General features: G+C 43.4%; 1 protein-coding gene and 1 long non-coding RNA gene across 2 annotated transcripts; both read left to right on the top strand.

The window, feature by feature from the left end:
• The first annotated feature begins 34,683 nt into the window (after positions 1-34,683).
• Positions 34,684-36,487, top strand: LOC143701856 (uncharacterized). Its single transcript, XR_013190170.1, has 2 exons — positions 34,684-34,908; positions 36,346-36,487. It is a non-coding gene; the product is annotated as an uncharacterized LOC143701856 (long non-coding RNA).
• A 12,314-nt stretch (positions 36,488-48,801) lies between these two features.
• LOC143701494 (uncharacterized) lies at positions 48,802-50,637 on the top strand. The gene is made up of 3 exons (XM_077194823.1): positions 48,802-48,879; positions 49,636-50,235; positions 50,294-50,637. The coding sequence occupies exons 1-3, from the start codon at positions 48,825-48,827 to the stop codon at positions 50,635-50,637; spliced, it is 999 nt and encodes a 332-aa protein (XP_077050938.1). The 5' UTR covers positions 48,802-48,824.
• The last annotated feature ends 21,452 nt before the right edge of the window (positions 50,638-72,089 follow it).

Genomic DNA, 72,089 nt, shown 5'->3' with positions numbered 1-72,089 from the left:
CAAGATGAAATAAATGTCTTGATGATGATTAACGTTATATCGTTTATTTAAGTAAGTGTAACGTTAAGATAAATTTCATTGTTATATCTGTCGTTGAAATTTAATCTACCTGCTTTGTCGAAGGTTTTGGTAAAATGTTCGCGGATTTTGGTTGACATTTTATAAGGAGTTGGAGTATCAAAATAGCCAGTGGTGCATAAAAGTGCCTGATTTTAATTCACATTCCCCATATTCGAGCTCTATCCCGGATGTCCTATGTTTAGTTGTTTTAATTTGGGAAAGTTATGCGTAAATTCATTACAGTAACTTGCTAGCTTAAGTGCTAACGATGTGGATAATTTGCAGACTGTGTTGACTCGCTATTGGGCATTCAAATGTGATCCGAGTTTACAAGATGAAATAAATGTCTTGATGGTGATCAACGTTATATTGTTTATTTGACTAATGTGCAGAAGACATCCGTTTTTTTTTTCTGGAATCAAAGAAAGAATCCACTGACCGGCCCACACAGAAAGTTTATTCAAGTTTGCTACTTCTATACTAAAATATGTTCAGTCTACTTTTAGCCTATACTACTCCGAAATATAGCCTGAAATATAGCCTAAAGAAGCCTAAAAACAGTTTACTTCACGTATACGACAGTCTACGTAGCCTATATTTGGCCAACAGGCCTACTTTTAAGTTCGTCGATCAAAAGAATGTGTACTACGTACTTAAAAGTCAATGACATCGTGTGTAGACTAATTAAACGTGTTGCGTTTATATTTATATTATGGGCTCATCTGATTTTTTTTTGTAGTATAACCAAATTTATTATGATTTTAGTATAATGATTAATAAATGCACGCACAATTATCCATGAACTTGATAAATGTTGCAGATGATTATGCACAAAATTCTGTAAATGTGCAAAATTCAGAATTAAATGAATGTGCAGCAATTTGTACAAAGAGTCTGTAGCCTAATAAGCACTAATATTATAATGTTTTTTTATCGGGAGACATGAAGTGGGTCAGACATGATTTTGACCCATTAGCCTACATTGTGTTTTGTAGAAAGCCTTTCTTTAAAGTGATTTCGTTTTATACTAATTGTATCATTTTTTTTAAATTCATCAACCACTCGCCTGGATTTAATAAATAAAAAGCAAATATAGCAGACAATATAATCATATGGAGGCGTCGGTGCAGTCACTTGCATTGCAGTGAACTTGAGCGCATCTCATCATAAATTAACCGAAATATGCCTCACAGGCATGAGAAATATACTCTTTAAAAAAGCTTGCAATTAAATATTTAAACTAAACAAAACAATTCCAAATGAAAATAGGCTACTCTCTGATTATGTTGCGCACACACACACGTCGAAATGACGAGATATTATGTTGAAATAACAAACCATTAAATATATTTGATTGAATGTTGTGCTTATTCAATTTAGTAAAATTAAAACTTTATATGTGATAATTAAAATGATTGAATATTAATTATTGAAGTTTTGCTAATTTAATAATAGTATTTATATACAATAGGCTATATAATTGCTCAGCTCCCCCTGTCAATGATCTAGCATCCCCTCAGCACCTGCTTTAAAAATGATCTGGCAACGCCCCTGCCAAACTGCTAGACATAAGTTAAAACTCACAATCCACTGTTAGAATCACATTTACTGTAATTTTTTGCTACCTCAACGTGCAATATTTAATAGTTCACGTCTGTCAATCAGAATCACTAAGCTAAGAACTAAAAAACTGAAATTACCTAACCCACCTGTGTAAGGTAAGATCAACATTTAGGATATATCACCAATTGCACTGTTTCATTGTTGGAGCATGAATAGTGACGTCCCTGTTAATTGCTAAGGTGTTGATGTAGACCCTTTCAACAAGATAAACAAAAACAATGCTTGAACGTTCTATTTTGTTCACAATCTACTTCCTCTGCATTAATATAACATATGGAATGTAAAATCGGAAGCCTGGTGGGAACTGGTAGTAATGGTAGTAATTCTATAGTAATGGTCAAACGTGGTTTACCCCAAGTGTTTAATACATGTTATGTCAGTGGGAAACACATAACATGCATTAAAAACTTGGGGTAAACCACGTTTGGAAATCACAGCCAACATTCAGGGATACTTTTTCTTCTTCAGAATTTATTATTGAGGAACACAACTAATAATTACTAGTGGCAGTCCCTCCTACAGGCACAATGGGGCAATAGCAGTATTACATAAATACAGAATCCTCATTACTTGTCTAGTTAATGACACACCAGTTTGATGATGCTCTCAGCAAGAAAGTTAAGTTTTCTTATGCCCCCACCTGTTAGCGTTAGCTATCATTTCGCAAAATTTGGTTTACCGTGTACCAAATGCTGTCGTTCTTCTATCTACCGGCAGCACTCGGTAGCTTTAAAGAAAAGGGATATGGCCTGATTGACTCCAAATTACTTAAAGCGGCATTCAAAATCTGGTTGTTTAACCCCTCACTGGTTGCTTTCTGAAATGTTTCTTCAGAGGAAATGAACAGAAAGAGTGTGCCAGTTTCCAGCTCCACCATAAGACGGAGATGGAGATGTGTAGATGTGAGAAAAAGACTTGAACAAATTAGGGATGAGAATGACTATCTCAGTCTGACTGACATGGACACAGAGAAAGGGCTAAATGACAGGCATGAGAATGAGAATGACAGTGCAGGATTTTTAGAAGATTGTCTCAGTTGTGAAAATGATACCTCAGGTTTTGCAGAAGGAGCAGTATTTCATGAAGAGGAAGGTGGCATGGAGTTTGAGTCAGACTTTACTGAGGGTCTCTTAGCTAGTGGCAGTGATAGTTCCGAACCTGAAGATGAGTCCTATGAGATGTCCTTATCTGAGAAGATTGCGGACTGGGCCATAACCTTTGGAATTTCATTGGTTGCTCTGACTGCCCTACTAGGCATCCTTCGCCTCTCCCATCCTGATCTTCCAAAGGATAGCAGGACCCTCCTTGGGACAACAACTAAATATTCCATTCAAGAGAAAGCAGGGGGAAAATACTACTATTTTGGCATCATCCATTCACTTAGTGCTACACTCAGCCGGTATGCACACACGCTAACTGATGGCTTAACTTTCAGGCTACAAATAAATATAGATGGGCTACCATTATTTAAAAGCTCAAGTGTTCAGCTGTGGCCCGTCCTGGGTCTCCTGCTCAGTGTCCCTATAAAAGAGCCTGTAGTGATCGCGTTATACTCTGGAGAAAAAAAAACCTTCATCAGCAAAAGAATTCCTCGAAGACTTCACCAAAGAATTAGTTCATCTGGAAAAAGGTTTCTGTTTCGAGGGAAAGACTTTGACGCTTAAACTTGATACAGTAATTTGTGACACACCGGCAAGAGCATTTGTGAAAAACACCAAAAGTCATAATGCCTACCACGCCTGTGATAAATGCACAAACCCTGGGAGACATGAACAGAGCCGAATGAGTTTTCCGTGTAAAGATTATGCACTAAGGACGGATGAGTCTTTCAATGAGAGGTTAGATGAGATACAACACCATGAGGGGCCACATGCATTTCAGGGTACTGGGGTTGGCATGGTGTCACAGTTTCCCCTAGATTACATGCACCTAGTGTGCTTGGGTATCGTTAGGCGCTTGCTCAATATGTGGCTTCGTGGTCCTCTGACTGTCCGTGTCCCTGCAACTATAGTTGAACATATGTCCGCTAAATTGGTATCTGTAACAGTGTTCAAGGTTCAATATGTTGAGGATGGAAGAAGACAAGGGTCGGTGTGACTGGGTCTCGTACACTTTTATTAAACTCGGAACAGAAATCACAGTTGCGCATGAGCGCCTTCACCATAGATAAACTATAGCACGTTCCACAAAGAAAATAATACAGCATCCAAAAACTCAGTCCATGTGTGCACGAGATCCCAGTCTCTCTCTCTCTCTCGATCTCTCTCTGACATCCGGCTTTTATCCGGTCTCCCCACGCCAATCACTGCAATCAGAAACAGGTGTTCGTCATTTTGCACTTGACCCACTTACTCACCGCTCGGCTCCGCCCTCGCTCTCCGCTACAGACTCCGCTAAACCACGCCCCCCTTGCCACATACCCCCACCGCCCGACTCAGGCCGGGGAGCCATCCTGTCTGCAGCCTCCCCCCCCCTCCTCCTTGAGAGGAAGTCAGCCACAGCCATCTGTGCACCCGGCCTGTGGATCACCTGAAACTTAAAAGGTTGTAAGGCTAGATACCACCGGGTGATCCGCGCGTTGGTATCTTTCATGCGGTGGAGCCACTGCAGGGGAGCATGGTCCGAACAGAGGGTGAACTCCCGTCCCAAGAGATAATAGCGGAGGGTGAGAACGGCCCATCTGATGGCAAGACACTCCTTCTCAATGGTGCTGTACTTAGTCTCTCTCTTGGAGAGCTTCCGACTAATGTACAGCACCGGCCGCTCCTCACCCTCCATCTCCTGGGACAGGACTGCGCCCAGCCCCCTGTCCGACGCGTCTGTCTGTAGAATAAAAGGGAGAGAGAAGTAAGGAGCCTGTAAGAGCGGTCCGCCACATAGAGCAGCCTTTATCTGGGTAAAGGCCTGCTGACACTGCTCCGTCCACTGGACGGTATCTGGTGCCTCCTTTTTAGTTAGATCAGTCAGCGGGCTAGCGAGGAATAATTAGGTACAAACCTTCTATAATATCCCGCCAGCCCCAGGAACTGTCTAACCTCCTTTTTGGTCTTAGGTCTTGGACAGGTCGCAACTGCTGCTGTCTTATCAATTTGTGGACGCACCTGCCCATGACCCAAGTGGAAACCCAAATACCTAACTTCCACTCGCCCAATCGCACACTTCTTTGGGTTGGCCGTGAGTCCGGCCCCTCGCAGCGCTCCGAGGACGGCCCGCAAATGCTCCATATGGCGCTGCCAGTCGCTACTATAGATGATGATGTCATCCAAGTAGGCAGCGGCATATGCAGCATTTGCGGGCCGTCCTCCTGTCCATCAAACGCTGAAAGGTGGCCGGAGCCCCGAACAAACCGAAAGGAAGTGTGACAAATTGGTGTAAGTAGTGAAAGCGTGAAAGCTGTTTTTTCTTTAGATATTGGAGTTAAGGGGATCTGCCAATATCCTTTCGTTAAATCCAGCGTCGAATAAAAACGAGCAGTACCCAGCCGATCAAGAAGCTCATCAACCTGAGGCATTGGATACGCGTCGAATTTCGACACGGCATTCACCTTGCGATAATCCACACAGAACCGAATCGAGCCGTCCGTTTTAGGCACTAAAACTATCGGGCTAGCCCAGTCACTGTTGGACTCCTCTATTACCCCCATGTCCAGCATAGCCTCTAATTCTTCCTGAACCACTTTCTTTTTATGTTCAGGCAAACAATATGGCCGGCTGCGCACTACTATGCCCGGATCCGTCTCAATGTGGTGCTGAATGAGACTTGTTCGACCAGGCAGGGGCGAAAACACGTCAGCAAATTCTGCTTGTAGATTACGTATGTCAGTGATCTGGATCGGCGAGAGGTGGTCTCCTCCAAGTGCCAGAGCGAGAGATTGTGATTTTGAGCTCGTCTCTGGACCAAGATCCTCCTCCCCACTCAGTACCGATGCCAACATCACTGACTCCACCTCATTCCATTTTTTTAATAGATTAAGGTGATAAATTTGACGTGCTCCGTTCCTGTCTGTTCGAATAACCTCATAATTGAGATCCCCAACTCGCCGTGTAACCTCAAACGGTCCTTGCCACTTTGCGAGTAATTTAGAACTGGACGTGGGGAGTAATACAAGTACTTTATCTCCCTGTGCAAATTCTCGCAGTCTAGCCCCCCTGTTGTACAGCCGACTTTGCTTGTCCTGAGCCTGTAACAAATCTTCCAGAGAGAGCCGCCCCAAAGTGTGGAGTTTTGTTCTCAGGTCCATGACATATTGAATTTCATTTCTGCTATCCGAAGGTCCGTCCTCCCAAGTTTCTCTAAGCACGTCCAGCACCCCGCGGGGCTGGCGCCCATAGAGAAGCTCGAAGGGGGAAAACCCCGTGGAGGCTTGGGGGACCTCGCGTACAGCGAACAAGAGGGGTTCTAGCCATCTATCCCAATTTTTGGCGTCTTCCTGCACGAACTTCCGAATCATGGATTTTAACGTGCGATTAAAACGTTCCACCAGTCCGTCTGTTTGTGGGTGATAGACGCTGGTGCGAATCGATTTAATGCCCAACAATTCGTAAAGTTCGCGGATCGTACGTGACATAAACGCCGTGCCTTGATCGGTGAGAATCTCTTTTGGGATTCCCACCCGGGAGATTAATTGAAACAGTGCACTCGCCACGCTCTTCGCGGAAATAGTACGAAGTGGCACTGCTTCTGGGTACCGCGTTGCATAATCCACTAAGACTAAAGCAAAGCGATGCCCCCGTGCAGATCGTTCTAATGGCCCGATGAGGTCCATACCAATTCTCTCGAAGGGGACCTCTATCAAAGGAAGAGGACACAAAGGTGCTCTTGGGTTGGTCGGCGGATTCACCAGCTGACATTCACGACAAGAGGTGCACCACTTGCGCACATTCTCGTGAATGCCCGGCCAAAAAAATCGGGTCATTAGACGATTGAGTGTAGCCGTCTGCCCTAAATGCCCAGCCATTGGATTACAATGAGCCACCTGAAAAAGCATTTCCCGGCGGCTTTTCGGAACTAACAATTGCGTTGTATCTTGCTTTGACTGGGTGTCCTGGGTCACCCGATACAACTTATCTTTTATAATCGCGAAATAAGGATATGAAAGAGGCCGCTCTGGGTGAAGAGGCTGCCCGTCGATTGTGCGGACCTGATCAAATGCGTTTTTAAGCGTTTCATCCCGGGACTGCTCCAGAGGAAAATCATCACGCTCTGAAAGTTCTCTTCTTTCAATCGTGCTCCGTTCCTCCGGAACAGACTCCGATGGTCCCGGAACAGCCTCCCCCACCTGAGCAACCGCTTTCTTCCCCCGCTTCCTTTTTGTCCCAGAAGCATCCGCACACAAGTGTCCCAATAAAGTTTTGAACCCTGGCCAATTGGTCCCCAAAATCAGCGGATGCCGGAGGTGCTGACTAACTGCCACCTCCACACTATGCTTTTGTCCCCTGAATTGGATAACGACTGGCGTTAAAGGGTATTCTATCACCTCCCCGTGCACACACCTCACCTTAACCGCGCGGCTCTTATCCAATGCCTCGGATTGCATCAGGCTTTGATGAATCGAGGTTTGGTTACAGCCTGATTCCACCAAAGCCTGATACGTACCCCCCTTTATACTCACAGGTATTTGGTATAATCCGCCCTGACCGGGAGCAGCCTGCGGCGTGTCGGGAACAGTGTCCCTACCTCCATCACTGGACACTGATCGACAAAATGCCCAGGGTCCCCGCAACGCCAACAGGCCGGTCCAGACATTCCCGCCGCTCAAATGGCGGGAAGTGGGTCAAGGGGTTGGCGTGGGGAGAGCGTGTGTGTCGGAGCCGAAACGCCGCCAGCCGCGGCGTTGAACCTCCGAGGTGCTGGCCTCGGACCCGAACCTGTCTCCATTGCGACCCCAGGCCTCCATCGTGGTGCTGGTCTGGGTGGAGCCGACCCTCTGAACCTGGGAGCAGGGACAGTGGGAGAAGAAAAAGAAGAAGAGAGAGAGGATGATGGCAGGCTTTCACCGACCCCTGGGCACGCCACCAGCTGGTCCTCCGCCAATTGGATGGCCTGGTTCAGCGACGTCGGGCGGTGGCACTGGACCCACTGCGCAGTCCTCTTTGGCAGCCTCGCCACGAACTGCTCCAGCACCACCTGATCGACTATTCCCTCGACGTCGCGATCCTCGGCCATCAGCCGCTTGCGGCACGCGTCCCGGAGCTGTTGCGCAAACACGAAGGGTCGGCCAGACTCCCCGAGTTCCAGAGACCGGAACCGTTGTCTACTCTCCTCAGGGGTCCGACCGACCCGCTGGAGAATAGCGCGCCTCAGGTCCCGATAGACCAGGAGGTTCTGGACTGGCAGTTGTTGTCCGGCGATCTGTGCTTCTCCGGACAGCAAGGGGATCAGCCGCATTGGCCAGTCCGAGATGGGCCAGCCCCCAGCCTCGGCCGCCTTCTCGAACAAGTCGAGGAATGCCTCCGGATCGTCATTCGGACCCATTTTCTGAAGGGGAATGGATGCGGCCGAGGCGGATGCTGGTATTGAGGAGCTGGCGCCCTCCCGGTCTATCCAGCTCCGGAACAGCTCGCGGTCCTCTTGTTGGACCCTGAGGAGCATCTCGAAGCGACGCTCCTGCTCCTCCTTTACATCCATCAGGGCCCGATGTTGCTCTTGGTGGAGTCCCGCGACCGCGTGGATGATATCCTCAAGTGGCGACGGAGTTGGTCTGGCGGCGGCTCCTTCCATCCCGGGTTTCGGCACCAGTGTAACAGTGTTCAAGGTTCAATATGTTGAGGATGGAAGAAGACAAGGGTCGGTGTGACTGGGTCTCGTACACTTTTATTAAACTCGGAACAGAAATCACAGTTGCGCATGAGCGCCTTCACCATAGATAAACTATAGCACGTTCCACAAAGAAAATAATACAGCATCCAAAAACTCAGTCCATGTGTGCACGAGATCCCAGTCTCTCTCTCTCTCTCGATCTCTCTCTGACATCCGGCTTTTATCCAGTCTCCCCACGCTAATCACTGCAATCAGAAACAGGTGTTCGTCATTTTGCACTTGACCCACTTACTCACCGCTCGGCTCCGCCCTCGCTCTCCGCTACAGACTCCGCTAAACCACGCCCCCCTTGCCACAGTATCCATGAGGCCTTATATTGTTTTCTGGACAAAGACCTGTATCAAAATTTTATGCTTCTCTTCTCTGGCATCTCCATCTTAGCAGGCCCAACATTTTCCTACCTTACTGATTATGCTGACACTTTACTGAAATCGTTTGTGCAGCACTTTGCAACACTTTATGGGAGACACCACGTTGTATATAATGTACACTGCATAACACATCTGGCAGGTGAAGTTCAGCAGCATGGTTGCCTTGACTCGTTCTCTGCCTTCCCATTTGAAAATTATCTGCAGAAGATAAAAAAACTGGTTAGAAAACCGGAATATCCTTTGGCACAGATCATTCGTCGTCTGTCAGAAATAAAAATTCAGGAGGACACATTACCTGGCAGCACTTTAAGACGGCAGCATTTTGAGTGACTCAGACCTGCATAACAGCTCTGCAGCCCTGGTTAGTGGCCGACTGGTACCAGCAGGGAGTAATGATGGGAACCATCTCTTATCGTAAAGTCATCTCGTCAGACGCGTCCAACTCGGGTTGGGGCGCACTGTTCGAGGGCAGACCGGCCTTTGGCCAGTGGTCAGACCAGGAGAAGGGTTTTCACATAAACTGTCTGGAAATGATAGCGGTCGAGAACGCGCTGAAGTGCTTCCTCCCGTTCATACAGGACCAGCATGTTCTTGTCCGCTCGGACAACATGTCTGTGGTATCCTATGTAAACCGTCAGGGCGGTGTCAGATCCAGAAATCTCTGCAATCTGACGGAACGCCTCCTTATTTGGTCTCCGATGCACCTGCGCTCGCTGAGGGCGGCGCATGTGCCTGGCCATTTGAACGACGGCCCAGACAAACTGTCCAGGGACAACGTTCCCCCAGGGGAATGATCCCTGCACCCCAAACGGTCCAGAAACTGTGGCGCCTATTCGGCAGAGCGGAAGTCGACCTATTTGTGTCAAAAGACAACGCTCAATGCCCGACGGTCTGTTCGAAGGATGAGGATGCGCTGGCCCAGGTTTGGCCCAGCCTCCCGCTATATGCTTTCCCTCCGGTCTATCTGTTGCCACAGGTGATCAAGAGAATCAGGGAAACGCGCCACTCGGTGCTCCTCATAGCCCCGCGTTGGGAGAATCAGATTTGGTTCCCGGAACTAGCAGGGCTGTCACATACAGCTCCGTGGCCGAATCCGGTGAGGGCAGATCTCCTCTCTCAGGCTCGCGGCACGATCTGGCATCCCAATCCAGAGCGCTGGTCTCTGCATTTATGGTTGATCAACGGGTACTCGTTGCCCTGCCAGAAGGAGTGATGAACACGATCACGCAGTCTAGAGCCCCTTCCACGAGAAGGCTCTACGCGTCTAAATGGTCGGTGTTCTCTGGATGGTGCACCGACAGAGATCTGGAACCGCGGACATGCGGGGTGGCGCATCTGCTCACCTTCCTACAAGAGCTGTTGGATAAGGGAAGTTCCCCATCCACGCTCAATGTATACGTGGCGGCCGTGGCAGCGTTCGCAGAATCGACGCACGGCCAGTCATTGGTAAGACACGAGTTGGCCATCCGCTTCCTTAGAGGAGCTAGAAGGATGAATCCGCCGCGCCCCCCGTCGGTTCCCATGTGGGATCTTTCATTGGTCCTCGAGGCCCTGAAAGCTTTTCCATTTGAACCACTAGACACCGTGGGGTTGAAATATCTATCACTGAAAACCGTCTTTCTGACTGCACTGTCGTCAGTAAAACGTGTAGGGGACCTGCATGTGCTGTCTGTCAGCGAGTCGTGTCTTGAGTTCGGACCGAATGACTCTAAAGTCATCCTCAGACCTAGACATGGCTATGTCCCTAAAGTGATGGGCACTCCATTCAGAGCGCAAGTTATTTCGTTGTCAGCTCTCCCAGTATCTGACAGCGAAGGTGATGTGAATCTCCTCTGCCCTGTCAGAGCGCTGAGGTTTTACATTACGCGCTCCGCCTCCTTCAGGCGTCCGGAACAGCTTTTTGTTTCGTTGGTGGGCGCACCAAGGGTCTCGCCTCCTCGAAACAGAGCCTGTCCAGATGGATAGTAGACGCTATAGCGGCCGCTTACGCGTCAAAAGGTCTGCAATGCCCTCTGGGCATCAGGGCTCATTCCACGAGAGGCGTGGCCTCTTCGTGGGCATGGTCCAGTGGAATTTCTATCCATGACATATGTGTAGCGGCGGGCTGGAGCTCCCCGTCTACCTTTGTCAGGTTTTGTAACCTAGAAGTTCCTGCCTTGCAGGCTAAACTGTTGTCAGTCTGAAGGAGAGGTGTATTCTGCCCAGATCTCCTGCTCAGATCACTCTCACATGACTCAGCTCTCCTGGTTGAGCTGCACTAAGTAGGGTATGTGCCATGTGCCTATACAGACCGGCGCGCTGCTCTGTATTCCCTATGTGTGCTTATGTACAAGTGATGGCCCGCGTGGCTGGCCACCTTATTTTTTCCACTTATGGGGTTCCCCTGAAAGCTCTGGGTCTCATGTGGATGCTTGGCGCGCACGGCGTTGACAAAGTGTTCCCGTAGCGTAAGCTAAACTTACGCAATACGAGAGAACCTCTCGTAAGAGAACGATACTCGGTTACTAACGTAACCTCGGTTCTCTCTAGAGAGGGAACGAGTATTGCGTAACCGGCCGTGCTCGCGCCACGAGCGACTTCGCTTCAGTCGACGAAAACCAGGGAATTCAGCCTACAGCCCCTAGTGTTATACGCTAAGCCACGCCCATTCTGGCGGGCTGTGACGCTATGAAGGCGCGGGCGCCCTTCATTGGGCGTGACGTCACGCCGGGCTCACTGGTAGGCTGCAGCAGTTGCCCGCAGGGCAGCCAATGAGCACGCGAGATGGCCTGCTCTAGGTCTGCTAGCTGCTGCACTGCGTTGACAAGGAATACAAAATTAAGGATAATTTTTTGGCTTCAGTATCTCGAGAAGATGAATCTTTCCCGTAGCGTAAGCTAAACTTACGCAATACTCGTTCCCTCTCTAGAGAGAACCGAGGTTACGTTAGTAACCGAGTATCGTTTATATCGATACAGTTTGATACGAGCACATCTGAAAAATAGCGGAGGACGCAGTGTGAGCTCCTGAAGTGAAAGTACATGGTAGCCTACAATTTTTCCTAAACATGACACAATATTAAGCGCTTTAAAATAACTGGTAAGATATAGTTAACAAGTTTAAAGCGGCTTGCCCTGTCAGATGCTCTGTAAGAGACTGTTGCTGACTGACAGATAAATACTGAGTGGGCGTTCAATCTTCAGCTGGCTGGCAGGAGCCGCCACTGGCATGTCACGTGACCTGTCAGTGGCTGGCTGGCAGCTGCCAGTCTGAGCATGGCAGGTCACGTGACCTCTCAGTGGCTGGCTGGCAGCTGCCAGTCTGAGCATGGCAGGTCACGTGACTAGTCAGTGGCTGGCTGGCAGCTGCCAGTCTGAGCATGGCAGGTCACGTGACCTGTCAGTGGCTGGCTAGTTGTCTGACAGTCGGCCTTTGGCAAGTTTCAGAAACCATTGATTTTTGACAGTTTTTGTGTTTTCCTTTCTAGCTCATTTATTATTCATCTGTTGATATGATTATGTTCTTTAGTATGATTGATGTTTTGGGGACTGTTATCCCAATATAACCAGTCAAATGGCCGTGATCAGACAGGCAGATTACAGACGCTTGCTGGAAGCTCATCCAGTCAGTCGCGGCTGATACTGCGAGTATAACGCGTTGCCTGACACTCTCGCTGCAAGGAAATAAATTGTTTTCTTATTATGAATATAATGTCATGCCTTTATTCTTGTGTATGATTGCCGTTTTGGGGACTGTTATCCCAATATAACCAGTCAAATGGCCGTGATCAGACTGGCAGATTACAGACGCTTGCTGGACGCTCATCAAGTCAGTCGCAGCTGATACTGCGAGTATAACGCGTTGCCTGACACACTCACTGCAAGGAAGTAAATTGTTTTCTTATTATGAATATAATGTCATACCTTTATTCTTGTCTATGATTGGTGTTTTAGAGAATTTTATCCCAATTAAAGCAATCAAATGGCCCTGATCATGACTGGTTGCTTACTGTAGTTACTGTTGCCTGCCTCACATTCTAAGGAAATAAATCTAATTTTCGGATAGGCCTACTGCCTTAGTTGTGACGATTTTAATCCTTGTGAAAAAGTTGTGTAATAATGTAGATGCAGAGTAGCCTATAAAAACGTGAATTAATCCCAATAACATGAATCTTTGTCATTGCTTTGACCATTTTCTGAGACCAGGACAAAATACAGAGATGCTTTTAAATAATTCTATAAAAGAAAGCTTTTTAATAATTCAATAAAAGAATGGCAACTTTAACGGTAAAATCACTTAGCACAGACTGTATCACTATTTTCAAATTTACAAAGACTATTTACAAATAAAACCCAAGAAAAAAACTATTTACAAAGAAAAACAAAGAAAAAAAACTATTTACAAATAAAAAACAAGAATCTATATAGGCCATTGCTTGTCACACTTAAACTATTATTCAACACACACACAGTGTGCAGTTGCAAAAGCCATTTCCGCTTGGAATCTGTGCAACCACTCTGTTTTTTTGAGAATCAGAATGGTTATCTATAATCAAGGAAAAAACACAGTCATTAAAATCTTATCACACATTAGAATTTGTGCATTAAATGTAGAATTGGTAACTGCATAATTCACACACTATATTTCAAATATCTATCATTAGCTCTTGAATTATTATTGTGTTCTTCACAAAACGTGATTTACCTCAGGTGTCATGACTTCCATAGCATACGAAGGGCTAGATAAATCAGTTTTTTCCAATGCCAAAACACTGTACACCTTCTCAATGATTCCCTCAGTCTATGATAAACAACAATGCGGATATTTTACTTATTATTGTTTAAAAAATTCAGCATCTAAGAATAATTTCATTACATTCCAATTGTTTCAGATTATAATGAATGTCAAGATATTGATTATCTGTAACAGTATGAATCTATAAAAATCAGTAATTGTGGTAAGATGTCACCTCATGTTGTAAGAACCAAGTTAATTTTAAACATATTTTTATTCCAAATAAATATTATTTTACCTGTTCTTGATCAAAAACGGAGATCCGTAGGTTACATTGGTTTTTCAGTTTGGGGGCATAACTGGGATGTTTATGTAAAAACATTCTGTGTGATCTAACAGCACCAGATGTGAGGTCCTGATGAAGTTTCTACAAAAAAAAACAAAAAACATTGTGCACAACAGCACAATGTAAATGATCAATGTGCTACATATGTTGATCCTAAATTTAATTATTACATGTTTCATACAAACATGTTTATGTGCTATTTTATTTAAAATTTCCAGAACAATTACCACAATTTCTTCATCCTCCACAACTGTATCAACCAAAAGTCCCTGTTTCAAAGCTGTGAGGGTGCTGTAAAATAGACATACGCATTAAAAGCAGTTCAGTGAGCTTTGTTTTATAGTATGGTTCTGTTGCTTACCTTTGAAAAGAATATGGTTGTTGATCACATCCACAGCTGAAGGGCGTGTCTTTGCGAATTGTTGTAGGGTCTATGCCAGCACAATCAGTGTGTAACCATTTGTTGCACAGATCACACTGAACCCACTTCATCCGTTTGATGTGTGGATGCAGGGTTCTAAAAACATATACATTATTGTAAAGTCAAAGCAGCAATATTCATTTACACTAAAACTCGCAATTTGTGTTGTATACTACTTACTTATTTCCTGTGTTTTGATAAACACATGCTTTTATGTCCTGGGCCATACAGGTCTCTATTTAACCTTCCTCTCTTTCTCCAATTGCAGGTGGAAAGTCCTGTCCAGTATTACATATGAGTTTTAATTTTTGTTTTTTTGGTCCAATTCTATTGAAAATCTTAATTCCTGTTTGTCTTACTTCAGTCGTCACATCTTTCAACATGCTTGTGGTATGGTAAACACACAGGTGTACAAGCTGACAAGTTTGCAGCACTTCAGAAGACATTTTCATGTTTTTGGCTTCCATTTCAGCTGCCTTTAAAAGAAAAAATAATGAAGCGGTTAACAGGCCAAAATAGCACATTTTGAAAACATTTTAATAGTGAAGTGAGAGATAAACCTTACAGTGCAAACAATACCCCACAGTTCACACCATCTTGCTGCATCCACTGTTCTGGATTGCAAACAGTCCAGCCATCCAGTGACCCAAGTTTTTGGAAAGCCTCTCTTTACAGATTTTAGATTAATACAGAGCTCAACTGTCATGCATCTTTCACATCTTCTATATATTATTAATATAATGTTAACGTTTTTATGCTACACTACAGATGAGAAATTAATTACCTCAGAATGTCCATGTCATTTTTTACAATAGAATTGTAGATCTCCATTGAATCATAAATACGCACTTATTTTCCAGAGACATCGAAAACCTGTGAAAAAAAATCATATTAAAAAAAGTTACAGTCAGCATATCAATTCAATGTTACAGCACAACCGAGTTTCTTGTAAACCTTACCCAGAGTATAAAGTGGTTTCCCCGTTCTGGTGTATTACCACCAACGATTCTTGGGAGCAGGATTTATTGAGCATTCTACTGTGGAAACACACACACACACACGCACACACACACACACGATATACAATTACTCAAGTATATACCTCAAGATCTTGCACATGTGACCTTGAAATGGCTTTGTTTTTTGTCCACTCTCTGTACCACAAAATGTACACATCTTTGTATAAGGCAACAACCTGCGCATGAAGTGAACTGAAATTAATTATACTATGTTTTTAACATTCACAGAGCAATATGACAAATCTCATGAGACAATTGCATATCTGCAAAGGCCATTGAATAGTCAGTTACTTACATTCTGAGTTTCTGCTGCAATTTGAGCAAGACGACAGTTCACTGCCTTTAAATAAATTACAGACTTTACTATACAAACAAATTAGATGAGTACATTGTGAATGTGAGTGTAGTTATATTACATGGACTGTGTGCAGTGTCATGTACTGAGTTCCTAATAAAGAATTGTAAAGCAAACATAAGAACATTGTAAACACACCTACATTATCATTTAACCAAGGCATGTTCTTGTTTGGGTCTTCCTCTAAAAGAGAAGGGCAAACACCTCTTAAGTCTGCAATATACAGTGTTGCATATGCTGAAAATCTGTGAATTATTTGTCTCTCTCTCCTCCAGGAAATGTAAAGTTGTTTCAGCTTGTCCTGTAGTTCAAAAACAGAACCCATTAATTGCATGTAAATGAAGCAGAAAATACTACAGGTGTAGTTTTTTGTTACTGTAAACTATTACTTGGAAGTTTAACATACAAAAAGCCAGTCTGTACCTTATTTTGTTCACTTATAGGAAACAATGACACAGTGAAACTCTCCATATCTTCCTCAACTTTGTCTGGATCAACTTGTGGGTCAGTTAATGACTTTGCACATGTTCTTTGGTACATCTCTGCAATGATATGACATTGTATTGAGATACAATGAAAAGTGTATGTTAATACATTTTATAATACATGAACTTTTATTTCATGAACTATATTACCTTTGTCTGTTTCCTCATCCACAACTATTAATAGGTGTCCATGTAGCCCTAGGTGCACATTTTTTGGGACATTTTTTGAATGTCCTGCAAGAAGTTATTATTGATCCTCTGATTGTGCAGATGGAAACACAGCCGCAAGGCGAACATGTAATGAATGTCCTTCAGTTGGCAGAGGAAATACCTGCTGGTTGACAGCTCTTGGTTAATTTGCTCTGCTGAAGACGAATTAACAATAGAGGCAATATCTGGCATCAGTTTTATGCTCCTCAGTCTCTCTTCAGGCCTTTTTTGGTTTTTCTCATGAAAACGGTCATAGAGGGAGTACCGTTCACAAGTTCCATTCAGAGGGTGAGGGCAGGTGAATCTGTCACTTGTTTGGTCTTTGTGTATATTTGGCCACATAGAGCTTCGTAGGGTATTCACCCATTCTTTCTGCACAGTAAGTTTTTTTTTTTCCAATGCAGCAGAAATGTTTTCTGATGTTGGAGCACATAGCTTGCCATCATGTGGCTGAAAAAACTTTTGATGAGCCCTACTATTCACATGTCTGGCAACACGTCCAGCTATATCTGAGATGAAGACCGTGGGTGGACATTTAAAACTCAGGAGACCATCTCCATGGTCTCGAGCAGATTCCTGCCACCACAGGGGTGACTGATAGTAAACCACACCATGGGTGCACCCAAGATGCAGTACCCCTCCTGTGGGGAAAAAATGGGGCAAATGCAGAACAATTGCTAATTTCATGTAATATGTTTTCACAATGAGTTATGTAGTTTGGCAGTCAAATGTAAAATATAAATATAGTTTTTTCATTAACTGGAAGTCAATAATGTCTATGATTCATTATCAGGGGAAAATGGTTATGATAGATGGAGGTAACATTATAGTGCTATTGTCTTCTGTGGGTCTTTAAGTATGCTGTATGTTAGTATGATAGTTTTATTTTATTTTATTAAACTGCTGCGTTTATATACTTTTTTCTTCCTGCTTCCCTTAATGTTTGTGTTCTTAATGTCCAGATATATATAAAAAATGTATTGTCCATTCTGTACCATGCTTGTAATTGTCTACATTTGTATCTTACCTTGCCCGGAAGCGGCACCAAGCAAGACGCACGGCCAGCAACTCGAGGCAATTGACGTGCCAGAGGCGGCGGGGTCCTGTCCAGGTCGCGAAGCCAAAGCTGAAGCGGTCTCATATGAAGCAATCCGAGCAGCGTTGCCGCGGCTGCAGATGCCATATGCCCCAGGAGCCTCTGAAAGAGTTTCAGTGGAACCGTACTCTTGCCCTCGAACTGTCTCAGGCAAGTCAGCAGTGACTGCGCGCGCTCGCTCGTAAGCTGCGCGGACATGGCGACCGAGTCGATATCCATACCGAGAAAAGAGATCCTCTGCACGGGGCAAAGTTTGCTCTTTTCCCAGTTGACCCGAAGGCCCAGACGAGCTAGGTGCCGGAGCACTAGGTCCCTGTGTTCGCATACCTGGTCTCGAGAGTGAGCTAGGATCAGCCAGTCGCCGATGTAGTTCAGGATGCGAACCCCGTGTTCCCGAAGGGGAACAAGGGCTGCCTCGACGACCTTCGTGAAGACGCGAGGAGACAGGGCTAGCCCGAAAGGGAGAACCGCGTACTGGTATGCCTGCCCCTCGAAGGCAAACCGAAGGAACGGTCTGTGTCGAGGGAGAATGGAGACATGAAAGTAGGCGTCCTTCAGGTCGATTGCTGCAAACCAATCCTGGGGATGCACACATTCGAAAATGCGTTTGGCAGTGAGCATCTTGAACGGCAGCCTGTGAAGGGAACGGTTCTGCACGCGCAGGTCCAGGATTGGCCGTAACCCACCGGTTTTCTTGGGGACAATGAAGTACAGCTGTAGAAGCCGGTCCTCATCTCGGCCGGAGGGACGGTCTCGATCGCACCCTTCGCCAGCAGGGTGGCGATCTCTGCTCTCATGATAGGGCCGTTGCCACCGACCAAAGTGGAGTGGACTCCTCTGAAGCGGTGAGGAGACCGCGCGAACTGAATCGCGTAGCCGAGCCTGATCGTCCGTGCGACCCAGCGGGACAGGAGGGGAAGCTCTAGCCAGGCTCCCAAGAACTGAACCAGGGGGTCATACGGACCACAGACTTCCCACCGATGGTGCAGCAGGGCGGAATGACTGGCCCGGACGTGGACGGCATAGTGGCCCGGTGTGGGGGCACAGTCATTAACCGCGCCCTGACAGAGGAGACCAGGGAAGGATGAACGTTCCACGGGGGTCTGCTCTGCCAGGGGGCTGGTGACAGAGGCGGATGAGAGCGGCACGGTCCGGGGGCGGCGCGCACTGTCAGCCGGCTCTGGAACAGAGGGGGACATGGGGTGCACGGCTCGGGGGCGGCGCACCATGTCGTCCGAGACCTCTGTGTGCTCAGGGATGGAATGTTACTTCTTTCTTTAACCACATTAGGGTGCTGCCCACCTGTGGGTGAGCAGCGGGGAGTGGAGAACAAAAGATTCTCCCCGGCCCTCCACCGGGGGAGGTTGGGCCGGGGGGGAGGGGCGGGAGCCGCAGGAGGGCGCCCTCGGCGGCGAACAGACTGAGGGATCTGCCCGGTCGGCTGGGTGGAGGCAGCAGCGGGCCGTCGGGGCAGAATGTGCCTGATGGCCTCAGTCTGTTTCTGGGCGGTGGAGAACTGTTGTGCGAAGTCCTCCACCGCACCGCTGAATAGGCCGGCCTGGGACATGGGGGAGTCGAGCAGGTGAGAACGCTCAGCATCCCGCATGTCAGCCAGGTTCAGCGATAAGTGTCTCTCCTGGACCACAGCTGTGGACATCACCAGACCCAAGGAGCGTGCGGTCACCTTTGTCGCCCGGAGGGCGAGGTCGGTGGCGGCGCGCAGCTCATCGAAGAGCCCTGGGTCCGTCCTACCCTCGTGCATGTCCCTTAGCATCTGGGCCTGATAGACCTGCAGAGTGGCCATGGCATGCAAAGAGGCAGCCGCCTGTCCCGCCGCTCTGTAGGACTTCGCCAGTAGGGTAGACGAGAACCTACAGGCTTTGGATGGGTGCTTAGGCTCGCCGCGAGAAGAAGCACTCTGAGGACACAGCTGCATCGCAACAGAGCGCTCAACCGGGGGGAGCCCAGTGTACACACGGGCGGCTGCCCCATCGAGGGGAGGAAAGGCAGATGAAACCAACGAGCGGTCGCGGGAAGACATGGGAGTCTTCCAGGACTTCGAGATTTCATCATGCACGTCCGGGAAAGAAAGGTATTGGGGCAGGCTGAGGACGGGAAGCCGCAGCTGCACCCAAAAACCAATCGTCCAGCTGCGAGCGCTCAGGACAGGGTGGAGGGTTCCACTCCAAACCAATGCTCGCGGCCGCCCGGGAAAGCATGGCCGTCATCTCTGGATCGGACTGAGCCACAGCCGTATTCACACCCGAGGGTGGCAGCTGTGACGAGTTGTCACTTCCAGACGAATCAGACCTGCCTTGTGATGCTGCGATTGACATCGCATCTTCCTCTGGAGCGCCAAAGGACACCCGTGGGACCTCAAAGGACGGTCCCGCGGGGATCCCCTGAACGCTCGCGGGTTGCAACACTGGAGAAGGTGCTGCGGGTCACGGACGAATAGTCGGCGCTTTGTTCCACACAGTCACCCTCAGATCACCCTGGCCACCAGCCGAAGTAGAGCCTCTCGAGGAGGCGCTAGATCGGGGTGTGGATGAGGGGACTCTCACTCTTGCGAGATCATTGAGTCTCGATCTAAGTGTTGCGATGGTCATGTTCCCACAGAAAGAACATGACTCATCCACGAGCGCTGCTCTAGCGTGATTAAAGCCCAAACACACCAAGCAGCGCTCGTGCCCATCAGAGTCAGACACCAGCCGACCACAACCAGAAGTGCACGGGCGAGGCATCTTTAAAAAGACGTGCCGCGTCTTTTTGTGAGAGAAACTCAGTGCTGAAGCGCCCGCGGAGAACACACTCGCTGGCAAACCACGCTCAGATAAGCAGGAAGTGTGCACTCGCCGGGAGATCGCCGTCACACCAACACTGGAGAGTTGCTCGTCTCGTAAGAAGCTGACAATCAGAGATAGCTTAAGGAGTGAAGAATTACACTTGGCTCCGAAGCGAAAACATATCTGCCTGTTGCCGGCGTCCTCCTTTTATACCCACGAGGTGTGGCGGAGTTACGTCATGCAAATTCCGCAGACCCATGGCATTTCTTTGCCATTGGCTTGTTTTGTAATACTCGAAGTTGATAGGCTTTCTAAGCGAAACCCCATTTGTCGTCATCCGACGTAACTCGGAGTGACAACGAAAGGGAACTGATGTTACAGAGAAATGGTCAAACCTGAAGATTTTTCTGTCACTTCATAACCTATGAATCCAGAGAAAATTTTTTTTTATTAGTGCCAGTTCTATGAAATTATGATTGATTCATATATTTTTGTATAATGAATACAGCTACATATACAAAATTATACAGTAAACTGTGCTAGGTAAAAGTAAAAAATAACACAAACCATGGTTTTTTAGATGACCCTTGAAATCCCCTGCTCTTGCTACAGTACTTCTGCACTTTGGGCAATGCCAGTGACTCCGACCTAGCACTCCATCAGTGCAGTAGCAGGGTATAATCAACTTCAATATAATAATGTACATAAAAACACACAGTAAGAAACGTCTAACAAGAAGATCCACTGATAAATTAATAGAGTAAATTACCAGTTTTTGCTTCTTTGTAAAATATTGCATATCTAAAATGCCGCTGTAACAGATGTGCCTGTGTCAGTGCGACTGCAGTCCTGCAATAAGGACAGTTAGTGTCTACACTGAGACTGTATAGTTCATCCTCTGAGGCAAACACAAATTGCCTCTCTGAAAAAGAAAGGTAGATTTGAAACAGCTTTCGAATTTTGTATACAGCTACATGATATAAAAAAACTGTATTTGAGCAATTTTGAAGTGTAAATAAAGTGCTTACTACAGCACAGGCTATCTCTTTTAAAACATAATGTCCAGGGGTGTCATGAAATGATAATGTTGCAATACATCTGTGTGACAAACACAAAATGCACCCTTTACCTTATATGTTTACCTTTTTTTTAGATTGGTGTTAGCATTCATTCAGAAACGAAACGAGAATGTTAAGGTCACAAAAAATAATCAATTTTAACTGCCACCATCATTTAGTTACATTATAATGTTATGTTTTGTCTTAAGGTTAATATGTAAACATTACACTGTGCAGATGTTTTAAAGCACCTAACCCGACCCCTGAAACCCAGAGGTTAGGTCATAGGCCAAAAAAATGGGTTGCAGTCAGGAACCATAAAAACCATTTTAACCATTAGGGAACACTCTGTGAATAGCTGGATCAGCGTCCAGCAAGCGTCTGTAATCTGCCAGTCTGATCACGGCCATTTGACTGGTTATATTGGGATAACAGTCCCCAAAACGGCAATCATACACACGAATAAAGGCATGACATTATATTCATAATAAGAAAACAATTTATTTCCTTGTAGCGAGAGTGTCAGGCAACGCGTTATACTCGCAGTATCAGCCGCGACTGACTGGACGAGCTTCCAGCAAGCGTCTATAATCTGCCAGTCTGATCACGGCCATTTGACTGGTTATATTGGGATAAAAGTCCCCAAAACATCAATCATAGACAAGAATAAAGGCATGACATTATATTCATAATAAGAAAACAATTTATTTCCTTGTAGCGAGAGTGTCAGGCAACGCGTTATACTCGCAGTATCAGCCGCGACTGACTGGATGAGCGTCCAGCAAGCGTCTGTAATCTGCCAGTCTGATCACGGCCATTTGACTGGTTATATTGGGATAAGAGTCCCCAAAACGGCAATCATACACAAGAATAAAGGCATGACATTATATTCATAATAAGAAAACAATTTAGTTTCCTGCAGCGAGAGTGTCAGGCAACGTGTTATACTCGTAGTATCAGCCGCGACTGACTGGATGAGCGTCCAGCAAGCGTCTGTAATCTGCCAGTCTGATCACGGCCATTTGACAGTTTATATTGGGATAACAGTCCCCAAAACATCAATCATACTAAAGAACATAATCATATCAACAGATTAATAATAAATGAGCTAGAAAGGAAAACACAAAAACTGTCAAAAATCAATGGTTTCTGAAACTTGCCAAAGGCAGACTGTCAGACAACTAGCCAGCTGACAGGTCACGGGATCTGCCATGCTCAGACTGGCAGCTGCCAGCCAGCCACTGACAGGTCACGTGACATGTCAGGCTCAGACTGGCAGCTGCCAGCCAACCACTTACAGGTCACGTGACATGCCAGTGGCGGCTCCTGCCAGCCAGCTGAAGATTGAACCCCTGCCTTAAATACTTGCACTATTTAATGCGTTTGAGACGTGGTGCTTTCCTCAGTGCTTAACTTACATTTCACAGGTATATTCTCCATCTGTAAATGTTAGAAAGTCAAACAAATTAATTAATTAATTAATTTGGGAAAGTTATGCGTAAATTCATTGCAGTAACTTGTGCTAGCTTAAGTGCTAACGGTGCAGACTGTGTTCACTCGCTATTGGGCATTCAAATGTGATCCGAGTTTACAAGATGAAATAAATGTCTTGATGATGATTAACGTTATATCGTTTATTTAAGTAAGTGTAACGTTAAGATAAATTTCATTGTTATATCTGTCGTTGAAATTTAATCTACCTGCTTTGTCGAAGGTTTTGGTAAAATGTTCGCGGATTTTGGTTGACATTTTATAAGGAGTTGGAGTATCAAAATAGCCAGTGGTGCATAAAAGTGCCTGATTTTAATTCACATTCCCCATATTCGAGCTCTATCCCGGATGTCCTATGTTTAGTTGTTTTAATTTGGGAAAGTTATGCGTAAATTCATTACAGTAACTTGCTAGCTTAAGTGCTAACGATGTGGATAATTTGCAGACTGTGTTGACTCGCTATTGGGCATTCAAATGTGATCCGAGTTTACAAGATGAAATAAATGTCTTGATGGTGATCAACGTTATATTGTTTATTTGACTAATGTGCAGAAGACATCCGTTTTTTTTTTCTGGAATCAAAGAAAGAATCCACTGACCGGCCCACACAGAAAGTTTATTCAAGTTTGCTACTTCTATACTAAAATATGTTCAGTCTACTTTTAGCCTATACTACTCCGAAATATAGCCTGAAATATAGCCTAAAGAAGCCTAAAAACAGTTTACTTCACGTATACGACAGTCTACGTAGCCTATATTTGGCCAACAGGCCTACTTTTAAGTTCGTCGATCAAAAGAATGTGTACTACGTACTTAAAAGTCAATGACATCGTGTGTAGACTAATTAAACGTGTTGCGTTTATATTTATATTATGGGCTCATCTGATTTTTTTTTGTAGTATAACCAAATTTATTATGATTTTAGTATAATGATTAATAAATGCACGCACAATTATCCATGAACTTGATAAATGTTGCAGATGATTATGCACAAAATTCTGTAAATGTGCAAAATTCAGAATTAAATGAATGTGCAGCAATTTGTACAAAGAGTCTGTAGCCTAATAAGCACTAATATTATAATGTTTTTTTATCGGGAGACATGAAGTGGGTCAGACATGATTTTGACCCATTAGCCTACATTGTGTTTTGTAGAAAGCCTTTCTTTAAAGTGATTTCGTTTTATACTAATTGTATCATTTTTTTTAAATTCATCAACCAATCGCCTGGATTTAATAAATAAAAAGCAAATATAGCAGACAATATAATCATATGGAGGCGTCGGTGCAGTCACTTGCATTGCAGTGAACTTGAGCGCATCTCATCATAAATTAACCGAAATATGCCTCACAGGCATGAGAAATATACTCTTTAAAAAAGCTTGCAATTAAATATTTAAACTAAACAAAACAATTCCAAATGAAAATAGGCTACTCTCTGATTATGTTGCGCACACACACACGTCGAAATGACGAGATATTATGTTGAAATAACAAACCATTAAATATATTTGATTGAATGTTGTGCTTATTCAATTTAGTAAAATTAAAACTTTATATGTGATAATTAAAATGATTGAATATTAATTATTGAAGTTTTGCTAATTTAATAATAGTATTTATATACAATAGGCTATATAATTGCTCAGCTCCCCCTGTCAATGATCTAGCATCCCCTCAGCACCTGCTTTAAAAATGATCTGGCAACGCCCCTGCCAAACTGCTAGACATAAGTTAAAACTCACAATCCACTGTTAGAATCACATTTACTGTAATTTTTTGCTACCTCAACGTGCAATATTTAATAGTTCACGTCTGTCAATCAGAATCACTAAGCTAAGAACTAAAAAACTGAAATTACCTAACCCACCTGTGTAAGGTAAGATCAACATTTAGGATATATCACCAATTGCACTGTTTCATTGTTGGAGCATGAATAGTGACGTCCCTGTTAATTGCTAAGGTGTTGATGTAGACCCTTTCAACAAGATAAACAAAAACAATGCTTGAACGTTCTATTTTGTTCACAATCTACTTCCTCTGCATTAATATAACATATGGAATGTAAAATCGGAAGCCTGGTGGGAACTGGTAGTAATGGTAGTAATTCTATAGTAATGGTCAAACGTGGTTTACCCCAAGTGTTTAATACATGTTATGTCAGTGGGAAACACATAACATGCATTAAAAACTTGGGGTAAACCACGTTTGGAAATCACAGCCAACATTCAGGGATACTTTTTCTTCTTCAGAATTTATTATTGAGGAACACAACTAATAATTACTAGTGGCAGTCCCTCCTACAGGCACAATGGGGCAATAGCAGTATTACATACATACAGAATCCTCATTACTTGTCTAGTTAATGACACACCAGTTTGATGATGCTCTCAGCAAGAAAGTTAAGTTTTCTTATGCCCCCACCTGTTAGCGTTAGCTATCATTTCGCAAAATTTGGTTTACCGTGTACCAAATGCTGTCGTTCTTCTATCTACCGGCAGCACTCGGTAGCTTTAAAGAAAAGGGATATGGCCTGATTGACTCCAAATTACTTAAAGCGGCATTCAAAATCTGGTTGTTTAACCCCTCACTGGTTGCTTTCTGAAATGTTTCTTCAGAGGAAATGAACAGAAAGAGTGTGCCAGTTTCCAGCTCCACCATAAGACGGAGATGGAGATGTGTAGATGTGAGAAAAAGACTTGAACAAATTAGGGATGAGAATGACTATCTCAGTCTGACTGACATGGACACAGAGAAAGGGCTAAATGACAGGCATGAGAATGAGAATGACAGTGCAGGATTTTTAGAAGATTGTCTCAGTTGTGAAAATGATACCTCAGGTTTTGCAGAAGGAGCAGTATTTCATGAAGAGGAAGGTGGCATGGAGTTTGAGTCAGACTTTACTGAGGGTCTCTTAGCTAGTGGCAGGGATAGTTCCGAACCTGAAGATGAGTCCTATGAGATGTCCTTATCTGAGAAGATTGCGGACTGGGCCATAACCTTTGGAATTTCATTGGTTGCTCTGACTGCCCTACTAGGCATCCTTCGCCTCTCCCATCCTGATCTTCCAAAGGATAGCAGGACCCTCCTTGGGACAACAACTAAATATTCCATTCAAGAGAAAGCAGGGGGAAAATACTACTATTTTGGCATCATCCATTCACTTAGTGCTACACTCAGCCGGTATGCACACACGCTAACTGATGGCTTAACTTTCAGGCTACAAATAAATATAGATGGGCTACCATTATTTAAAAGCTCAAGTGTTCAGCTGTGGCCCGTCCTGGGTCTCCTGCTCAGTGTCCCTATAAAAGAGCCTGTAGTGATCGCGTTATACTCTGGAGAAAAAAAAACCTTCATCAGCAAAAGAATTCCTCGAAGACTTCACCAAAGAATTAGTTCATCTGGAAAAAGGTTTCTGTTTCGAGGGAAAGACTTTGACGCTTAAACTTGATACAGTAATTTGTGACACACCGGCAAGAGCATTTGTGAAAAACACCAAAAGTCATAATGCCTACCACGCCTGTGATAAATGCACAAACCCTGGGAGACATGAACAGAGCCGAATGAGTTTTCCGTGTAAAGATTATGCACTAAGGACGGATGAGTCTTTCAATAAGAGGTTAGATGAGATACAACACCATGAGGGGCCACATGCATTTCAGGGTACTGGGGTTGGCATGGTGTCACAGTTTCCCCTAGATTACATGCACCTAGTGTGCTTGGGTATCGTTAGGCGCTTGCTCAATATGTGGCTTCGTGGTCCTCTGACTGTCCGTGTCCCTGCAACTATAGTTGAACATATGTCCGCTAAATTGGTATCTGTAACAGTGTTCAAGGTTCAATATGTTGAGGATGGAAGAAGACAAGGGTCGGTGTGACTGGGTCTCGTACACTTTTATTAAACTCGGAACAGAAATCACAGTTGCGCATGAGCGCCTTCACCATAGATAAACTATAGCACGTTCCACAAAGAAAATAATACAGCATCCAAAAACTCAGTCCATGTGTGCACGAGATCCCAGTCTCTCTCTCTCTCTCGATCTCTCTCTGACATCCGGCTTTTATCCGGTCTCCCCACGCCAATCACTGCAATCAGAAACAGGTGTTCGTCATTTTGCACTTGACCCACTTACTCACCGCTCGGCTCCGCCCTCGCTCTCCGCTACAGACTCCGCTAAACCACGCCCCCTTGCCACATACCCCCACCGCCCGACTCAGGCCGGGGAGCCATCCGGTCTGCAGCCTCCCCCCCCCCTCCTCCTTGAGAGGAAGTCAGCCACAGCCATCTGTGCACCCGGCCTGTGGATCACCTGAAACTTAAAAGGTTGTAAGGCTAGATACCACCGGGTGATCCGCGCGTTGGTATCTTTCATGCGGTGGAGCCACTGCAGGGGAGCATGGTCCGAACAGAGGGTGAACTCCCGTCCCAAGAGATAATAGCGGAGGGTGAGAACGGCCCATCTGATGGCAAGACACTCCTTCTCAATGGTGCTGTACTTAGTCTCTCTCTTGGAGAGCTTCCGACTAATGTACAGCACCGGCCGCTCCTCACCCTCCATCTCCTGGGACAGGACTGCGCCCAGCCCCCTGTCCGACGCGTCTGTCTGTAGAATAAAAGGGAGAGAGAAGTAAGGAGCCTGTAAGAGCGGTCCGCCACATAGAGCAGCCTTTATCTGGGTAAAGGCCTGCTGACACTGCTCCGTCCACTGGACGGTATCTGGTGCCTCCTTTTTAGTTAGATCAGTCAGCGGGCTAGCGAGGAATAATTAGGTACAAACCTTCTATAATATCCCGCCAGCCCCAGGAACTGTCTAACCTCCTTTTTGGTCTTAGGTCTTGGACAGGTCGCAACTGCTGCTGTCTTATCAATTTGTGGACGCACCTGCCCATGACCCAAGTGGAAACCCAAATACCTAACTTCCACTCGCCCAATCGCACACTTCTTTGGGTTGGCCGTGAGTCCGGCCCCTCGCAGCGCTCCGAGGACGGCCCGCAAATGCTCCATATGGCGCTGCCAGTCGCTACTATAGATGATGATGTCATCCAAGTAGGCAGCGGCATATGCAGCATTTGCGGGCCGTCCTCCTGTCCATCAAACGCTGAAAGGTGGCCGGAGCCCCGAACAAACCGAAAGGAAGTGTGACAAATTGGTGTAAGTAGTGAAAGCGTGAAAGCTGTTTTTTCTTTAGATATTGGAGTTAAGGGGATCTGCCAATATCCTTTCGTTAAATCCAGCGTCGAATAAAAACGAGCAGTACCCAGCCGATCAAGAAGCTCATCAACCTGAGGCATTGGATACGCGTCGAATTTCGACACGGCATTCACCTTGCGATAATCCACACAGAACCGAATCGAGCCGTCCGTTTTAGGCACTAAAACTATCGGGCTAGCCCAGTCACTGTTGGACTCCTCTATTACCCCCATGTCCAGCATAGCCTCTAATTCTTCCTGAACCACTTTCTTTTTATGTTCAGGCAAACAATATGGCCGGCGGCGCACTACTATGCCCGGATCCGTCTCAATGTGGTGCTGAATGAGACTTGTTCGACCAGGCAGGGGCGAAAACACGTCAGCAAATTCTGCTTGTAGATTACGTATGTCAGTGATCTGGATCGGCGAGAGGTGGTCTCCTCCAAGTGCCAGAGCGAGAGATTGTGATTTTGAGCTCGTCTCTGGACCAAGATCCTCCTCCCCACTCAGTACCGATGCCAACATCACTGACTCCACCTCATTCCATTTTTTTAATAGATTAAGGTGATAAATTTGACGTGCTCCGTTCCTGTCTGTTCGAATAACCTCATAATTGAGATCCCCAACTCGCCGTGTAACCTCAAACGGTCCTTGCCACTTTGCGAGTAATTTAGAACTGGACGTGGGGAGTAATACAAGTACTTTATCTCCCTGTGCAAATTCTCGCAGTCTAGCCCCCCTGTTGTACAGCCGACTTTGCTTGTCCTGAGCCTGTAACAAATCTTCCAGAGAGAGCCGCCCCAAAGTGTGGAGTTTTGTTCTCAGGTCCATGACATATTGAATTTCATTTCTGCTATCCGAAGGTCCGTCCTCCCAAGTTTCTCTAAGCACGTCCAGCACCCCGCGGGGCTGGCGCCCATAGAGAAGCTCGAAGGGGGAAAACCCCGTGGAGGCTTGGGGGACCTCGCGTACAGCGAACAAGAGGGGTTCTAGCCATCTATCCCAATTTTTGGCGTCTTCCTGCACGAACTTCCGAATCATGGATTTTAACGTGCGATTAAAACGTTCCACCAGTCCGTCTGTTTGTGGGTGATAGACGCTGGTGCGAATCGATTTAATGCCCAACAATTCGTAAAGTTCGCGGATCGTACGTGACATAAACGCCGTGCCTTGATCGGTGAGAATCTCTTTTGGGATTCCCACCCGGGAGATTAATTGAAACAGTGCACTCGCCACGCTCTTCGCGGAAATAGTACGAAGTGGCACTGCTTCTGGGTACCGCGTTGCATAATCCACTAAGACTAAAGCAAAGCGATGCCCCGTGCAGATCGTTCTAATGGCCCGATGAGGTCCATACCAATTCTCTCGAAGGGGACCTCTATCAAAGGAAGAGGACACAAAGGTGCTCTTGGGTTGGTCGGCGGATTCACCAGCTGACATTCACGACAAGAGGTGCACCACTTGCGCACATTCTCGTGAATGCCCGGCCAAAAAAATCGGGTCATTAGACGATTGAGTGTAGCCGTCTGCCCTAAATGCCCAGCCATTGGATTACAATGAGCCACCTGAAAAAGCATTTCCCGGCGGCTTTTCGGAACTAACAATTGCGTTGTATCTTGCTTTGACTGGGTGTCCTGGGTCACCCGATACAACTTATCTTTTATAATCGCGAAATAAGGATATGAAAGAGGCCGCTCTGGGTGAAGAGGCTGCCCGTCGATTGTGCGGACCTGATCAAATGCGTTTTTAAGCGTTTCATCCCGGGACTGCTCCAGAGGAAAATCATCACGCTCTGAAAGTTCTCTTCTTTCAATCGTGCTCCGTTCCTCCGGAACAGACTCCGATGGTCCCGGAACAGCCTCCCCCACCTGAGCAACCGCTTTCTTCCCCCGCTTCCTTTTTGTCCCAGAAGCATCCGCACACAAGTGTCCCAATAAAGTTTTGAACCCTGGCCAATTGGTCCCCAAAATCAGCGGATGCCGGAGGTGCTGACTAACTGCCACCTCCACACTATGCTTTTGTCCCCTGAATTGGATAACGACTGGCGTTAAAGGGTATTCTATCACCTCCCCGTGCACACACCTCACCTTAACCGCGCGGCTCTTATCCAATGCCTCGGATTGCATCAGGCTTTGATGAATCGAGGTTTGGTTACAGCCTGAATCCACCAAAGCCTGATACGTACCCCCCTTTATACTCACAGGTATTTGGTATAATCCGCCCTGACCGGGAGCAGCCTGCGGCGTGTCGGGAACAGTGTCCCTACCTCCATCACTGGACACTGATCGACAAAATGCCCAGGGTCCCCGCAACGCCAACAGGCCGGTCCAGACATTCCCGCCGCTCAAATGGCGGGAAGTGGGTCAAGGGGTTGGCGTGGGGAGAGCGTGTGTGTCGGAGCCGAAACGCCGCCAGCCGCGGCGTTGAACCTCCGAGGTGCTGGCCTCGGACCCGAACCTGTCTCCATTGCCACCCCAGGCCTCCATCGTGGTGCTGGTCTGGGTGGAGCCGACCCTCTGAACCTGGGAGCAGGGACAGTGGGAGAAGAAAAAGAAGAAGAGAGAGAGGATGATGGCAGGCTTTCACCGACCCCTGGGCACGCCACCAGCTGGTCCTCCGCCAATTGGATGGCCTGGTTCAGCGACGTCGGGCGGTGGCACTGGACCCACTGCGCAGTCCTCTTTGGCAGCCTCGCCACGAACTGCTCCAGCACCACCTGATCGACAATTCCCTCGACGTCGCGATCCTCGGCCATCAGCCGCTTGCGGCACGCGTCCCGGACCTGTTGCGCAAACACGAAGGGTCGGCCAGACTCCCCGAGTTCCAGAGACCGGAACCGTTGTCTACTCTCCTCAGGGGTCCGACCGACCCGCTGGAGAATAGCGCGCCTCAGGTCCCGATAGACCAGGAGGTTCTGGACTGGCAGTTGTTGTCCGGCGATCTGTGCTTCTCCGTACAGCAAGGGGATCAGCCGCATTGGCCAGTCCGAGATGGGCCAGCCCCCAGCCTCGGCCGCCTTCTCGAACAAGTCGAGGAATGCCTCCGGATCGTCATTCGGACCCATTTTCTGAAGGGGAATGGATGCGGCCGAGGCGGATGCTGGTATTGAGGAGCTGGCGCCCTCCCGGTCTATCCAGCTCCGGAACAGCTCGCGGTCCTCTTGTTGGACCCTGAGGAGCATCTCGAAGCGACGCTCCTGCTCCTCCTTTACATCCATCAGGGCCCGATGTTGCTCTTGGTGGAGTCCCGCGACCGCGTGGATGATATCCTCAAGTGGCGACGGAGTTGGTCTGGCGGCGGCTCCTTCCATCCCGGGTTTCGGCACCAGTGTAACAGTGTTCAAGGTTCAATATGTTGAGGATGGAAGAAGACAAGGGTCGGTGTGACTGGGTCTCGTACACTTTTATTAAACTCGGAACAGAAATCACAGTTGCGCATGAGCGCCTTCACCATAGATAAACTATAGCACGTTCCACAAAGAAAATAATACAGCATCCAAAAACTCAGTCCATGTGTGCACGAGATCCCAGTCTCTCTCTCTCTCTCGATCTCTCTCTGACATCCGGCTTTTATCCAGTCTCCCCACGCTAATCACTGCAATCAGAAACAGGTGTTCGTCATTTTGCACTTGACCCACTTACTCACCGCTCGGCTCCGCCCTCGCTCTCCGCTACAGACTCCGCTAAACCACGCCCCCCTTGCCACAGTATCCATGAGGCCTTATATTGTTTTCTGGACAAAGACCTGTATCAAAATTTTATGCTTCTCTTCTCTGGCATCTCCATCTTAGCAGGCCCAACATTTTCCTACCTTACTGATTATGCTGACACTTTACTGAAATCGTTTGTGCAGCACTTTGCAACACTTTATGGGAGACACCACGTTGTATATAATGTACACTGCATAACACATCTGGCAGGTGAAGTTCAGCAGCATGGTTGCCTTGACTCGTTCTCTGCCTTCCCATTTGAAAATTATCTGCAGAAGATAAAAAAACTGGTTAGAAAACCGGAATATCCTTTGGCACAGATCATTCGTCGTCTGTCAGAAATAAAAATTCAGGAGGACACATTACCTGGCAGCACTTTAAGACGGCAGCATTTTGTGGGCCCTATTGTTGAGGGGATGGCCATCAAGGCACAGTATGGCGAGATGTCCACTGAGAAGTGGACTCTTAAAACATCGACTGTTGATCGATGGGGGGGGGGGGGGGCATTTATGCAATATATAAGGAATATAGAAGGAAGTCATTGTTCTTTAGCTACCCATTTAGCTCGGATACACTGAATATTTACATAATTTCAGAAAAATCTGAGATCATCATGGCTGCCAATGTTTCAGAGCTTGATGGGAAATGTGTCGCCCTGCCCCACAGGGAAAGCTTTGTGGCCTTTACTCTGCTGCATTAACATGCAAAAAATGCATTTCAATCAGTTTAGTAGTTCAGACTAATTAGTTCATCACTTCATTACATTAATTGATAGTTTTTGTTCATTGTTTTATTACCAATCATAATCATAGCATGACTAGTTTAGATCAGGGTCTGAGGACTGACCAAAGTTTGACTTGTTGGCAGTGGCTGCATCAGAAAAATGGCTGATAAGTTGCTGTAAGTACTTTGCTGAAGTTAATCATCTTTCAGGTGTCAACTGTCAGATCAGTGTTGTGCAAGTTGACACTTCACATGAGCCCCTTTAAAAGCCAAACTTTTATGATGTTATCAAAATCAATAACAACAAATTGTCAAAGCTTTTTCCACTAGATCTTCTTACTCTGACTCTGACAATAACTGGATTCACACTTGTTTCTTTTCTTGTCTTCTCCATTAGGATGTTCCATGTAGTAGAATTTGTCACCAATAAAACCATAGCAGTGGTGCCCCAAAGCTGGTACGAGGATGGTTGTGCATCGTGGCCAACTTATAACAGTGATGAAAGAATTAATAGGGCAGTAAAACATGAAGAGAAGCCACAGGATGACTGGCAGACACATGATGTCAGAATCATCAAACATCTTGTATGCCAAAATCTCAATGTTGTTTCTTGGCTAAGTGGTTTTTACAAATCCTACACCTACAAATCCACTACCACCACTATTTAAAAGAATATGCCACTGTTTTATGAAATTGGTTTATTCATGGTCTCCCCTTGAGTAAGATAAGTGAGCAAAAACATTTTTTGTCACCGAATGCTAAGTTAGCAGGGGCGCTGCAAGACTAAGACAATGCATGCACGGAGACAAATTTATTTTTCACTTATCTAACTGTAGGGGAGACTGCGAATAATTAATTTCATAAAATGGTTGCATGTTCCTTTAAGACTCATGTCTTTCAGATACTTACATGGAGGCACGTCAAATCCTGAAGAAGGCTCTGACATGTAGCACCTCAGACCTCCAAACTGAGGATGAACAGGAACGGCCTGGGAAAAGGAGAACAACAGCAAAGTCAGTGTTTTTCCTTCATGTTACACATACAAACACTAACAACATATACTTTTATTAAAAAGAAAGAACAGAGATCAATGCCCTGTTCAACCATTCTCTGTGTCCTCTAAATGTTGATTTGCATGTAGATAAAGATCCTTTTTTTTTTTTTTAAACAGACATTTCTTTGGCAATACTGACATAGAGGAGGACTACCGACCCCCAAAGAGGTCCAAATCCAGGTCATCTGCTGGGACGAGTCACCAACTCCCAGAAAATAGTCCTGAAAATAGTCCAGAGATTAGTCAAAGTAAGAGTTTGTAATAATTTCAACAAAAAAAAAATGGAAATATCCCTACATATAAATGTGTTTCTATTTCTCGACCACTAAAAACAACACATACACAAACCACAAAATGACCCCCACTCACTACACTGAAGAGCAAGTTTAGTGGCAGACTCTTGTCACTAGCATGCTCAACAGACAGGCTGAGGAAGTCTTCCCCGGGCCATCCAGCCTTTAGCTTTATCTGCTCTATGCATACTGAATATGTAGTCATCTTACATGACTCAGTGAATTTTTCTTAAGTCTGTGTGAATGTGTTGTGTATGTTGTCTCTTCACCCCCACCCCCCCAACACAGTGTTTGGCAGAACTGCCCCACCCCAACCACTACCACCACAAAAACTCCTCTCTCAACCTGCACAATGCAACCAGCAACAACGGGGGCCAGAGGAGCCAAGCCAGGTCTACAGACCTACCTGGAGAGGTGGGAGACATGGCCCAGAAAACATTCCTTGTTCTGGTAAGAAATAACTTTAACTACAAGCTATAATACCTTGACTTTAACCACTGGAATGGAGGGGAAATAATTATTATATAATACTATGTATTCAACAGCTGCTCAAGTCCACATTTTAAGCCTGCTGGAGCACATTAAGCAACAGCAGGACCAGCTGGTGGCCAAGGTGAATCACTTGAGCAGCAGGGTGCTCAACACCTCAACACCTCAAGAGCCAGAGTGTCCTGAGTGCATTCAGCTGCCCATCGAATCTCTGGAAGCGGTAGATGAGCTTGAGTCATTCCTGAAAGACGCTGCCAATGCAGCAGCCAAACAAAGAATGGTATGCTTCTGTCAGTCACTCTCAACTCTATTTGGTAAAGTGCTGGGGTGGTGGTGGGTGTGGGGTGGAGGTGGGGCAAAGATTGCCGTACAAGTTATTACATCAGGGCTTTATATCTTGACTGTATTTTAAGGTGTTTTGTGACTTACTTTTATATTTCTTCTTTGGCCACGATTGGTGGCCAAGATGTGAAGAGAGTGGCGTGGAACATCCTCTCTCGAATGTTCACAGAAGATCTGGCCAAGAACATAAGCTGGAAGGGGGCGAACGGCAAGAGGGCATTCGGTCACATGTCCTCAAAGACACTGATGTACCGTAAGTCACCCCACACACGCACACTGCAACACCACACACCCCACATGCTCCTCACCCCACACACCCCACACACTCACACCACACACCCCACATGCACACCCCGCTCACGGACACCACAACACACCACACACCCATGCACACCACACACCCCACACGCACGCACATCACACACCCTCACACCACACCACACACCCCACACACCCGCACACCACACACCCGCACATCACACCACACACCCGCACACCCCACACACACATAAACATCACACACCCCACACGCACACCACACGTGTTAAAATGCGTGGCGCGAGCAACAAATCTCCGACAGTAAACGGATGGCCCATTCTGCTCTGTAACGGGTGCTTTTCCGCGTCTCGGGTAAACAGCTGTTGCGACTCACGCGAGCAATAACGGCCGCGTCCGGTGTGTAGACACTGTGTTAACACTCATTCTGCCTATAACGCTACGTTACAACATTAAGCATTATTCCAATAATTTATATAATTATAACACTTCATATAGGGCCATTTTGTATTAAGAGTAGCCTAGTTTCATGTTTAGTAGGTACATTTTGCTTACTACTTATTTAAAATAGTATAAAAGTCTGTACATTATGTAATTAAAAACGTTTTCATTATGATATTATACATTTTACTTTAGTAAAAAGATCTGAGTTCTTCCTCCACTGGTAGAGATTAGAGGAATTAAGACTAAAAATAGAAGATAATGTCAGTGACACTTTTGATATATTTATTGATACAAGTTGTTTTATATAACGTGAGTAAATTAAAAGACAAAGTCGTTAGTGAAGATTATGCAACAGTATTTAGAATATAATATAATATAGCTTGCAATGCAAACTAGTTTGGTTACAGCTCAAATGTATCATTCTCATTCTATCATTCCCCTGCCTCCATTACATATCTTTGTCACACAAGTGTTTGATCACGAGTGATCTTTGCAAAACGTTTATATATTTATTCTGTTTAGATACTCTGTATTCTATGTACAGTACCCATCAAAAGTTTGTACACACCAATAGGAAAGTGTGTCCAAACTTTTGACTGGTACTGTACTATAATACACATAAATAATATTGCTACTGTACACATAAATAATATCGACCGATATATCGGTATCACGCTTTTTTTTATCGTATCGGCATCGCCCCCCAAAAATCCATATCGGTCGGGCTCTACTCAAAAGTATGTACTTTTTCTTCACAAAAAAGAGTATATACTTTTAGGGCGTAGTATAAGTAAGCGAATTGAGATGGAGCGATTGTAACACCAGCTTATTTTCCCAAGCCGACGAAGTCAAAAGATGCCCAATCTGGCAACACTGATTCATTCAAGCCAATAATTGGGCAGCCCTGGCTTAAGTAATTAGTAGCCTACCAATTGCATGCTGAATTTAAAACCTAATTTTGTGCTTACAGGTGCTGTACGTGCAAATCGTTTGTGTCGCACAGACACAGACATTCAACGTCATGCCATACGATGGTGCAACTTAGCTGCAGACTGTGGTGCGGCGAGGAGGCGCCTGACCAGCCAGTCTAACCAGGCTGAGGCAGATGATTAGGCTAATTGTGTATGTGTTGTTTTGTTAAATAAAATGTGTTGTTTTGTTAAATAAAATGTTTTATCTCTTTCAAATTGTTTCAGTTTTCATTTAAATAGTCTGTCGCAAGCTACACATTGTTTTCTAATTCAGAGACATGCCCTTTACAAATTCCAGTGGCCTGTAGCCTATTTATAATCAGAGAACATCTCCTCTTACACTAGTCTTGCTAAAGCACTTAGAACTGTTTAAAAACTGCACTCACTGATGCATTTATTGAATAAGTCATTCTTATTGTACTCTACCTTTTTTAAAAATATAATTGTTGAGAGAATTGCCTTAAAAAGCAAACTGTGTAGGCTTTGGTTAAAATGCATCAACCAAATGTAATGTATCACATACCAAAAAACTTTATATTGCACAAATAAAATATTGCAGAGGGAATTTTATGAACGGGACCAAAACGGATCGGGCAGGATACGATGCTCATGAACGGGTCCAAAACGGACCCGGGCAGGAAACGATGCTCATATGAACGGGTCCAAAACGGACCCAGAGCGGATATGTGGCTCATTCGCGGATCCAAAGCGAAGCCGGGGCGGATGTACCCATTTATACGGATACGTAAAGGAACCGCAGCGATGTCGGACCGGATCCGCAAGCCGCCACCGTGGCGTATCCGCTGCGGTGTGCAAGTGGACACAGTTTCGGATCCGCTTTCTTGATCCGTTCCGGAGGTCACTGTACCTCCGCGGCGGATGCATTTCGTAGTCAGTTTGCTGTCCCATATACGGATAAAAAGAGCGAATAAAATATAAGATAAGAGGAGAAATAGGTAAATAAGATCTGTATTGCACTGTCTGTGTGCTCTCGTGTATCATTAGGAGTGTCTGATAGGTGTAAACAGCGAGAGATCGTGTGGCTTGTGGCTGGCGCCGCTTAATAGAACCACGAGCGCACTCCCATATACGGATAAAAAGAGCGAATAATATATAAGATAAGATGAGAAATAGGTAAATAAGATCTGTGTTGCATTGTCTGTGTGCTCTCCTGTATTATTAGGAGTGTCTGATAAACAGTGAGAGATCGTGTGGCTGGTGGCTGGCGCGAATCTTAATAGAGCCACGAGCGCACTCCCATATACGGATAAAAAGAGCAAATAAAATATAAGATAAGGTGAGAAAATGGGTATATAAGATCTGTATTGCACTGTCTGTGTGTTTTCGTGTATCAATCCCGAGTGTCTGATAGGTGTATACAGTGAGAGATCGTGTGGCTACTAGCTGGCGCCGCTTAATAGAGCCACGAGCGCACTCCCACGGATAAAAAGAGCGAATAAAATATAAGATCAGATGAGAAATGGGTAAATAAGATCTGTATTGCACTGTCTGTGTGCTCTCTTGTATCATTAGGAGTGTCTGATAGGTGTAAACAGTGAGAGATCGTGTTGCTGGTGGCTGGCGCCGCTAAATAGAACCACGAGCGCACTCCCATATACGGATAAAAAGAGCGAATAATATATAAGATAAGATGAGAAATAGGTAAATAAGATCTGTATGCATTGTCTGTGTGCTCTCCTGTATTATTAGGAGTGTCTGATAGGTGTAAACAGTGAGAGATCGTGTGGCTGGTGGCTGGCGCGAATTAATAGAACCACGAGCGCACTCCATACGGATAAAAAGAGCGAATAAAATATAAGATAAGATGAGAAATAGGTAAATAAGATCTGTATTGAACTGTCTGTGTGTTTTCGTGTATCAATCCCGAGTGTCTGATAGGTGTAAACAGTGAGAGATCGTGTGGCTGCTGCCTGGCGCCGCTTAATAGAGCCACGAGCGCACTCCCATATACGGATAAAAAGAGCGAATAAAATATAAGATAAGATGAGAAATAGGTAAATAAGATCTGTATTGCACTGTCTGTGTGCTCTCCTGTATTATTAGGAGTGTCTGATAGGTGTAAACAGTGAGAGATCGTGTGGCTGGTGGCTGGCGCGAATCTTAATAGAGCCACGAACGCACTCCCATATACGGATAAAAAGAGAAAATAAAATATAAGATAAGGTGAGAAAATGGGTATATAAGATCTGTATTGCACTGTCTGTGTGTTTTCGTGTATCAAACCCAAGTGTCTGATAGGTGTAAACAGTGAAAGATCGTGTGGCTGCTAGCTGGCGCCGCTTAATAGAGCCACGAGCGCACTCCCATACGGATAAAAAGAGTGAATAAAATATAAGATCAGATGAGAAATAGGTCAATAAGTTCAGCATTGCACTGTCTGTGGGTTCATCTTGTATATTAAAACAGTTAGAGATTTTGAGGCAGGCGCAAGCCTCACGAGACTGGTGCTCAGGATTTAAAAAAAGCGGATAGAGTATTTGTAAGTCAGGCGAAACGCGTTTGGTTAATGGTGAATATTGACCTATTGTGCGTACCGTTCTGGCTCCGCTGGCTTCAGGGGATATGCATTTGGTTTAAAAACATATTACATATTGTGTAAGTTCGAGTGGCAGGCGCATATATCCGTGACTGGTCGAGTGGCAGGCGCATATATCCGTGACTGGTCGAGTGGCAGCTCCCCCTGCCACGCAAAGATTTTACCCCTAAAGCATTACACTCTAAGCAACACACCCATATAACTTTCTGCTACCGGGAGTCAGTTTTTTATGCATTATTTTATTGCATAACCGACAAGCATGATACTTCACCCTGAAGAAACGCGGTGTAAACAAAGGAATAACCATCGATATTACAACGTTATTGTTTCTTTGGGCTAAAAATGCTCCATGGGATGTTATTCAGTGGACCCTCAGCTTTCCATTCAATCTGGAACTTTTAGTAGTGGATGCGTGTGTGGCTCGACAATACTTGTAAATACTTGTTTTTATACGTGTGTTTTGATGTGTAGTGTACTGCTTACATAAATACAAGAAATACATTCGTTATAAGCTTTTCAACGAAAAACAGTGCTCTATCATCGATGCTTGAGGCTTAGACCTTTAAACTGATATATAGTTTGCCAAGATTAATGATATTCTTTCACGTTAAATCCATTATTAAACATTAAACTATAGTGGGGGAAAAAACGGTTCAGTGCGCCGGCGCTCTGGCAACAGTTAACAGAGCTGTGGAGTACAATCCAACCCCACCTGTTGGTGCAAAATTAAGTCAAGTCAAGTCATCCTCATTTATATAGCGCTTTTAACAATGTAGATTGTTTCAAAGCAGCTTTACAGAGATAAACATATAATTTAAGGTAACAGAGATTGGTTGTCACATGTCTGTCCTGTCTTGTTATGCACATGGGTGTTTTGTTATTTTGAGCCATGTGCTCTTGTCATTGTTTAATCCCTCCCCCTTGTTATCTGATTATTGGTTTAATTGCTCCACCTGTCTGTCTCGTTACCCTCCTTTGTTTGCCTCCCTATTTAGTCTTCCTGTGTTTGCTGTCCTGTGCTCGTTCGTTGTATTTGTTACGCGTTTTGTATGCTGTACCTGTTCCTGCCCTGCCTTGTCTGTTTTTGGATTGCCTTGTCTGTTTTTGGATTTAGTTTTGGTTTGTTTATTTTATGTTTTGTCCTATTAAAACACTTCTTGATCTGCACTTGAATCCACGGAATTATTCCCGGTCCCACCGTGACAGAACGAACGAGCCCATGTGGATTCAGCGGAGCGAACTCTCTCCTGAGGAGAGAGAGAATGGGATTTCTTTGTTTAAGTACCTCTCCATGTGCGCTCAAAGGAATGAGGTGAGGAGGGCAGCAGAGTCTTCCTCACGGGTCTCATCAGGAATGAAGTCATCATCTCTGGATCCGTCAAGCAGGGGGACTTCATAGATGGTTTTAGCCAGCCTCGAGTCTGCACACATCCATCAGAAAAGACGGAGGAGGAGAAAGAGACCAGCGTCTGCCCAGTCAGAGACTGTTCACGTTCCGGCTGCCCAGTCGGAGATTGTTCACGTCACCTCTGCCCAGCGAGAGACTGTTCACGTCCCGTCTGCCCAGCGAGAGACTGTTCACGTCCCGTCTGCCCAGCGAGAGACTGTTCACGTCCCGTCTGCCCAGCGAGAGACTGTTCACGTCCCGTCTGCCCAGCGAGAGACTGTTCACGTCCCGTCTGCCCAGCGAGAGACTGTTCACGTCCCGTCTGCCCAGCGAGAGACTGTTCACGTCCCGTCTGCCCAGCGAGAGACTGTTCCCGTCACGTCTGCCCAGTCTGAGACAGATCCGGAAATGCCCATTTGTGTGGCCGCCAAGGCAGTTACAGACTATCTGGAGCGTCTGGCTCGGATCCTGGACATGCCCGTGTCTGCTGTTCCAGAGCCGGAGGCAGAGCCAGTGCGTGTTCCAGAGCCAGAGGCAGAGCCAGTGCGTGTTCCTGAGCGGGAGGCAGAGCCAGTGCGTGTTCCTGAGCCGGAGGCGGAGCTAGTGCGTGTTCCTGAGCCGGAGGCAGAGCCAGTGCGTGTTCCTGAGCCGGAGGCAGAGCCAGTGCGTGTTCCTGAGCCGGAGGCAGAGCCAGTGCCCGTTCCAGAGCCGGAGGCCGAGCCAGTGCCCGTTCCAGAGCTGGAGCCAATGCCTGTTCCAGAGCCAGTGCCTGTTCCAGCGCCAGAGCCAGTGTTTGTTTCTGTGTTTGTGTCTGTTCTTGTGGCTGTTACAGTTTTGGTGTCTGTTCCTGAGCCGGTGTCTGTTCCTGAGCCGGTGTCTGTTCCTGAGCCGGTGTCTGTTCCTGAGCCGGTGTCTGTTCCTGAGCCGGTGTCTGTTCCTGAGCCGGTGTCTGTTCCTGAGCCGGTGTCTGTTCCTGAGCCGGTGTCTGTTCCTGAGCCGGTGTCTGTTCCTGAGCCGGTGTCTGTTCCTGAGCCGGTGTCTGTTCCTGAGCCGGTGCCTGTTCCAGTGCCTGAGCCGGTATCTGTTCATCAGCCGGTGTCTGTTGCTGTTCCTGTGCCATGGTCGCCCTCGCCCTGGTCGTCACCGCCCTGGCCGCCCGAGGGGTCGTCACCGCCCTGGCCGCCCGAGGGGTCGTCACCGCCCTGGCCGCCCGAGGGGTCGTCACCGCCCTGGCCGCCCGAGGGGTCGTCACCGCCCTGGCCGCCCGAGGGGTCTTCACCGCCCTGGCCGCCCGAGGGGTCTTCACCACCCTGGCCGCCCGATGGGTCGTCTGCTTCGCCCTGGCCGCCCGATGGGTCGTCTGCTTCGCCCTGGCCGCCCGGTGGGTCGTCTGCTTCGCCCTGGCTGCCCGGTGGGTCGTCTGCTTCGCCCTGGCCGCCCGGTGGGTCGTCTGCTTCGCCCTGGCCGCCCGGTGGGTCGTCTGCTTCGCCCTGGCCGCCCGGTGGGTCGTCTGCTTCGCCCTGGCCGCCCGGTGGGTCGTCTGCTTCGCCCTGGCCGCCCGGTGGGTCGTCTGCTTCGCCCTGGCCGCCCGGTGGGTCGTCTGCTTCGCCCTGGCCGCCCGGTGGGTCGTCTGCTTCGCCCTGGCCGCCCGGTGGGTCGTCTGCTTCGCCCTGGCCGCCCGGTGGGTCGTCTGCTTCGCCCTGGCCGCCCGGTGGGTCGTCTGCTTCGCCCTGGCCGCCCGGTGGGTCGTCTGCTTCGCCCTGGCCGCCCGGTGGGTCGTCTGCTTCGCCCTGGCCGCCCGATGGGTCGTCTGCTTCGCCCTGGCCGCCCGATGGGTCGTCTGCTTCGCCCTGGCCGCCCGATGGGTCGTCTGCTTCGCCCTGGCCGCCCGATGGGTCGTCTGCTTCGCCCTGGCCGCCCGATGGGTCGTCTGCTTCGCCCTGGCCGCCCGATGGGTCGTCTGCTTCGCCCTGGCCGCCCGATGGGTCGTCTGCTTCGCCCTGGCCGCCCGATGGGTCGTCTGCTTCGCCCTGGCCGCCCGATGGGTCGTCTGCTTCGCCCTGGCCGCCCGATGGGTCGTCTGCTTCGCCCTGGCCGCCCGATGGGTCGTCTGCTTCGCCCTGGCCGCCCGATGGGTCGTCGGCTTCGCCCTGGCCGCCCGATGGGTCGTCGGCTTCGCCCTGGCCGCCCGATGGACTGTCTGCTTCGCCCTGGCCCCCGGCTAAACCGTCTGCTTCGCCCTGGCCGCCCGATGGACTGTCTGCTTCGCCCTGGCCCCCGGCTAAACCATCACCCCCTGTTTCTGTTCCCTTTCATGGACCTGGCCCCCCATCCCTCCCCCTGATCCTCCACCATTCCACCTCCCTCCTTAACTCTTGTGTTGTGTGTTTTGCCCTGGTCTGTCTCTCCTGTTCCCCCCCTGGCCTGTCCCTCCTGTCCCGCCCGAGTCGGATGGAGCGTCTGGTAGCCGCTCCGTAGGGAGGGGGTTATGTCACATGTCTGTCCTGTCTTGTTATGCACATGGGTGTTTTGTTATTTTGAGCCATGTGCTCTTGTCATTGTTTAATCCCTCCCCCTTGTTATCTGATTATTGGTTTAATTGCTCCACCTGTCTGTCTCGTTACCCTCCTTTGTTTGCCTCCCTATTTAGTCTTCCTGTGTTTGCTGTCCTGTGCTCGTTCGTTGTATTTGTTACGCGTTTTGTATGCTGTACCTGTTCCTGCCCTGCCTTGTCTGTTTTTGGATTGCCTTGTCTGTTTTTGGATTTAGTTTTGGTTTGTTTATTTTATGTTTTGTCCTATTAAAACACTTCTTGATCTGCACTTGAATCCACGGAATTATTCCCGGTCCCACCGTGACATTGGTTTGGATTTATAGTGGTTCTTGAAAAATGTTTTTTCCAGCTAAAGTTAGTTTTGATTGATTCACTTCCGTCTAAATGATCATTTGTTATTAAATTAGGGGCCGCTAAGACGACACCGTTATCTCTAAACAGACTTTAAACGGGAACCTGTGATAGACGCTGATGGCGTTAAGAATTGATTCTATAGTTATGTGCGTTTGAATATATGTGCGCAGGTTTGTAATTCCTACAAACCATGCCTAAACAAACTACTTGTCTTGTCTGTAAATTTTGATACAGAATTTTATTTTATCTTATCACTTTGGGTAGGTACGTCAACCGAAAAATTCCACAACGCTTTATCTGTAGAGTGGTATAGGGATCCTCCATAGGGAGAGGCTAGTTGGCACTTCAGCACTGCATTGTCATCAGGTCCAGGCGAAAGTCCTTCGTCAGATCTGGAAACGGCCTGGATCATACAGGCTGCGGGAAAACCTCGGGATAAACAAAGACACTAAAATTAGCGTAGATGCCATTCTTCTTATTATGTAACGAGTACATCAGGATTTAAGGTAAGTGTTCCCAGTTCCGGCTGACCTAATCTAAGCAGCCTAATATTGAATTATAGAAGTCTATAGAGTGTTATGTGAATGCTAGGTCAAAGAGATGTGTTTTTAGTCTAGCTTTGAACTGACAGACTGTGTCTGCTTCCCGGACAATGTTAGGAAGATTGTTCCAAAGTTTTGGTGCTAAATAGGAAAAGGATCTACCGCCAGCAGTCGATTTAGATATTCTAGGTATTATCAACTGGCCAGAACTTTGAGACCGCAATAGACGTGAAGGACTATAATGCGTTAAGAGCTCGCTCAAGTACTGGGCAGCTAATTAGTCATTTAGTGCTTTGTAAGTAATCAGCAATATTTTAAAATTTATATGATGTTTAATAGGGAGCCAATGCAGTGTTGACAGAACCGGGCTAATATGGTCGTACTTCCTGGTTCAGGTAAGAACTCTAGCGGCTGCGTTTTGAACTAGCTGTAGTTTGTTTATTAAGCGTGCAGGGCAACCACCCAGTAGAGCATTACAATAATCTAGCCTTGATGTTATGAACGCATGAACTAGTTGTTTCACATTTGTCAATGAGAGCATATGACGTTATTTAGATATATTTTTAAGATGGAAAAATGCGGTTTTGCAGACACTAGACACGTGACTTTCAAATGAAAGATTGGTATCAAAGAGCACACCCAGGTTCCTAACTGACGACGAAGTATTAACTGTGCAGCCATCAAGTGTTAGACGTATTCTAGGTTATTACGTATGGAAGTTTTTTGTCCAATAATTCGAAACTCTGTTTTTTCAGAATTTAGTTGTAGGAAATTACTAGTCATCCAATTTTTGATATTAACTATGCATTCCGATAATTTTGTGAATTGGTGAGTTTCGTTAGGTTTGGAAGAAATATAGAGCTGAGTATCATCAGCATAACAGTGAAAGCTAATTCCATGTTTCCTAATGATATCTCCTAAAGGTAGCATGTACAGAGTGAACAGCAGCAGTCCTAGTACTGAGCCTTGTGGTACGCCATACTGAACTTGTGATCGATAAGACATCTCTTCATTTACTGCTACAAACTGATAGCGGTCAGATAAATATGATTTAAACCATGCTAATGCAATTCCACTAATGCCAACATAGTTTTCTAGTCTATTTAAGAGAATGTTGTGGTCAACGGTGTCAAATTCAGCACTAAGATCAAGTAACACTAATAAAGAGATACAACCACGATCAGATGATAAGAGCAAATCATTTGTGACTCTAATGAGAGCTGTCTCAGTGCTATGATACGGTCTAAATCCTGACTGGAAATCCTCGCAGATACCATTTCTTTCAAGAAAGGAACACAGTTGTGAGGATACAGCTTTTTCTAGTATCTTTGACAGAAAAGGTAGATTTGAGATCGGCCTGTAATTGACTAATTCTGTAGGATCAAGTTGCGTTTTTTTAACGGTTTAAGCGGCTTAATCATAGCCAGCTTAAAGGTTTTTGGTACGTATCCTAGAGACAAAGACGAATTAATGATGTTAAGAAGAGGATCTATGACTTCTGGAAGCATCTCTTTCAGTAGTTTAGTCGGTATAGGGTCTAACATACATGTTGTCGATTAAGATGAATTAACGAGTTTGCAAAATTCTTTCTCTCCTATGGCAACAAATGAATCAAATTTTACCTCAGGGAGACTATAATGCAATCCCTGATGTGATGCTGTAGTAGACGGTTGCATAGTTATAATTTTGTCCCTAATATTATCAATCTTATAAGTGAAGAAGTTCATAAAGCTTCTGGGCTTGAAGCTTTCTTTTTCGTTAGTGTAGCCACTTTATCAAATAAATACCTTGGATTATGTTTATTTTCTTCTAATAGAGTTGAAAAATAAGCAAATCTAGCAGCTTTTAAAGCCTCTCTGTAAGCAATTAGTGCATTTAGGAATAAATTCACTCCTCAATCTATGAAGTCTATCTATGGATCTATGACTTCTTGACGGATCGTAGTCAGCAAGTCAGATTTAATTCATGTATATCTTCCTTAAAAATGACAAATACAGGGGCACCACAAGGGTGCGTTCTTTCGCCTATTGCCCGCCTACACATTATACACCAATAACTGTCAAGCTTCCTCTTCGGCCACACTTATTTTAACTAACATTGGTTGGTTTTTTAAAATCTGACAATTCTTCTGTGAGTGGATTTCAGAGGGAATAGCAGGGTTTCACTCAGTGGTGTTCTGAGCATTTTCTCGAAATCAATATGAAGAAAACAAAAAGATGGTCATACATTTTTGTAAAAACAATAATAGTTACGCCTTCTGAGATGGTGAATTAGTGGAGAGGGTCTCAACGAATAAATACTTGGGAATTGAAATTGATTCTAAATTAACTTTTAATGAATCTGCACTGAACAAAACTAAGAAAATGCACCAACGGGTACTTCCTCTAGCTAGTCCGTAACTTCAGAAAACCTCAGAACGGCCATTGGGGAGCGGGTTCGGGAACGCTGGTCCGGGGCGCTGCGCCCAGGCCCCCCCCCCAATTTTTTGATGACCCGGGGAGGGAGGGCCGGGTTGGAGTGGACGGGAACCCCCCGAAGTCTGAGGCCCCCAGATGCAGTTCAATCTTCATCCTCAGTGAGGCGCCACGCATCCCCCGTCCCACTAACCCACTATTTGTCCGATTGACCACTAGAGTGGCTGGACCCCCCCCATCCCACAAACACATTAGTATTGTAAGAAAACGTTCATTTTACCTGGTCAAAAACAGCTCTGTTTTCAGCACGCCGTTTCAGTGCATATGCCTTTAAATTATAAGAGCTTTGCTCACTCCGCCCCTCTGTTCTTTGGGGTGATTTGACACCACGCATGTGGAGTGTTGCCTTGACAACAGTTGAGGGTATATTTTGCAACAAGAATGTCAGCGTGAGTTAGTGCTGGGCGGTTTGACCAAAAATTGATATCACGTTTTTTTTTCAAAATTATGCCGGTTTCCGGTTTATGACGTTTTTTTTCATACATAGTCAGGTGTTCAAGGCATTTTCTACTGGTTGAGAGAGGAATTACTGCAGTAAATTGACTTAGGATGGTCTATTTTACTTTCATTAGTGAATATTGTAGAATAATTCCACACTAGTAATACAGGTTTGCATGGCCCCAGAACATTATGCTGTTGTTTACAAATAAGAGCCATTCATGATTCTAATGAAATGAGGAATCAGAATGCAAAGACAATTGCAGTCAAAATACAGAACTGTTATTTTAAACAACACAAGAATACTTTTGCTAGTTCAAGTACAAGTCCAGGAACATTACGTGCATTCAAGTAAATATAAAAAGAAAACTTAAACTTGTCTTGCATTGCTTTTGAGGTCTATAAAAAAATAGTAAAAAAAATTATGCAACTTGCATTAGTTATTCCTTCAAAAGTATTGCTTCGAAACCAGAACAAACATAAAATAAATATAAAGTGCAACTTGGCACACAGGATTATCCTGTATAATGGATGTTCGTGTTGCAGTTACTGCAAACATATATGTTAAAATCCAGCTAAACATTTAATTCCATTTCAGGTAATTTACTTTCTGAAAGAAACTCTCAAAAGGCTACATTACTAAGTTACAGTAATAACTTTGACTGTACCATTAAACAATATACTTTACACTATGGTATAGCGTTGTATACGTTCAAAGTTTAGCCTACTGGCTAATTTTAGCCAAACTCAGTAAATTATTTCAGTTGACAATGTGGGCATCATTTCTTTCGGTTCATTCATGTCACCCAAGTAAAACTCAATGACGTTAATCTAATACAAAATGTACTTACCCAACAGTTAATAATATCGACACAACTCCCTCCTCTCCTCGTGGTTGTTCAAAGTTCCAGGCAGAATCTATGGGAGACGCATTAACATTAGATCTTTAGTTACTACATCTTGGCAGCACAGTTTATGGTCTGGGCAATTACATCCAACTCAGACATAAATGGTGACCGGGTATATTTCTGTTTTACATGTATATAAATACATTCCATAAAAAATAACAACGAATACATCTGGTACAAAAGGGTTAAAATAATGACTAAAATGCAGTGGCTTTGCAATCACTTGACTACACTTGGCATTTGTGATTATAATTTATAAAAACAAGATAAAGTAAATATATTTTCTTTTGTATACAAATCGTGTATTTCATAAAGATAATTCCTGATAATTTTTTCTGTCTTGCTAGACTAGACGTGCAAAAGACGCCAGCGGACGTATATTCACAGCCTGACTAGACGTGTAAAGGACGCCAGTGGACGTCTTTACAACCTCTTAAAAACTATTTGGGCAATTGCATTATTGCAGTATTAACCATGCGAGGATTAAGCGCAGCTTTTGCATATTTAACAAGGATTTCATAGAGGGTCATGATGGACTATAAATGCACGTGTAAAAGACGTCGCCCGGTGACGTCCTATCACCCGATCCACTATATATAACTACACGTAGCTAAAAGTTAAAATAACAATTATACATGCAACTGTAGACATGTACAAATGTATCTGAATGCATTTTTAGGAAAAGTTCTGTGTTACATATTTTAACCGATTTATGCCGTGCTGGCCGCAACCATTTTTGGCCAGGGACACGACGTTGCCGTCGGACCAATGTTTGCTGGGTAGTGTTGCGCCATTGCCTCCTATAGACCTTTTACGCACTTCCGCATTTTTTGACCGGAAATACGTCAATGAAGTGTATTAGAACTTCCTGTTATCGTAGCGGCAGATACGAAAAATGGCAGAGTCGAAGAGTCGCAGTTTCTGTTGTGTTCCAGGCTGTTCGTCTTCCACCCAAAAACAGCCCTACCTTTCATTTCATTCTTTTCCCGTGGATCCAAACCTGAAACCCAATTGGATACAGGAGATCCGAAGAGAGGAAGGGAACAGTTTTGATATAAAAAGAGGTAGCACCTATGTCTGCAGCCGGCACTTCGCTTCGGATGATTACGTTGGTGGCTGCGTCGTTCGTCGCCTGAAGAGTGGTTTTGTCCCGAGCCTATTCCCTTGGAACAATTATACTGCTCCTTTGAGAAGGGAGTCAGTATATGACAGAACCTTCAAACGTCAGTCTGTCCAGCTATGCTGTGAAGGTGAAGATAGCACCATGGTGGCTAAGGCAGTAAGGATGGATCACGACTACGTGACACACCCACCTGCAGGTAAGATTGTTCATAATGTGTTTAGTAAGTTAACGCTAGTCAACTATGTGTACCGTTAATGGATAAATGCATTCGTGTGATAAATGCATTTCTAACTGAACAACTTAACCCTTGTGTATCAATTAAAAAAAAGTTACACATGGGTACATAGAGGACAAAAATGTCCGTGTCAAAAAACTACTTGGGAGCACAGACTTATGTTTGGTCTCATTTTAAAGAAGACCCGTGGCAGATTATTGCTGAAATAAAAAAAAATTAATAAGTAAATTAAAAAAAAAGTTATATAGGTTTAAGTTTATGAACATTATTTTATATAAAATATATATTTAATGAAACGAGTATAACCCTAAAACGGCTAGAAAATCAAAGCCATAAATCTAAATAAGTTGTGTTCCAAATGTGAGATTGGTATCTCAAAAAATGAGTGGTAGTATTTTGTTTGGGTGCAGTAACAGATTTTCCCCATTGGATGCCAGCAAAACTCCACTGGTGCACACAGTAATTGGATTTGTTATTTGCAGTTGAGTTTTTCTCTCTTAACATTACAAACACGTATTTTTATTTAACTAATGTTAGTCTACATCTGTAACTGTAACATAGTCTCATGATGTCTAGCTGTAGGGGGCATGCTCTGAATGACATTATTTCTGCAGTGATGTCATTTAAGAGTTGACATGACATGATTACTGTTCTGTGTTGTGTTGAAAGGTAGCATAAATATGTTAAGACTGTTTTTTAATTTATTTATCTTTATAGGTGCTCTGGACGAGGCTTTGGATTACATCCATGACTTAGAAGCCATGTTGCAAAACACTGACCTACCACCTCCTACTCTCTTCAGCCGATACTGTTCATCAGACGACCAAATTCGTTTCTACACCAAATTTCCATCCGAGAGGGTTTTTACAATTTTTTGGGAGTCGATTGCACCATCTGCCCTTAGACTGGTGTACTGGACCAAAGCAAAGAGGGCAGGGGAGGAAGGCTGCCAAGATCCCAGCCCACCACGCATCATGCCATTAATAGATGAGTTCTTGATGTATTCCATGCGGGTTGCTGTTGGCATGAAGGAGCAGCTCATTGCTGACATGTTTAATGTGAGCATTGCCAGGGTCAGCAGGGTTACCATCACCTGGGCCAATTATCTTTTTATGATGCTGAGCTCACTTCCCATCTGGATAAGCAGGGAAAAGGTTAAGTCCACTATGCCCCTTAAATTCCAGAGGTACTGTCCCAATGTCAGAGTGATACTGGACTGCACAGAAATTCCCCTGGAGACAGCCTCATCCCTGATCCTTACAGTCAGAAACATTTTCGAGCTTCAAAAACAGGACGACATTGAAAGGCCTGATTGGAGTTGCTCCCAATGGCTTGGTGACATTTGTCTCACCCCTGTACACCGGGTGCATCTCAGATAAGGAGATCACCAGGATCAGTGGAGTCCTTCCCTTGCTGGAGCCAGGAGATGACATCATGGCGGACAAAGGGTTCCTCATTCAAGACCTCCTTGCTGACGTTGGAGCTAAGCTCATCATTCCACCTTTTAAGCGTTCAGCTCAATTCAGCAAAGAGGAAACAGAACTAACCCAAGCCATTGCCCGCCTCAGAATTATAGTGGAGAGAGTGATCGGTAGGGTAAAGTCCTTTCACATCTGGGACTCTCCTGTGCCGCTCACACTGATTGGCAGTGTGAATCAGATCTGGCTTAACTGCTGTGTTTTAGCAAACTATCAAGGACCTTATTGTTTTGAAGAGTGAATGAATTAATGTTTTGTATGTAAATGTATAATGTGTAAATAATTTAGTGTTCCCACATTCTTAAACATCAAATTAAATATAATTGTAATATTCGTAATATTTTTCTGTTGAAATGTGACTGATTTCACTAAAACATTAGATGAACAATTAAAACAATTTTGGTCAAAATGATGCATCCTTTAATTTTTTGGTATGTGTAACATCAACTGATTAATAACAACTTATTTAATAAATAACATCAAACATTTACAATAAAAAAATGACATTAGTTCATCAACAGTAATACAGAAGGCAAAACTGATTGGTAAAGAACAAGATTAGTGGAAATAACATCAAATATTTACAATAAAAAAAATAACAGTTCATCAACAGTAAGACAGAACGCAAAACTGATTGGTAAAGACAAGATTAGTGGAATTCAAGGTATGCATTCATGTATGTGCCATAATAATATACATCTAATTTCTCTTTCATTTCCGCTATGAAGGAGTCATCACGCCAAATTCTTTCCACAGTTAAATTTGATAGGGTATCGGTAACAAAGTCACACCATGTCAGTCCTGTGATTGCCAGTTGGCCCTGAACCTGCCAGTAGTATTTATGTGAACGCCTCAAAGTGGCGTGGCCTTCCTGCACCTTGAGGTGAGCAACCTGAGATGAATAATTTTTTGTGCTGCTCTTCACCTCAACCAGGCCAAAAGGAGGCGACTCTGAAGGGTCATACACCCGACCGTCTGGACTGGCCCCGAGATGTGGTGCGTCAGGGTGAATGACGAATCCTGCTGGTAGCACATTAACTCGCATAGTTTCAGCGTAGTTTGCCAGCACTTCATGCTCCACCAGTAGACCACGCTTCATTGCAGCTGTTTGCTTTGTGGAGCCTCTGATCATTTGAATAACTGCAGACTCCTCCTCTGCACGACACGCCCTACTACAACAAGCTTCCCAAAAACGACTGGCAGTCAGCCTTGGTCGCCGTAGCTGTGTCCACGCAGGACATTTGGACTGCTGCTGAGTTTCTTTGGCTATCTCGCTGGACAGCTGCGGTGACACTTCTAGAGACTGGAGATGCATCAACTGATGTAAGGTCGGGACGAAATGCAACCTGGGAAAAGTGTGCTGCATCAGAGGAAGGGACGGAAATTCTGGAGCCATGTGGTGTAGGATGAGGTCACTGGACTTCTTGGGTGGACAGTGATAGGACATGGGAGATCCACGAGGGACAGACCCAAATCTAAATGGCGTCAGCTCCATCTCAGAAACCCCATCCAATACAACAGCCATGAGAGACTGGGGCTGCACCTGGCTTAATTTACTTCCAGATGCCATCATATATGGATCTGGCAGTGGTCCTAGACAAAAGAGCAAAGAGATACCCAAGATTATTGGTCACACAAAAGAAAATTTAGACATGAGTGCTTAACTACATTTACATTTTATTTATTGTATCTGCGGTAACCATAATGATGTTAGTCATAACATTTTTTTAAAAAAATAACTTACTCTCACAAAGCAACAATCAACCAGTTAACAAGTTAATCACCTGTATATGCCTTGTACAATGTGGACCTCAGACCGTTCTGACCCACTGTTTTGGGCTTTTGCACCACCAGCTCACTAACAGGTTCATGATGGATTCCCTTAAAAGTAAAAGACAAAAAACAGTTACAGTCTGTACTGTAGTCACTTCTGGTGGTGTTTTTATAATAATTTACAGTTGTTATTGATACGCATCAGTTCTTAAATCATATGACATGTTTATCACAAACCCACCTGTGTTCTTGGTCTGTGCCATCTCTGCAAGCCACTAGTGCAGGCCAAGGGGGGTGGAACAGCCTGCAGACCCAGCTGTGAATAATGTGCGGTCTGGTACAGGATAGCAACTACGTGATTGCAGAATCCTTTACCAGCCGCACAACTGCAGGAGAAAGCTTTCAGGTTGGCAGTGGCACTTTCTGCCTCCAGTGAGATCTAGACACAATAACAAATTAAATAGGTTACACTGAAGTCATACTTACGCAGTCACATCAATGTTCACAATAACATGACACTATAACTTTCAGTAAAGAAATAGTAAGTGAAGAAAGTGCCGCAACCGCAGCAAGAAGAGTGAACGCAAGAACGGGCAACTTTCTGAACTTTTGCCAACCGGCATTCTGTCTATAGTCAAACCTCCAGTTTGTGCGGCTCCTCGCTCTTCCTCATTGACCTGAAGCATCTACCTCTCACTACAACCTGTCCCTGAAGTATATTTGATACTACCGCATGCAACAAGAAAATATTACGTATTATCTCACATAGAAATACACAACTTTACTTCTTAACGTTAAGTCAGTAACATTTCACATTTACCTAGTAAGTTACAACTTCACCAAATTACTTCTTGTTATGTTATCTCATGCCATCTCACTTAAACATACACACAACATATTCACTGCGATGTGTTATACCTTATATTACAAATTCACAACACCTAAGATTTACCATTACTTACTTTACAGTTAACGTTAACAGAGATATAACCGGTGATATGGTTAAAGCTAGCTACAGCAATTTCTTTGTTTCTTACCTTGGTAATTGTGGATAAACTCTTCATGGAAGAATTTATATCCCTTGTCCAACTTGTTCCCTTTAGTGGACGAATGTATCTCCACACTCTTCACCACATCGGCGCTGGTGAACTTCGGAAGACTAGTCAGGCTAGTCGAAAACACTCTAACGTTAGCTGCCATTTCTCCGTCAACAAAGCTTACACCGGAAATGGGTTTACGCTTCCTTGACGCATTTCCGTTTTTTGCGTAAAAGGTCTATTGTTTTAGTTGCAACTTGCGTCCACTGGAATAAACAGCCCGCGATTTACGACTGTCACTAACGTTACAACTTTTATAAGTCGAGTGGGAAAACATGTTCCGTTTGCTAGGCGAAGGAGAAAATAAAAAACCACAGAAGGGGCGCATTGGGGCTGTAACATTAGTAATGTTATGTCTGTTGTTAATGTTTGATTTGCTTGACTGTGACAGATTTTTTTTTAAATAACAAATTATATTAAATATAATGCAGTTTTTGTTATAATAACAATAATTTAATGACATAAGTAAAAAATATAATAAATATGTAATATAGTGCTCAGCAAAATCTCCTCTCTAGCTATTTTTTCTATTCAATTAACATGCTATGGTCATTAAATGGCTTTCCTGAGCTAAATGTAACGTTATGTGACATAATTGTTCTCCTGCTGTTATATTGACCTCTTTCCATGGTTTAAAAACACTAATTGGTCGATATTATGTATACTTTCTAGCTGTACCTACCCTTGCCTTTTGCAATGTGAAAATGAGATAAATAATGGACACAAATGAAAAACATGAATTCGCTTATTTGATGTCATTCATTTATTTATTGTTGCCAAATGGACAGATCTTTTTATATTTTCCTCGTTAGCTAACGTTAGCCTAGCTAGCTTGCCAAGCTATTTTCATAAATAATCTGTAAGATCGTTTGTACCTTCATCTGTGACTGGAGGCCACTGTCTAACATCATCAACCCAACAAGTCATTCTGCTTAGCTGTAGCTGTCATCGAGAGTGCGTTGTCACGGAGGTTTGTTTACATACCGGTAACAGCTCAGTATTGGCGTCGCCACAAGATGGCAGCCTACACAGAACGCTCGTCGGATTGGTGTATAGGTTAGTTCGTTGACATTGATGTTGAAAAACTTTTTTTTGGTAAATGTAGGCTTGTCAGTGATGCATAAAGTTATCTCAGTGTTAGGTACAACTGTCAGTGCTGAAACATTAACCCCAACGCGTTGTTCATCTTAAACATGGGATTATGAATTATATTGAGAACGTTGTAACGTTACATAGAAAACATGCCGCAATACACCCTGAGTGTAAACATTAGCCGCATTCATCGTGAAGCGTGCAAGCGATTTGCAAAGATTAATATTTAAAGGTTAATAAAACGTAACACTCACTTCTTCTGGACGCGCTATCTATTCTGTTTTCAGGACCAGCTTCTGAGGAAAACCAGATTTACACTGACCCTCGTTTAGAAAGCAGTCTGGTGAGAAATGATTAGCGCAAACATAAAAGCATTTACGTAGATCGTTGGGAATATTCCCCACTGAGCAAGCGACGTCTGTGGACATACAAAACAGGTTGATATCACGTCCGTCCGTCCAGGCCATGATCTGAACGTCCATTGACAGCCAGAATTAGTCGATTAATGACACTGAGAAATGATGTCCCATCAGGCCATAATCTAAACGTCCACTGACAGCCAGAATTAGTCGAGAACAGACGTTCATACTGGCTATAAACTGGACGTCCGTTGACATCCAGAAAAAGTCAATAAACGACTTGAATAAAGATGTCCAATCTGGCCACAATCTAAACGTCCGTTGACATCCAGAATTAGTGGAGAACAGACGTTCATACTGGCTATAATCTGGACGTCCGTTGACATCCAAAATTAGTCGATGAATGACGTGAATAAAGATGTCCAATCTGGCCACAATATACACGTCCACTGACATCCAGAACTAGTCGAGAACAGACGTTCATACTGGCTATAATCTGGACGTCCAATGACATCCAGAACTAGTCGATGAATGACGTGAATAAAGATGTCCAATCTGGCCACAATATAGGCCTACACGTCCACTGACATCCAGAACTAGTCGAGAACAGACGTTCATACTGGCTATAATCTGGACGTCCGTTGACATCCAGAATTAGTCGATGAATGACGTGAATAAAGATGTCCAATCTGGCCACAATCTAAACGTCCGTTGACATCCAGAATTAGTCGAGAACAGACGTTCATACTGGCTATAATCTGGACGTCCGTTGACATCCAGAATTAGTCAATGAATGACGTGAATAAAGACGTCCAATATGGACACAATATACACGTCCACTGACATCCAGAATTAGTCGATGAAGGACGTGAATAAAGATGTCCCATCAGGCCACAATCTAAACGTCCACTGACATCCAGAACTAGTCGAGAACAGACGTTCATACTGGCTATAATCTGGACGTCCATTGACATCCAGAAAAAGTCAATAAACGACTTGATTAAAGATGTCCTATCTGGCCACAATCTAAACGACCGTTGACATCCAGAATTAGTCGAGAACAGACGTTCATACTGGCTATAATCTGGACGTCAGTTGACATCCAGAATTAGTCGATGAATGACGTGAATAAAGATGTCCAATCTGGCCACAATATACACGTCCACTGACAACCAGAAAAAGTCAATAAACGACTTGAATAAAGATGTCCAATCTGGCCACAATCTAAACGTCCGTTGACATCCAGAATTAGTCGATAAATGACAGAAAATATGTTAATCGAAACATCAACAAATAAAAAAAAAGACGTTCACGATGGCTATAACCAGAATTGACAGTAAAAAAGAAAATAGAAAAGAAAAATGGCAGTGGTGAAGAGACAGCATGGCTAAAGGCTGATTTTTTAAATTATTATTAAATGCTTGAAGAAAACTACAACAAAACACAAAAACATTAACAACCATCGTCATTGTCATATCATTACAACTGTACTCCAGAGTCCCTCAGTCCAGACTAATTTCCTATATCTTTCAATCCAGATTAAGTGCCAAGTCCTTTAACACAGCCAGTGTTCTTACAGAAAGAAGGGTAATGTCATTCTTAAGTCTTTTGAGAGAGCACTTATCAAACCTACAATTAACTTAAAGGTATAATTTCTCTCATTTTGTTAGTATTTATGAGGTAAAGTTCAAACATTTTTTCCACGGAATGTCACTTACAGAACCATTCCAATAAGAAATTAGGCTACATATGGCATAGAAACGGACTCCTACCGAAACAAGACAAAATTTTCTTGTTGTTTTTTTATTTAGATGAAGAAAGGCAAGAAAGGCCAACAAACGTCTTACACAGATCCACTGAGCAACAAAGAGATGGAAAAAAAAATCCTTTATAAAGCATGATAACTCCTTGTGGCACTGCATCAGCCAGATTGCAAACTATTTTGGAGTAACAGGAATTCCATGCTTTACCAAGAACTCAACATGAACCATTTTGATTGAAAAGTTGAGATACAAAAATAATTCCGTTACTAACCATCAAAGAAAATAGATTTATGTTTATACAGTAGGTCCTTATTCCGAAATATATATAAGATGAGGGACGACATTTGCCTAAAGGAATAATTTGACGGGGTTATTCATTATTATAATTACAAGAATTTTAAACCCCCTAGTTTGGAAAAACATAACATTAGGATCAGATTCCAGATAGAGGCGGGCTTAATAAAGTTTTTTATCCAATTTATTTTAAAGGTGTTGTTTAAAGGGGTAAAATCAAGAAAGTTTAACCCCCCCCTTCTCAATGGAGTTACAGATTTTCTGACAAAATGGCTAAATGCTGCATTTATGTTTCTGCTTCAAATCAAGGACATACTCCCGCAGACCCGTCTGCGTAGCTGCGAACCCCCCTCCGAGCCCCGCCGTAGCTCGACGTGCGCACCTCCAAAAATGTGTAACCCTATCTTTGCGTTGAGGCAGGCCCCAAGGACTTTGTCAACTCGTCCTGTATGTTGATATTCGGTGTTAAGCAGCCTACCGTGGGGTGTAGCAGTCACTGACTTTGCAAATAAACTCAGACATATTTTGGTTACAATAACGGTTATTCGTTTGTAATATGTAACATTTTGAAATTAGCCCTTCGCCAGCAAGCATTTTTTTTTGGGCAGTTTTTAAAGTTTGCTTGATAACATAAACTGGCTGGCAGACACCTTGCAAATAACCTCACACTTATCACCTAGCGTTATCTGCATTTATTATCACCTTTCACATTATGCGAAAGGGTCGCGAGCGACGCCTTAGCTGCGTGGAGTTGACGCTAGCTAAGTGTGTCCATGTAGGCCTATGCATCTTGGCTATAATGTTTTTTATCACTATTGTGTATTGCATTCAACCACTGTAAAAAAAAGAAAGAAAAAAAAGTAGGAATTTACAGGTAACGGTCTCTATTTTTATTTACAGAATTTTGCCATTTTTGTCATTATAGAGTGAATATTTTAAAGATAGCCTATTTGCTGCAATTTAATGGTCCACAATTAAATTTACAGGTAATTGTCTGTATTTTACAGGGTTATTATGTGTAATTTTACATAAAATATTAAGTAATATTTTACAGATTCTTTCTGTGAAATTAGAAAACAAAGAAAAGAAGGTAGGCCTATAACTGCAGAAATCAGCAGCCATTTAACATTTCCTTGAAGATAAGCATGTGGGTGTTAAAGTGAGTTTTAAGGTTAAATAATATTTGTACATACAGTAGGCTACAGTATGCAGACCTATTGACTCCCAGCCGGCACATGACCGACCTTCAACGTTGAAATGGTTGAAATAATATTAAATGGTTGAAAAAGGTTAACAAAAACACTTCTAAATCAACGTTGACATTTTTTACAAGATCTGTACGTTGAAACAACGTAATGTTTTCAACACCATACAACAGAAATATCTGCATTTTAAAGTATTATCATGATAATTAGCATTTAATGGTTTTTGATCATAACTCTTCAATGTATGTTAAAATATAATTATTATCATTAAAAATAATAGCTTCACCCTCAAGAGAGCAGTACAGCAGAAATCTTTTGCCTTATGTGATTTTGTGTGAATTTACAATTTCGTCTGCTTGCCAAAAAGTTTACACTTTGAGTTTACACTTATGTTCTTTGAGCATGATTGGTTAATCTGTCTGTCTTCCAGGAAACTGTCCAATGAGAATGTGCGCGCTCTGCGCGCCTATTTTAAGTTTGAAAATACTTCCGTTAGGGCCCGTTCACATATCGCGCCTAAAAACGCGTAGAAAACGCTAGGCGCACGCGTTCTCTTTTTTCCAAAGAAGCGCTAGGGCGGTTGCGCTCCGGAGGCGTCTGTCGTTGCTAAGCAACCATCAGCTGCTCTCTCCGTTACATGAAGGAAATTTCAGCAATGGATTTCCACCACCGAAAAACCCTTGCTGTAACCCTGTTACAAGACTTATTTACTCAGAAAAGTAAAAAACGCAGTGTTTGGGTGCACCCTATACTACAGAAACGCAAGAACCATGGGGAATTTCACCATCTTATTCAGGAACTCCGCCTGGACAATGGGAGGTTCAAAGCCTATTTCAGAGTGGACAAGGTTGGTTCGTGTCACGTGACCTACGGTGCGCTTGCGGCATTCTGAAAAGTTGAGATGTTTTTATCTCGATGCGGCGCGGACGCGCCTGGAAAAAACGAGCGCGTCGCACCGCGACCGCGTCGCTTCCATTATGAGCGCGCAAACCGCGCGCCTCCATTTGAAATAATGAACTTGAGCGCGCAAAAGACGCGATATGTGAACGGGGCCTTACTCGGTCCTTCGGTCGGTGTGAGCAGCTGGTGTTTGCGTTGTGATTACTCGGTCAGACCTCGATGGATTATTTTATATCTGCTTGTTAAATTCTTAAATTTTGAGTTGATAAGTCAATGAAGAACAAACGCTGGAATGTGAACAGAGGATGCTGGGTCGTATGTGGTCTGTAAAAATACTGGCGATATCAGGTAAGAAAAAATTGTTCAGTCCACATGGATACGGGCTTACTGAAACCAAACGTAATAAGATAACGTTAAATAAGTTATCTCTGTGTGTGTTTTTGTACTGCTTCACCATTAGCGCGATATTAGCACGTATTTCGATGTAACATTAGTACCATCTGACATTGCTGTGTTGTGTTAATGTTGTCAGCTAACTTAACGAAACGCATGAGAAGTAAAAAAAAGCGTGGGAATGAGTAGTGATAAAACCGTCATTTATTCGTTAGAAGTATGTTTACATAACCTCTTCAAACACTGATAACGATATTGAAAAGATATTTGTTTACTTTTTTTTAGATCAAGAAATAAAATTTTAATCGGTGGAGAACACCCAACAGAAAGACCCATTCACCACCTTACAGTAAGTCAATTTTACCCACTGTTCGAAAACCTACACTGGGATTAATAGTATTAAGTATGATTTTCATCTTTAAAAGACATTTAACGTTACTGCTAGAAAGTCTGAGTGACTTTTTGTCCTTTTGTCTTTCTTCTGCTGAAGTGGTGGATTGAAAGGGGATTCATCATGTCACCTTCATCAGTCCTTTATTTAATTCACTGGAAAACATTGAGGGAAAGGTGGAGGAGTATTCTTTAGCTGCTACATTGCTCTATCACTTCTGGTAAGTATTCATTGACATTTTGTGTTTTTTATTTTATTTTACTTATTTAATAAATTTCTTTTAATTAGTACAATTTATGGTTAGGATTCTGTATTAAAACAGTGTATGTTTCTCCACAAATATTATCAGAAATATACGGACATTACAGAGCCCTCAGGGGTCAGGCAAAAATTGTTGAAACAATATAAACCTGCATTGAAAGATATAAGTCAAAGAGCAACAGACCACTACCCTCTAAGCTTAACACCACAATTAGTTGATTTCTTCATCTGTTTTAAGGATGAAATCATGACCTTATGATTATATTGCATAATGCCAATGCTCTCTATCAAAATCACTGTTTGTTTTTTGTAATTTATTTTGAATTCCTGCAGAAAAAGGTTAAGTGCGTGTGTGTAATAATTGCATGTTATTTTTGTCTTTGATTGGATTAGGCTTTTCACCAATAAGCTGATGACCCTATTCAATATGAAGGGGAAGGGCAAAAAAGATGAAATTAGAATTGAAGACAAGAAATAGTTTTCAGCAATAAAAGGTAAGCTTCATATTATGGTAATAAAAAAAAAGTGTGTGTGTGTAAATATATATATATATATATATATATATATATATATATATATATATATATATATATATATATATATATATATATATTAGGGCTGTTTTCGACTAAGGATTTTCATAGTCGAATCTGATTCGTTAGATTTTGCCGTAGTCGACTGATAGTCAAAACTTTTTTTTCTTTTTTCTTTTTTTTAGATAGCAGCTAGACGTTCGGTTGAATAACTCTTCGTCTGTTATAGGACAACTCGCTCTACGTTTATTTAAAATGAACAGCAAGACAACTAGAAGTGAATGTGCTTTCCATTAAATTAATCCTTAACAAAAAAACGTTGCAATGAACACACAGTAAATCACACACAGTAAACAAAACCTTAACAAAAAAACTTTGCATTGAACTTTGGAATTTAGACACGCAAACTGCGTGCCGGTGCGGTGAGACGTAGCCTACATGCTCGGGCAGATTCGGCTTGAAGTCGTTCATCCTCGAATGCGGCGTCGCGCGCGCTGTTACAAAAAAAGCTGTGCACACAGCCAAGCGAAATGGGGTCTTGCCGGTCTTGCGCACCCAACGCGCTCGTGCGGACGCTTCGAGTATAAACAAGGCTTTACTCCGTGTCAGCGCGCGCTCTGATCGGTAAAGGTGCACAGACCTCTCCCGAATCATCTCCAGCATTCAGCCTCCGATCGCACCACTAACTCCGCCTCCGTTTCCCTAGTAAGATGATATTAGTATTTAAACATTCTCTATGATAAAAATTTTTTGTAAAAAATATTTTAATAGCACGGTTTTGGCGGTTATAGAGTTCTAATGACGGTGTTCAACTATAACTGTTGTTCTCACGGTTATATAATAACCGTCACACCCCTGGTTACATAACACTTCCCTACTATTCGACTATGAGGTTTATAGTCGAATCAGACCTCTCCGAATCGAATCCTCGACTATTAGAAGTCAGCCCTAATATATATATTAGGGCTGTCAACTTTAGTCGTTTAGTCGACTAATCGGTCGATGCCGTCTTGGTCGACTGACATTCTCATTGGTCGACCAGTTGTATTTTTTTTTTTTACCAATAGAAATAAATTTTCATTGATTTACTCCTTGATATTTATTCCTTTATAAGCAGTTATATATTACTGTATTAATTAGCCTATGTTTTATCCCCAACTTTAAATGCTGTAATTTAGGCTATTTTGTAACAGCGCGACAGTTTAGCGCACACACGTAGAACACTCGGGAACCGCACCTGTGGCTGGCTGCAGTGCTGCTGCGGCGCGGACGCGCTTGGAAAAAAACGAGCTTCCATTATGAGCGCACATACCATGGGCCTACATTTGAAATAACGAACTTGAGCGCACAAAAGGCGCAATATGTGAGCAGTCCCTTTAACGGCTTTATTATGCTGACTCAATAGATTGTGTTTTCTTATGTTTTTATTTGTACACTTGACACGTTTGTAAATAGCCTAAATAATGTAACAAAACGAAAATAAAACTATGTGCCTTCCTAATACAGACTATTATTATTAGGATTGTTTTTTAGGCTATTTGGGTTTTTTGTGTGTTTGTTTTAAAACGCCTAGATCGGCTGGACAAAAGTTAACCCATAGCTTCGAAAGTAAAGAAGAATATACAGCCTGTATAAACGAGAGCTTTTGTTTTGTTAGGATTTTTCATTATTTGGCTGCTAAAAGTAATATTTTTTGTAGTGTGTGGTGTGGTCAGGTGCGCGATTGTGACTGTCACTATAGACCTAGGACAGAGCTCCTCACTTTGCAGTTAAAAAAAAATCACTTAATTTTCAAAGAATTGTATTATTATTATAGTTTTATGTATTATTGATGTTTTTTCGTTGTTGTTTTATAAATGCTCTATGACAATTGTTTAATAAATGTTCAATCAAAATGCAAAACATCGCGTTTTTTAAATTTATTTATTTATTTCAGTCGACTGATCGTTGGACAGGACTTTGGTCGACTAATGGTGCGTTCACACCGGATGCGAATAGCGCGTCAGGCGCGAGTGATTTCAATGTTAAGTCAATGCAAAGACGCGTTACGCGCGTAAAAAATTCCTGCGGCGCGAATGAGGCGTAGAGCGCGGCGCGGATAGACGCGAATTCGCCTCATTCGCGCGTCAAGTTCGCGCGAATGGCGCGAATTAAGCGCGTTACGCGCGAATGATTTAGTTAGTGCTATTTGTGCATTCACGCGTTTGACGCGAATTCGCGTCTGCCGCCCGAGTTCAAAAATCTGAACTTCTGCGTCAATTCGCGCCGCGTTAACCAATCCGGAGCCTAGCTGCATGCTGCTGTCATGTGGTGAAGTATCTGGAGGCTTCAATAAATTATTTTGTAATATGACTGGTTCTAATGCACAACAAAGCAAATATTTTATCACATAAAACTTGATTTCAATATATGAGACATATTCATTTTGTATTGAATGCTATTTATTCCATATCTAGATATATGAAATATTATTAATGTATGGACAACCAACATACTGCATAAGTTCGTGTCTGGACAGTGTTGTTCGAGAGAGAGAGAAAAATCACAGGACAGATTAATCACTTTTGGAGGCTGGCTCCATTTATCATCAAAACAAAAATAAATGACAGATTAGGTGGATGAGGGCGAGGGTGCTCCTCGCCCCGATGCGGGACAACAGGTCATCAAGCTGGGCGCGGGACAGGCGGAAGTACCGCTGAAAGCTGCCGTCATCCAGGCGCAGCTCCTGGAGCGAGCCAATGGTGAAACTCGCCACACTGGGTTCGCCTTCGAAGGGTCTGATGGACACAAATACGGCGACGATTACCCCTACGCCGCCGTTCTGCTCTCCAGAGCAAATACAGAGGGGTGACTCTCCGATGAATGCTCGATCAACATAAAAAAGATGGGCGCCAACGGGTTTCGATTCTGACGCGCGTAAATTTCGCTTCAAACTTTTGTTTTTACGCGCGTCAGTTTCTCTCTTGACACGCGAATTAACACAAAGTGGTCAAGCGTCAAACTAGACGCGGTAGCTGCGAATTTGACGCGCTATTCGCGTCCGGTGTGAACGCACAGTAAGGATTTCTTTGGTTGACTACAGCCCTAATATATGGGTCATTATACGAAAACGTGCCATTTTATGTCCCTCGGGGGAAAAAAAGCTCTGTAAATCTTAATAAACCATAAAACAAATAAAATATTTTATAATTTAGTTTCCATAATATGTCTCATAATATAAGAATAAATTAATTTCAGTTTTTTTTTTTTTTAAAGGATTTTAATCACATTTTTGTGCAAAGCATCTTGCAGAAATGTTGAAAATGGCCTGTCCCTCAGTATGATTTTTCTACTTCTACTTGCTATCGAGGCTAAAAAAGTCAAACTATCATAAAAAAACATATACTTGTATAAAGCCTTAAGTGTAAGTTCATTAGTCATGAATGGATTTTATTCTTAATATGTGTCAAATTTTGAAAAAAAAACACAATTTAGTCAGGTCCCTAGTTTCTCGTCAACCCTGTTACTTTTTATGAAAACCCCTCTTTAAAGATAATGGACTGTTCCAAAAGTTGCATCAGTTCCAGGAAGTGACATCATCTGCCTTTCATGAAGTTGATGGTAGAAGACAAGTAAGTGTTTTCTTCTTTTAATGAATTTTCTTTGAGTTTATGTAATGTCTGAAATACGGGGACAGGCTCATTGTGTCAGCCCTGTTACTAGAAAAGCATATGTTAAAAAGTTATTTGTAAATATTTAAAAATGTACATATATAACAACATTTAAGCCTCTCATTAAGGCACATAATGTGGTGTCATTACCTATACCTCATGGCTAGTAATGGCCGCCAATAACATTTTCCGTCAGCCCTGTTACCGTCAACCCTGTTACTATTCCAGGGTAACAGGGTTGACAAAAGTATATGCTTTTGTGTGTCTTACCTATATTGTATACCCAAGAAGGGTTAAATCAAGGGCAACTGGACTTGGTACTTCCATATTTGAAGATATTTTTCCTCTCATCCAAGGGGTTTCTTCAGTTCTAAATAACTGATGGGGAGTGCCAGGTATTTAACCTCTGTGGGGTTGTCACCCCTGAGCCAACCCTTCTTGGATAACTATGACCTGGATGACTGAGAATTTTCACAGACATACTTTTCTTACTACTAGTATTTACATAATATACATGTTTTTACAGTTTTCATCCCTAAAAATAATGTTTTTTATTTATTCTACTGATAGGTAGGCTAAAATGTGTTGAGGTTACTGATCTATACTGATACACACAAGTGCATCGGGTTTTATAAATGTGCTTTATAAACCAAAAGTCATTATTATTTTTATTATGAGAAGTCAATAAATGAACAAGGTTGCTGTTTAGTGTTTTATGTACTTGTATTTGATTTGATTTTGTTAGGATGCCTCTTTCTGCAGCTGAGAAACAGCGCAGATACAGACAACGTAGAGATGCTGATCCTGAGAGACGAGAAGCATATTTAAGAAAAGAGAGGGCAAAATGGAGAAAGGACAGAGACACAGGGAAAAAGCGGTCAGTTAGTGAACTAAATGACAGAGAAAGGAGAGCAAAGCGGCGGAACTGGAGAGCAGCACAAGTGAGAAGCAGAACAGCCAAAGCAGCAAGTGCAGCAATCGTAGATCAGTGCATGACGCCACCTCTAAGTCCAGAACCAAGTGTAGAGCCAGCACCAGGGCCCTCAAGGTTAGAGTTAGAGTAAATAGAAGTTATGGTTTCTGTTCAATGTTTCAGTTTTGTAAATTTCGATTTAAGGTCTGTGTGTGTCTGTGTGTGTCTGTGTGTGCATGCATGTTCATGTACATGGATCTCCCTATTTATTTATGATAATTTGATTGTCAGTACAAGTATTTCATTAATCAGTGCTTCATTGTGTTGCAGGCAACGTGATCAGGGGCGTTTAAGGTCAAAGAAGGAGAGAAAGAGGCTCCACCATGACCTGGGAAAATTGAGGCAAAGCCTGGAAAAAGAAAAACAAAAAACAAATAAGTACAAAAAAAGATACTTCCGCCTAAAGAATAAAACAGCCTCCCCTTCTTCTAAAGTCAAACATCAATTGAGCACCGCAGCTGCACAGTCACAAGCTCGAAAAACCCTCAAATTTCATTCTGCACTATTGAGGGACATAAAAAGCAAATATACAACTTCATATGATGAACGAGAGAGGCAGATTATCTCCAAATTGGTATCTGGGCAGATTGTGAAAAAGTACCGCATGCAGAAATATGGACAGAGTGCCATTGGTCTTCCAAGAAGAAGGTGGAAGAGTTTAGATGGAAATGCACTTTCTTTCTCTCGTAAAGAAAAGCTCCGCATTCCAACACATATAAAATCAAGTATCAGAGCCTTCTATGACCGGGATGATGTCAGTCGGGTCACCACTGGGAGAAAACAGACAATAACGCGAAACAAAGTAAAAAAACAAAAGAGATTTCTTGTTGATTCACTGTTAAACCTTCACAGAAAGTTTCAGTCTGAAAATGCAAACAGAGCTTTGTCCTACACTCTATTTTGCAGACTTCGTCCCTTCTGGGTTGTACATCCAACCATTCAAGACAGAGATACTTGCATGTGCAAAATCCACGAGAACCTCGGCTTTGTGGTTGACAGGTTGAAGCAACTAAATTTGCTTCCCAACTCGAACCTTGAGAAGCTAATAGAGGAGGTATCTTGCAGCACCAGCAGTAAGGAGTGCATGTATGGAGAGTGTCCCAAATGCAAACTGAAAAGCTTCCCACTGGATACTGTTACCAATGCATCAATGCGTATAACATACACACAGTGGGTACTGGAGGAGAAAGAGAAGAACAGAATGCCACAAGAAAATGAGGCTGTGTCATTCAAAGTGACAGCAAAAAAACAAATCGAAAGCTCTTTAGAGGAGCTCATTGAGCATTTCACGTGCCTGCTGCATAAGTTCAAGAAGCATGTGTTCAACATCAAGCAGCAGTTCTCATTCTCCAGAGAACTAAAGAGAAGTCTGTCCTCACATGAATGCATTATACATGTGGACTTCTCGGAAAACTACTCGTGCAAATACAGTGCTGAGATCCAGGCTGTACATTTCGGTGCCTCACACCAACAGGCAACAATGCACACAGGTGTGTTATATGTTGGTGACAATGCTAGCCCTCTCTGCTTCTGCACCATCTCTCAATCCAAGCAAAAAGGTCCACCAGCAATCTGGCAACATCTTGAACCAGTACTGGACTACATACAAGCCCATCATCCATCTGTGTCTGTGGTCCACTTCTTCAGTGATGGCCCTTGTACTCAATACAGGCAGAAAGGTAATTTCTTCCTGTTCAGTACTGAGTTGAGCAAGAAGGGCTTTGAGAGTGGCACCTGGAATTTCTTTGAAGCGAGCCACGGCAAGGGTGCTCCTGATGGTGTTGGGGGAGTGTTAAAAAGACTGGCAGATCAGCTTGTGAGTCAAGGGCGTGACATCCCTGATGCCATCACACTCTACCGAGCGCTACTGACCACTGGCACCACAGTGAAGCTCTTTTATGTGGAAACCGAGAATATTGTGGATGCATACCGTAACATTCCAGCAAACATCCCATCGGTCCCTGGTACAATGCGAATACACCAAGTGGTCACCAACAGAAAAGGCCACTTGATCTCCAGGGACGTCAGCTGTCTGTGTGCTACACTGAATAACCTGTCCTGCACATGTTTCAATACTCACCACTTCACCTTCCCTCCACTGTCAGCTACCTCAAGCACACCAGTCAGACCTGAACCAATCCAGTCAGAGGAGCACCTGACAGAAGAACTTCAGGGATCCCAGGAGATCGACTGGAATGACGACCAGATTATCGGAAAATGGTGTGTCCTGACATATGACAAGGAGATCTACCCAGGAATCATTGTGGCAAAAGATGAAGGATATGCCCAAGTGAAGTGCATGCACTGTGTTGGCCCGAATAGATATTTCTGGCCAGCCCGTGAGGACAGCATCTGGTACATACTAGATGACATTTTAAGAATGATTCCTGCTCCTCTTAATGTGACAGCACGGCACGTAGAAATACGGAAAGACATCTGGTCAAAACTTGTTGGGTAGGCAGACAGGAATGTTACATTAAATGATCATTAGTGGCTTTTGTTTATTCTGTTAAGGCCAAACATGTTCAACAGTTAGCTTTTCCTTTACCCAGTCCTTTGGCTCCGGTCCTGAGCGCCAGTACTTAAAAGTTGTTGTGGACGTAGTTGAGGACTAACGACTGTCTGCTGGGTGGGAATGGTTAATAAAAAAAAATTGCTGTATCACCATTCACCTGAAATGTCGATATGTGTCTAATCTTTAAACCCAATTTATATAGACATAAGATTTTTCGCCAGTTTACTTCCTCCATGTTACAACACACTCACCAAATGCCTATATAATCATTATACGATCTGCATTTTGTTTTTTATACTTTTTTTATAGTGGCCTTTAGTAAGTGATCGTTAGTGGTTTTTGCTTATTCTGTTAAGGCCAAACATGTTCAATTGATCATTTAATTGCAATGTAATTTTGGTGTTTTAATAAAACAATTGGTTTACATTTACATCCGCAGAATCATCATCATTTTTCATAAAATGTCTCTAAAATAAATATCTAAAATATCTCAATAGAGCTGTCTCCAAAATAGGCTGATTAGTCATGTTGAATTAAAGGTTTATGAATGTCCAATTAAGACTCCATTACACCCATAACTGTAACTCAAACAAGCAGTATAACCAATACGGTAACTGTTGTCAACCCTGTTACTGATGTGTCAACCCTGTTACTTGTATAATATTCTAATATCATTTAAAAAATAAAAATAAAAATGTAATCAACTAATTGTATATGTTTAGTAAGAGAGGCTAATAATCCACTCAAAGTTGAATTGAGGTGTTTTATTTTTGTTTCCATACATTTTTCTTATAACAGAAGATGCTGGGAGAGTGTCATTTGCAAATTAACGTATTCATCCACTAAAAAAAATAAAACTTTCAAGATTCTCAATTCACAAACACTCTTAATGTAACAAGGAGGGGTTTATCTTTCACCGTATATCAGATTTGTTCTATATATGTATTTAAAACCTTTTCAAAAAGTAATTACTATGTCTGTAACAGGGTTGACAAAACACACACATTTACGTTGGTTATATGAAAAAAAATAAAAAAATAAGATAGCCTGAGATGGCACGGCACATTTTCCTGAGAGGTAAGGATCTACTTCATCCAAAAAGGGGCTTAAAGATTTTCAAAACAGTACTTTGAAAATCAAACATTAAAAGTGGGAAATGGCACGTTTTCGTATAATGACCCATATATGTGTGTGTGTGTGGAATGCTTAATATCAGGCTCGATGTAATTTGACTTGATAGTAGTTATAACCATTTACCTTCTGTCAAGATGATTTATGACCCTATGATTGACAGGTGGGCGGGGCTAACCTTTGACCTTCCGGAGGATGTTCCGGAGGTCCTTTGATGTAGGGATTAACCTTTGACCTTCCGGAGGGGTTGTTCCGGAGGTCCGTTAATGTAGGGATTAACCTTTGACCTATCGATCGATCAAGTTGACAGTTGTCTTTACCCTATTGACCTTTGTATGATATATCAAGTTGCCAGTTGTCTTTGCCAGTTGTCTTTGCCCCATTGATTTTGACCTATTGACCCCGGGGGGAAATAACTTCTTGGTGTGGGAAATCCCCTCCGTGTCGGGGTGAGAAAATAATTTTTCTAATGTCGCATATAGATTAGAATAAAACATGGGGGTGTCCAAAAAGTAAAATCATCTTACCGTTTCAGAGAATTGGGTTTAAGTTGAAAAGAGTTGAGGATCTTTTGAAAAAGTTCCTCCGAGTGATTCTCTCCTTTTGCATCTGACAGTCTCCGCACTGTGTGTGTGTGCGTCTGTCTGTGAGTGTGTGCGTGACATCCGATATCCTGGCATTCCTGAGCACGCTATATAAATGGGGATAGTGAGAAAAAGAGTTTTTCTAATAATGCTACATATCTCACACTAAAGTTGAAAAGCATGCTGCTCCTTTAAAATGGTTATAAATTTTAGTCATTTACAAATATCTTACACTAAAGTTGAAAAAGCATTGATCTTTAAAAGTATATACATGAAATGTACATTTAGTCATTCACAAATATCTTACACTAAAGTTGAACACATTCTGTTCTTTAAAAAGTATATAAATCTTTTCAAAACACAAAATAAAATCATCTTACATTTTAGAGAGTTGAAGAAGTAAATCTACCGCCATGTGTCTGGCCTCGTGGGTTTAAGGGTCTGATTTAATGGAAGTTGTGAAGGTTTTATGTTTGAACTTTGACACGGGGCTTCGCAGGATCTCCCTCCATATTCCAGAGGAGAGGGGATTGCTGAGGACGGTGAAAGTGAGAAAATCTCTCCCAGTAACTAAAGTTGAAACACATTCTGTTCTTTAAAAGTATATGAATGAAATATTTATAAAATTTACATTTAGTCATTTACAAATATAATATTTTCACACTAACTAAAGTTGAAAACGTTCTGTTCTCTACAAGTATATATGAAACGGTTATAACATTTACATTTAGTCATTTACAAATATATTATCTTCACCCTAAGTAGAGTTGAAATACATTCTGTTCTTTAAAAGTATATAAATGATATGATTATATCGTTCATTTTAAAAATAACCATGTTTTCTAAATTTACTGAAACACAGTGCACCAATTAGTTTTGTTTTAGATGAACACAAAATAAAGAAAATCATCTTACATTTTCAGAGAATTGAAGAAGTAAATCCCAACACATCATTGTCCTTTTAACGTATGAATGTATTTACAAAGACGCAATAAGTTTAAAGTTTTGATACAAAATATCCCCTGAGTGTTTTTCTCCCACACCGGTGTTTTGCCACTCTGTGATTCAGAGTGGTGGAGGAGTGTGTGTGTGTGTGTGTGTGTGTGTGTGTGTGTGTGTGTGTGTGTGTGTGTGTGTGTGTGTGTGTGTGTGTGTGTGTGTGTGTGTGTGTGTGTGTGTGTGTGTGTGTGTGTGTGTGTGTGTGCGTGTGTGTGCGTGTGTGTTACATGAGACCCTCCGCATTGCTGGGGACAGTGAGAAAAATAAAAGAAGATTTAAATTCAATTCAATGAATTATTTAAAGTCTTAATAACGTTGTAATACAGTCGTATCTTCTATTTATCTTTTTAATGATTTTGTTTAACCCTTCGGAGTCTTGGGCTATTTTGGCCGTTTTTGAGTACTTTTATTTTTTTTAAATTTTGCAACATAAAAATTTTTTTACCATATCAATGTTTGGTATAATTTTTTTCAGCACAACATCACCTATATGATCAGACAATTAGTTTTTCACTTTGATGTACTCTATCAACATACTGGACCCAAAATCACACAAAAATCACAAAATCCGAATAGAAAAATTATAGCTTTTCTACTACAAAAAACACAAACATGCTCAATGAAGCATTTTAAAAGGTTTAAAATGTAAACACAAGTTGTACATGTCAACATATACAGGTACAATTCAGATATAATCAACCTATATACAAAAAAAATATGATTTACAAAAAAAAGCGTGTGTAGCCATAGGCTTTTTTTCTTTCTTTTTAGCTCAGCCACTTTTAAAAAAATGTTGTGCACACAATTATTCAGAGAGCTATATTTAAGGCCTTACATTCCCAGAGTATGAGGGTTCCCAAATAGTGCAAATACACAATAAAAATTTGTAAAATTGAGATAAAATTAAACTATATGCAGCAAAAAGCAGGTGTGGCAATAGGCGTTTTTTCTTTTCTTTTTTGCTTAGAAACTCTACAAAACAATTCATGTACAATTACACAGATATCTACATTACAGGGATTTCATTCCTTGAGTAAGAGGGGTTCATCAATAGTGCAAATATACCATACATTAGGTAAAATGAACACAAAATCAAATTATACATACAACTATTTACAGCAAATATCAGGTGTTTTTTATTTTTTATCTGTGCCTCTCCTCAAAACAGTTTAGCTAAATCTACTCCTAAACTACCTAAACTACTCCTAAACTACCTAAACTATCTACACTACTCCTAAACTACTCTCAAAATCTACTCAAACTCTTCCAAAAACTAGCAATAATCTCTCTCTCTATATATAACGTATATACTATGTCTATCTTTATCAACTCCGTAAATCCTCTGCCTTTCAATTTTGCGTCTTAGCTCAGTTGGCTCCTCCTCCATTCCCTAAAATGTGCAGCCTGAAGAGCAGAGTCAGCAGATTCACACATTTTTCTCCGTTTTGTTTTATGACAAAAACCGACGAAGTTATTAGAATAAATGCAACGCCTGTCGCATCCCATCTTGCGTTCTTTTACGAACGCGTCAGTATTTTTTTATATAAAGTTTAAATGATCATATCTCCGTTTTTACTTGGTCTATCAACACAAAACAAAAAGTAAAATAGAATTTCAAGCCAGCACTTTCGACAGAAGTGGACGGCAACGCTCAACGTGACTTTGTTTTTATGCTTCGACGTCTTAAACTGGTCATGTAACTTGATCACGCCGGCGTGATCGGCGACCCCGAAGAGTTAATGGTGCTCTAAAGTATAATGTTTATTAATATAGTCATAGC

The sequence above is a fragment of the Siphateles boraxobius genome, unplaced genomic scaffold, assembly GCF_051911475.1.
Source record: "Siphateles boraxobius isolate OS27281-9 unplaced genomic scaffold, OSU_SipBor_1 33, whole genome shotgun sequence".
Lineage (NCBI taxonomy): Eukaryota > Metazoa > Chordata > Actinopteri > Cypriniformes > Leuciscidae > Siphateles > Siphateles boraxobius.
Note: the sequence above shows the minus strand (reverse complement) of the source record. Positions and strands in the feature narration are given on the sequence as shown.

Bases quoted from the DNA above. Each gene is read 5' to 3' on its own strand.
- LOC143701494 (XM_077194823.1), top strand. From the start codon at position 48,825: ATGGTGGCTAAGGCAGTAAGGATGGATCACGACTACGTGACACACCCA. The intron at 48,880-49,635 runs GTAAGATTGTTC...TTATCTTTATAG, and splicing joins CGTGACACACCCACCTGCAG to GTGCTCTGGACGAGGCTTTG. The intron at 50,236-50,293 runs GTTGCTCCCAAT...GGTGCATCTCAG, and splicing joins CATTGAAAGGCCTGATTGGA to ATAAGGAGATCACCAGGATC.